Raw genomic sequence first — 72,089 nt, forward strand, 5'->3', positions numbered from 1 at the left:
ATTGGAGAAGGCACGGATTGCATAGAGCACTGGGTGTGGTGCAAAAACAATGAATACTGTTACGCTGAAAATAAATTTAAAAATTTAAAAAAAAAAAGAAAAAAAGAAAAAAAAAAGAAAATCCAGCTCTTAAGGATTTTAGGTCACTGTACTTTGACCTCCAAGTCTCCCTGGGATGCTGGGAAGGAAAAATTAAGAATGTTTGGTTAGTGGAAGATTGGGCCCGGGAGGGCTCATAAATCTTAAAATCAGTCCCCCAGAGGCTCTATCTATCCTTAGCTGTGCTCTACCCATTGCCCAAATTGTGCCCTCTTCTGGGGCAGCTGTTGGACAAATATTTACAGAGAGGTAGCACACTTCACTGGACAGAGCGCTGGCCTTGGCCAAATGCCTCCTTGCCACTGACACCTCATGAATCTGAGGAGGACGGTTATCTTTCAGAGCTGGCTTCCTGGGTAATAAAAGGGTGTGTCATAAATAGAGTAATGACCTCCCTCAAATGTCCATATCATAATCCCTGGAAGCTGTGAATATGCTACACTAAATGGTAAGAGGTGATTTTCAGATGTGATTAAGGGTCTTGAGATGGGTAGATTATCCCATGTTAACTAGGTGAACCCGTTGTGATTACAAGGGTCTTTATAGGTGAAAGAGGGGCAGAGGAGTCTGCATTAGAAGAGACAAGACCACAGTCGCTGAGGCTGGAGTGATAGGGTTGCTGGCTTTGAAGCTGGAGGGGACCACTAGCCTGGAAACCCAGGTAGCCTAGGGATGCAAACTGGAAAAGTCAAGGAACTGATTCTCTCCCCTGAGTCTCCAGAAGATGCACAGCCCTGCTGAAGCTTTGATTTAGTCCCTTAGGAACCATTTAAGAGTTCTGATGTACAGATACTGGAAGATTATATATATTTGTGTTTTAACCTGCTAAGTCTGTGATAGTAGCAGTGAAACTAATGTAGGAGGTGAATGATGCTTTCCTTGTCTGCTTCTTAGGGTTGTTGTGAGAGTCAAATGAAATCATTTATGTGATATCACTTTATTAAATATGGTAACCCACCATCCAAATACAGGTTTCCCTGCTACCCATAACTGGAACGTTCCTATGAAATCTTTCCTAATATGAATGGCATAAAGGGAGAAAACAATCACCATTAATTTATATGCAAAATTTTTTGAGGGTTCCCAGGTGCCCCAGATAATCTCTCTTAGACCTTTCTGATACTTCGGGACACATCTTGCTAATGCATGGAAAGGGTAAATGGAAATAAAGCACAGATGCTCCCAGACACAGTTCAAAGTTCTGTTAGCTTGGTGCTGGGATGTTGAGTGTAGTTCCTGGGGAAGGAGCTTGGCGGGACCACTCTTCCTGCCCGGGGTTCGCTGTCTTCATAACAGCTTGTTGAAAAAAAACAAACGTTGAATGCTATTTTTGCATATCTCCTTTTTTAGTAAATACAAAAATTCTCTTTGGATTTCTTTCAGTTAAGAAAAACAAGGACTAATATAGGTCTTGTGTAAAAGTCAAGTGGCCTAATGCAAACTTTTGCAAACTGGGGGATACCTATAGAAGGCCCTGTCATTCTCAGCATTAGAGTGATTAATTGAGACGGGAACCGTGGATGGATAAGCAGAGTGGTGTGTTGGTAAAAATTCAATAACCAGCTCTTGGGACAAAGATTAGGTACTGATTTGTAGCATTTACCTATTACCTCAGTATAAATATTCCCATGATGGCTGAGTTCAATCTACAACATGAAGTCACGGAGCCAAGAGTTGGGGGAAGATGGACAGATCAGCTCTTACACGACTATAGAAGCTCAGATTCTGTCCCCACCACAAAAAAGAATGCATGGAAAATGCTCATTTCTGGGGCGGGGGATGGTCTCAAGGTAATCCTCACCTAGGAAGTCCAGAACATTACAGTGAGCTAGTGGTACCATCAGGGAAATAACCTGCTTCCAGAATCTGCACTGGGTTGGAGTTTGTAATTTTCTGCATGGGAGGATCTCTGCCTTGAATAAGGGAAGATCAAGAGTGAATGTGGTCAAAAGGTAAAAATTTCTAATTATAAGATAAATAAATCCTGGGATGCAATGTACAACATTGTGACTGTAGTTAACAATACTGTATTGTATGTTGAAACTTGCTAACAGAGTAGATCTTAAGGGTTCTCATCATAAGAAAAAAATTTTTAACTATGTGAGGTGTGGGATGTTAACTAAACTGGAGATGATCATTTTGCATTATGTAGATTTATTAAAAATTTATCAAATCATTGTATTGTATGCCTTTGACCAATATTAATACAATATTATAGGTCAATTACATCTCAGTAAATTAGAGGAAAAGAGTCAAGAGAATCCTTACATAGCCTCAGGAAGAATTCAAGTTTGGTTGAAGGAAGTTCTTAAATACAAGGTCTGTCTCTATTAGGTCAGATTCCCACAGAGAAAACAAATTGGGGGATCTGGGAGATAGGTACTCTTGAATTGTGGCTCCTTGTTTGGGGTCTTAGGGAGACTCCATCCAGCAAATATAAATTGGACATACACTGTGCTCCTGTACTGTGCTCGTGAAAAGGTGTAACAATAATTAGACATGGTCCCTGTCTTCAAGGAGCTCACAGTCTATAGTAGAGTCATCACTCAGGTCTCATACTTATGTCATCATCACACATAGATGTCATCACTTGGGTCTCATATTTATGACATCATCACACTTAGATGTCATCACTGGAGTCTCATACTTAAATTTTTTGCATAATCATGGGTTACTGAAACTTAAATTTTCTAGTTGAAAAACTTAAATATTAAGTACAGAATTGGAATTTGGCTGGATATAAAAGTAACCCAACTTCAGTGGCTTAACCCAACAGGAGATAGTTTTACATGTAATAAAGAGATGACAATCAGAAAGTTCAAAACAAGGACAGCTGCTCAATGAAACAGCATTTTTCTTCTTCCTTCCTCTCCCATGCATAGTAGCTTTATGGTCCAAGGTATCTATACCTCCTCTAGCCATTTCACTGGGCTTCCAGAGATGGGGTGATCCAAGAGAAGTGAACAGAAAAGACATCTGCCAAACATCTGACCCTTTTTATCAGGAAGACAATAGTTTCTCTTAAATTCTTATTCAGTAGACTTTTGTTTACATCCTATTGGCCAAAACTGGGTCATATACCACCTATAACTGCGAGGGATCTAGGAGATGAATATTTTTTAACTACAAATATTGCTACCTGAACAAAACTTGGGTTCTGTGAATAAAGGAAAAGGATGAGATAGTCGAAGCAAGTGGAAAAATCCATCACCTGGATCAGTCTCATTTAAGAAACATCTGTATAATCACATACTTCTGGGCCAGTTTGGCTAACACATGTTAAAATACAAATATTGAGATTAAAATACAAAAATTTGTTAAAATACAAAATATTGAGATTAAAACCTTAAATGAATAGCTAGGAAGAATTTACATAGCAAACGTAGGAAACTGGACTGCAACTACCAGCGGTTTTTTGGATTGCTTTGCGGGGATTGTAGAATTTGCTGAGTTCTTTCCCGGGCCACAGGGTTAGCCCAGGCTTCAGATGAGAGATGATTTGCAAGGGCATGTGGCAAGAACTGGCTCTGAGATGTAGGATCAGAAAGCAGGAATTAAAAAGAAGTTTTTTTCAAAATTGAGGTATAATTATATACACTAAATTGCATAGATCTTAAATGTACTATTTGATGAGTTTTAACAAATGTATGCCCTCTGAAACCAATACCTCAAATGAGACCTGACTATTTTCACCACCCCAGAAAATTACCTCATGCAATTTCTAGTCAACCTTTTCTCCACCCAGGTATAATAATATTCTAATTTGTGCCCCCATAAATTAGTTTTGCTAAACATGGGTCTTTGAGCCACATTCAGGGTGGTCAGGGTAAAAACAATTATTTTTTTTTAGAGAGAGAAAGCAGGGGGAGGGGCAGATGGAGAAAGATGCTGTGGGTGGAGCCCTATGGAGGCCTCCGTCTCACCACAATCATGACCTGAGCCAAAACCGAGAGTGGGATACTTAACCGACTGAGCCATCCAGGCATCCCCAGGGTAAAAATATTTTAAGAGAGTTTAACATCAGAATTAAAGAAGAAACTTGCCCACTTTTCAAAGATACAGAGTACATGACACCTAGCAGATTCTGGCAAATGGCAGTTTCTTTGGTTAGGTTGCTAACCTGGACTGTCCTTTCTCTGACCAGGAAAGTTTTCATTCAATACCCAGCCTACAAGGAGCCAATTTCCTAAAGGGGTGTCCTCCCCCCAGGGAACACCATGCATGAAGCTCTTTAATATTGAGATTACCAGCGTGGTTTTTAATGGGACAATTTCCTAACTCCTTCCATGGCTTCACATGGATGAGTAAGCAGGCTGATGCCTACATGGTGGGCAGGTTTGCTCTTCGGGATGAGAAACTCTGTGAATTAAGGTACCCTTAATGACTTATTGGTAATGAGCAGACGAGACACCACTCATGGTTTGTCCACTTTCCCTGCCCTGGGCCCTCCCTCTGCCAACAACTCCCCCAACTCCACCCTCCACAGGCGGAACAACTGGGTGGAAAGACATTTTTGCAACCAAGATAAGGTTAGAATGACTGTTGCTGTGACCCAGGCTTCAACAGGAAACCTTTTTCCTAGTCAGCACTATCATGGATGAGCTTGTTAAACCGCATTTCTCTTTTTCTCTGACTTTACAGTGGAGATGTACACTTTTACAGCTTTTTTGGTAAAAACCAGGACCAAGCAGATGCAGTGCCTGGAACACTGATGTCTCATTGAAGTCAAATGCATCTTTGGCCAATAAAATGTGACCAACCCCTTTGGTTCCCAGCCACATTAAGTTACATGTACTGCAAGTTTCCACCCAGGGTATGGGTGTAGAAGTGGTGGAGTCAGCATTTGGCCAATTGACCAGCATTGTGACCCCTGCGGTGGTCTTCACCCACAGCCCCCAGAGTTTCTGGAATCCCTCTATTAGTTGTGGTTTGGGCATGCAGCGTCCTTGGAAGGTTGTATCTTTCCTTCCCAGCTCCTTCACTGGGTCTTAATTAAGCCCACAGGACCCAGCCTGGTATTCTGGTCCCTGGACAGTCTGTTCCCAACCAACTGTTGTCACTGGCTTCTACCCTGAGCAGACCTCATTCTTCTCTAACTAGTAGAATGTGATAGGCATGGACTCAGGAGACAGAAAAACCTGGGTTCTAATCCAGCTCTAATCATTATTCCTAGCTGTAATGAGCTACAACTACTTTTCCCCACCCCCATGCCCTTGCTTACATCATTATCTTGACCTGAGAAGCAGTCTCTCTCTACTCCTCATATAGGCAAATCCTATTCACCTTCCAAGGTCAAACACAAATACCACCTTTAGCCCTTCCTAACAACTAGGTGAGATCTCTCCTCCTGAATTACCTGGACCCAATCTGTTTGTCATTTTCCATATCTTGATTTTAATTGTTCCTAGAGCTTTCTCTCTTCCGTATTTCTACCTTGATTCTCTGTCATAGAACCTATCACATAATAGGGTTGCCAGACAAAATACAGGACACCCAGTGAAGTTTAAATTTCCAATAAACAATAAGTAAATTGGTTTAGTATAAGTATGGCCCATATTGCATGGGAAATATTTATATTAAAAATTCCCATGATTTATCCGAAATCAAAATGTAACTGAACACCCTGTATGGCACACACACTAAATCTGGCAGCCCTTCACACCTGACTTTTTTAAACGAATAGCTGGGCTCTTGCTTCTCTGGCTCCTCCACTGGGTCCCACATTATGTAACAGTAGCAATCTTGTCTTATTTATCTTTGCATCCCCCATTGTTTTTTCCTTCAAGCAGTTGTTTGGGAAATCTTCATTGGCCAGTGTAGGGACTGTCACACTTGCAGGTCTGAACATAGAGCCCAGTTTCTAAGAGCCTCAGCTTTGGAATCAGATGGACCAGAATGTGTCATGTTCCCATCCCTGGACTAACTATGTGTGCCTTAACAAGTTACCCTGTTCTCATATATGCTCATCTGTAACATGGGAAGAAGAATTTACCTATTCAAAAAGCATTACCTACCTTCCTTCTCAATATGCGTATAGAGGACTTAGCACAGTGTCTGGTCCATAGGAAAGACTCATTCGTTGGTAGCTCCTCCTATTGGAAATGATAAAACACATTCAGACCAGCTAGCTTGGCTTTAGCAGCAACTACTTTGCTACAAACAGTCAAGGCTATATAAAGGTACTAACTGTATGGAGTTTGGAAACAAAATGCAGGACAGATTCTAGTCTTCCTCTGGAGAGAGTTCTTCACTCCTTTGGTTTCCCTTTTCAGTTTCCTAGGTCAAGGACCTGTTCTGTTCTCAGGCTGAGACCCTTGTCCGCCCTGCTAAGATGTCAGTTCATCTCCTGCATTAAGCCTGCCTTCCCCGGCATGCTGAGATGTCATAGCTCCTCACCAAGCCTTTTGTGACTATGTTTTACTTTCCTGTTCTCCCTTTCCCCTGGTCCTGGGGACCTATTTCCCCAACCAGAAATTATTTGCAGCTTCCTTTGGATAACACGGTTGTGTGTGTGTGTGCGTGTGTGCATAGATACGTGTGTAACGGAAGAAAAGCGTTGTTGTAGTGTCTCCTAATTCCCCAGGCACAGTTGTGTGGGTGGCCATTAGCAAAATCATTTAAATTGGAGAGGTATTTATTACTACTAGACTATGTGAACAGAACACCCTCAGTGACTTTAATGGGGCCTCTATGCTCCAGCAGGCATTATGATAGATACTTTGCTTATATTGTCCCACCAAATAATCACAACAGCTCTATGCGGTAGATGTTCTCATCTCAATTTTGTGAATGAGGAAACAGAATGAGAAAGATTAGTAACTTCCCTTAAGGTCACAAAGCAGGTAACTTCTAGCTGCCATTCAAACCCAGTGCCCTGACTCCAACCCTCAGGGTCTTCCTCCAGTGCCAATGGTTATTTATCCTAGTTACTCATTAGAATTAACCCAGGATCCAGAGAACTTTTCCAATGTACTGATGTCTAGACCCCCACCCCAGAAATTCTTATTTAATTATTTTTGAGAATCATTGCAATCATTGAGAATCGTTGGCCCACCATCAACCCATATGTTGGGACATGAATTAAATTGGGTCCTAAAATTTCCCTATGATTTTTATTGAAAAAATTTTTGTCTCAATTGTTGTGGATTGATCCCAAGTATATACATGCTCCGTATAACTATAGCAATGTGGGTATAATAGAAGCGCCAAAGTAGAAGCAATAATCCATGTTGCTTTAAAGAGTCTTTAAAAAAGTATTTTGATAATCCCTCCCAAGTTTATTTCACATTGCTTTTTTTTTCTTTTTTTGAGGAAACTTTGCTGCGATTTATCCAGTTTCCAGAGATTTGTTTCTTTTTGGCCAAACTTTACTCCATGAGCTACCTCATCTTTCTTTAGGCCAGGGTGGAGCAGGCTACGGCTAGATGATTTGTTTTCTGTGCTCAGTTGAATTTGTCTTCCCTTTTGTTTTTATTTTAGTCTAAGGATTTTTTTTTGCTGTCAATGTACCCTAGAAAGTCTTCTCCATCAAAAAACTGTCATGGGGGGTGCCTGGGTGTCTCAGACATTTAAGCGTTTGCCTTCAGCTCAGGTCATGATCCCAGGGTCCTAGGATACAGCCCCACATTTGGCTCTTTGCTCAGTGGGGAATCTGCTTCTCCCTTTGCCCTTTACCTTGTTCATGCTCACTCTTTCTCACTCTCTCTCTCAAATAAATAAGTAATATCTTTTAAAAAAATGCGTCATGTGCTATTTTTTCCCTCTGCTCCTCACCCTGCTCATGATCGCTCTCTCTCTAATAAATAAACAAAATCTTAAAAAAAAAAAAAAAAAGAAAGCTGTCATGTGCTATTAATGATCTGTATTTGAAGTTGCTCTTTGTTTCAATACCATCGGCCTACTAATTAGGACTATAATCTGGGGTCAGTTTTATTTTTCATAATCTCAGTTTTGTTCATTGCTAAATTGGGGTTAATAAAAATCTATTACCCATGATTTCCATGAAAATTCATTGAGCAAACAGAATTGGTGTGTTTACTTGTTTAATGCATCTCTACTACTGTATGCTCTTCTAGGCACCAGCTCTGTTTTGATTTCCATTGTGTGTCTTGTGGTGACAAGACAAGAATTGTGGTGGGGTTTAGGAGATGCTCAGTAAATATTGGTGGAATATTGATTGTTGAGTGGACTTGGGAGTCAGACATGCTGAGTTCTGAGCTTCTGCTGCATCACTTACTAGCTTTGTGAACTTGAACATGTTTTTTTACCTTCTCTGTATCTTCATTTCTACATTTGTAAAATAATAATGGTGGTAATAATACATTTAATATGGTTGTAGCAAAGATTGAATGATATCTGCCCATAAAGAAATCAGTTCAGTGGATGGTTAATGATGTGCTAGTGAAGATGACCATGTTACCTAGAAACACTGATGTCCATGATATTATTATTGGAAACCAGAAATATATTCCAAAATTAAGAACTACTTACTTAAAAAAATAGCTATGAAGCTCCAATGAGGGAAATTAATGAAGTAGAATCTGCACTTGCTTTTAGCTATATATTTTTATCCTGTGGTGTGTTACTCCTTTTGGCGAGGAGAACAAAGAAGTTAATTCAATTTATGCTTAGATATAAATGACTTCAGGAGTTATTGTGTGTATGTGTAATTGTATTTTAAAAGAAGACTCAAAGTAAGATCTGTGCATTTCATTGTATGTAAATAATACTTAAAAAAACTGTATACAAATATGGAACTATGATTAATGACACACACGCTGCAGGATTTGGGGGTAAACTGTCCTGATGTCTGCAACTTACTCTGAAATGCACTTAAATATATGATGCATTGATGAGTGGAGAGATGCCTAGATATGTGATAAAGAAAATATAGTTGAGCCTGGAACAACATGGGACTTAAGTGTTGTCCAGCCCCATGTGGTAAAAGATCCATGCATAACTTATGACTTCTCTCACAACTTAACTACTGGTAGCCTACTTTTAATTAGAAGCCTTACTGATAACATAAACAGTTGATTAACACGTATTTTATATATTACATGTATTACGTACTGTATTCTTACAATAAAGTAAGCTAGAGGAAAGAACATGTTACTAAGAAACTCACAAGAAAGACAAAATAACATTTACAGTGCTCTACCATAAAAATTCCCACATATGAGTGGACCCACACAGTTCAAATCTGTGTTGTTCAAGTGTTAATTGGACAGCAAAATGCTCATTATAGAATCTAAGGGTTAGTAGTGTTCACTGTACCCTTTTATCAATACTTCCATATATTTGACATTTTTCATAATAAAATGTTGGGAGGAGGGGTACCTGGGTGGCTCAGTCAGTTAAGCATCTGCCTTTGGCTCAGGTCATGATCCCAGGGTCCTGGGATTGAGCCCTGCATGGGGGTCAGTGCTTGGCAGAGAGCCCGTTTCTCCCTCTCCCTCTTTGCTCCCCCTGCTTGTGTTCCCTCTCTCACTGTCTCTCTCTGTCAAATAAATAAATAAAATCTTTATTAAAAAAATGTTGAGAGGAAAAAGAAAGTTGAGGGGCCCTAGGGAAAGGCAAGACCTAAGCCCAAGGAAGCCTCATTTGTGCTGGATTTCAGGCATGTGATACTTGTCAGTATCTATTTTAGGAAGACTTCCCTGATGCTCTCTTAATCACAGCCTCTAGAAAACCTCCAACACTACTATGCCTTCATAATGCTGACCCACATGAAGGGAAGCAAGGTCTGAGTCGAAAAAATAGCAATAAAAAGAACATATGAAGAATGGGAGACAGAAGCAGGCTAGCCTTTGGCACTTTGGGGAACAACAAAAGTTTTAGAATCTCAGGCATTCAGGATGGCTTAGAGAATTACGAGACTCTGATCTCTGGCTTTTAGGCCTTTTATCAGACATATTATCTACCATGTAGGTGAAAAATGTTAGAAATAATTGACCTTTTCATAAAGGTACAAAGGTACATGTAGGCCATTTTTTTGAAAGGTATCTATGATCTTTTTTTTTTTTTTAAAGATTTTACTTATTTATTTGACAGAGAGAGATCACAAGTAGGCAGAGAGGCAGGCAGAGAGAGAGAGGGGGAAGCAGGCTCCCCGCTGAGCAGAGAGCCTGATGCGGAGCTCAATCCCAGAACCCTGGGATCATGGCCCAAGCCAAAGGCAGAGGCTTTAACCCACTCAGCCACCCAGGTGCCCGAAAGGTATCTATGATCTTAACTTGGGTTTTAGAATGGCAATTTGTGGAAAGACATAATAAGAAAGTATTTGATAAATTTAAGATTTTGTGTCAACTTCCTGTAAGTTAGAATGTTTTGGAAATTTGGTGGTGATAAGTTTCAGGTTTATATGCACATAAATAATCAGGAACACACCTTGGTAGTCAAAGGAAATACAAGTATTTTCTCTTGGCTATTGGAGGTCCTGATGGAGTACAGGAAGACTAAGAAGAAGATGGGAAGGAGTGGCCATGCTATTGTACATCTGAACAAAAGGGCCATGGTTTTATCATGAGCTCATTCAAATGGCAGTTGTAAGGCCCATTTATTTTACTTTTTCTTCTGTTTACACAAATGGAAACACCCTGCAAGGTTTACTAAAAGCAGATGTATTAAATATCAACACTAAAAACTGGTTTAACCAGGAAACAATGATCATTAAAACACACAAAAAGGAGAGATGGAACAAGAGTCAGGAGAGAGCAATGTGGCAACCCACAGGAATCCCAGGCAGGGCAAAAATATCCAAATCAAGGTTATAGCCAGTTACAATCAGTCACACTGGGAAGAGAGCAAATAACACTCACTTCTTTACCATTTGCTCAAGATACAGAACTAACTTCCTGCCTGTCTTTGACACCTCCTTGAGGATCCCAAGACTCTTAACAGCAGAACCCATTGGCTTGTCCTTTAAGGAAGGTCATAGTTGACAAGACCATGACACTCTGTAGCATCAAGTGCTTAGGGCCCTGCCAGCACAGTGACCACCCTTATATGTGTTTAAAAAGGTGCCCTCTGGGAGGATGAATGACAAAATGTGACTTTTCTTCTGGGTTGGCACAAGATTTGGGGAGGGGAGTGGTGGCTGGATTTCAGCCTATATCCACCGCTCAGCTTGCTCCTTTCGTGAAGTGCAGACACTCTGTAATTGTACATGGTGGCCCTGAAAACCTTTTTATCTGCTCTACTCTAGGTGTACCCCCTTTTACCAATGAGGAAGTTAAGTCCTAGAAGACTAAAACATCTCATAGAAGGCTACAATATAAATAGTAATAGACTGCTCTTGGCAGAAAAGCCATTCCCAATGTGGGTCTTGGTCAGTATCATTGCTTAAAGCACTTGCTTCACACAAAGTACTCTGCAGGTTCTAGGGGATGGTGGGCTGCATAGATGCCTAGATGTCTCCAACCTAACTCTGAAGGCAGGCAGTGCCTACTGTGTGCTGCCTGAGCACTGTCAACCATGAGAGCACAGAAGTTCACAAGAGAGCATAATAATCACTCTTTCCTTTGCAATTGGAGGAGGTTACACTGACATGAGACTTGAGTCAAATGAACAATGGATAGGACTCAGAAAACCAGAGACGATCCGGCAGGATTGTAAGGGAAGGAAGCAGCGTGCACGGTGGTGTGGGGAGAGGCTCCATGTTGGTGACCCCAGTCACTCCACAGCAACATGTCACTCACTCTCATTCCGTGTCCCCATTCTTAAGTGCAAACTTCACCGCAGACCACAAACCTCTTTTTGACATAATTTATCCATCCCATGTCTCATGCACCCCATGTCTCATGCACCCCAGGTCTGCTTTCTGAAGGGTGGTAACTAGATATATAAGAGAATCTGGGGTTAAGTATTTGTGTATTAACCCATCCACATAACAGAGAGATATTATAATGAGGAATTTCTGGATATATTGCCATAAAACATTTCTAAAACTTTTGGGATTTCAGGCAGGGAGAAAGAGCCTATATTTGATACCTATTGTAATGTAATAAATTCTCCCCCAAACTTAGAAACAACAAACATTTATCTCACACAGTTTCCTAGGATCAGGAATTCAGGAACCATTCAGCTGGTAGATCTGGTTTAGGGTGTTTCATGAAATTTCTATCAAAGGGTATTAGCCAGGGCTGTGTCATCTGAAGGCTTGACGGGGGCTGAAGGATTGGCCTATAAGCTTACTTATCTGGCTGTTGACAGGGGCTTCAGTTTCATGTGTATTTCCAAAGGAGAATATTCTCATAACTGGCCTGCCCCAGAATGAGTGATCAAAGAAGAAAGAACAAACAGAAAGCTCAGTGGCTTTTATGACCTAGTCTCTGACACAGCATCACTTCTGCTATATTTTACTGGTCACTCAGACCCCCCAGGATACAATGTGGAAAGAAATTATATAAAGGGATAAATAAAGATTGGGGCCCCTGGGGACAATTTCAAATATTCTGGTACTACTGAATCATATTTTGGGGGCACTAGAGCTTTCAAAACATATACCACAGGGAATATGATGCTCTAGATATCGTAAAAGTTTCCTTCTTTAAAACATCTAAATATTCTTCTTCTTCTTTTTTGTTTTTAAAGATTTTATTTATTTATTTGAGAGAAAGAGAGAGCATGAGCGAGAATGAGAGCATGAGAAGGTGGGAGGGGCAGAAGGAGAAGCAGACTCCCCCCTGAGTAGGAAGCCCTTGGGGCTCAATACCAGGACCCTGGGATCATGACTTGAGCCACCCAGACACCCTGAGCACCTAAATATTCATAATAAAAAACTTCAAAAACCTTTAAGAAGGCACTGTAATGCTTACTGGAACAAGGAGAGGCAAAATAAACAAGCAAATGGGGAACTATGAATCCAGAGAAATAAATGAGTGTTTAAGCTGAAGCCTGCCCTGGTGGCATCTGTCTACCCTCAGGTGACTCAAAGAGTGTGTTTAATGTCTGCATGGTAAGCATGAGACAAAGTCTAGGGGAACCGGAGAAGTCAGATCAGAGACCTTCTTATAAATTACCCTGGACCCCAAAGGACGTCCCCTCAGTGACAGTCTAATATCTTTTTTAAAGTAGGCTCCATTTGAGGCATGGGGCTCAAACTCACAACCCTGAGATCAAGACCTGAGCCAAGATCAAAGGTTGGATGCAGAACTGACTGAACCATCTAGGTGCCCCTCCTCAGTGACAGTTTAAACCAGGAATTTCTGGGACTCCATTTCCTCAGTGAAGAGGCTAGAAAGGAAACTTGCCCATCTTGACCCTGGCTCTAGATAGCAGGAGGAAAAATCTGAGACTCTATAACCACACACTAACGTCTATGCAAGCTTGTAGCCAAGTTGACACTCTCAGGACAGTTTGAAAAACCCAAGTTGATCATTTGTTTTCATGGGGCCCAGAGTTGGCAACACTCTCAGTGGAGAAATAAGTCAAATCCTCACAGAAGGCATCACCCTTATCAAAAGCCTCAAAGATTTCCAGATACACCATTTCATTGAACTGGGGCTTGTGATTAAAAAAAAAAAAATCACGGTATACTTGAGGTATTGAAGCATCATTAGAGAGAACCAACAGAAACCACAGAGAGCAGATCAAGCTGACAACACTTCAGATATTTGGCTATTGATTCTGGAATAAATTTAAGTTTATTTAATACGCTTGACAAAGAAAAGATATTATCAAATGGAGGAGTGAAAAATAAGAGACCATTGAATGACTGGTTCTATTTGATAATCAAACAGAATGTCCAGAAGTGAAAATTAAATTTAATAAAAGTTAAAAAAAAATCATTGCGTTTTAAAGGGTTATAGAAGTGCCCACGTGATATCTTTGATTTTTTGCCTCTTGGCTCATAGAGCCTAAACTATTTACAACTGGGCCCTTTACAGAAAAATCCCTGGGCCAATCCCTGCCATACAGAAGCCTGTGTAGGAGACCCTCAGTCAGCCTGAGATGTCATTCTAAGGTTGACGGTATAAGGAGTAGCCACACTGGGCAAGGTTGACCACTGAGCAGGTGGTCGGGAGGATGAGGGGAGACTGAGGGAGGCCAGCAAGCCTTAGGGGGCACAGGCTTGGGTCTCAAAACAGAAGGGAGCCTAGTTTTATGTGTCCATTAAGCATAGATGAATGTATATCTTGAACGACCTCTGAAAAATGTGGGAACCTAGAAGCCTTTCTTTTTTAACTTTTATGTATGGGTTGAGGGAAATAAATCTTAGTTTGAGTTGGAGCCTCAAGAGTTTAACACGTGTGTGTGGGGGAGTCTGGGGTAGAAAGATACTGGTCCGCGTATGTAATTATTAAGCAATTATGGATGGCACTCAGCAAACAGAGCACATTAAGAAGGAAAGGGAGAAAGGGGATTTCTTTGCTTGAGTCATGCATCTCAAGCTGCATATCCTTAGGTGCTCTCTAATTGCCAAATATGGATCAAGACCAAGTGGTTCTTTTATGGCCATTGGGTATGCCGGGGATGGGCCTCAAAGCTGTTTCTAAACACCGAGTGCTGACATGTTTGCCCTGGGAGGAGTGAGGGAGGGGCAGGACGCTGGCAGGAAGGTTGAGATGACCCCAGGGCGGTAGGAGCTGCAGGAAGCCAGTAAGGGAAGTGATTTGGGGAAAGGAAAGCAAGAGGCTCACCACACCCTAGGCCTCTCCTTTGAAGATGGACACCACACCCAGCCTGTCCAAGTTTCCCCTAGAGTGCATGCTCATCTTTCCCTGGTTTTTCAGAATAAGCGAGCAAGGATGGAGTCATAGAACGTGGAAACTGGCTCTGAGCAGCTGTCTTCTGAGCCTCTGTTACATGCTACGTGCTTTACACATCAATGTCACAGAGTAAATATTAGCCTCCCCATTTTGCAGATGAAGCCAAGAGGCAGATAGAGACATTAAGAACTGTGTCCAGGGACACAGAGCAAGTTAGCAATGAATTCAAGTCTCCCTCCAAAACTCAACTCTTTCTGCCCTAACAAGCAGATATAGCCAAGAGCCACACAAAAGGAGTGACCCTAGTCCTCTGGCAAGAACAGGAAAAAAAAAAATCAGAAAATTAAGCCCAGTTACCCTGACTCCCACATATGCCCTTGTCTGTCGTCCAGGATTACTCTGCTAAACAGAGAAATTTGCCCCCAAATGTCTCTAGTGACCTACCATGGTTTTTTCTGTCTGACATGTTAGCTCAACCCCCAGTGTAGCAAATGGATGCAGGAACCAAGAGAAGAAAAATTCCTCTTATTAGGAAGCTGCTGTGAAAATACTCATATGTTGGAAGTGGAGAGTGTAGATGGTCTACTGAGACTTTCTGTTGGGAGAGATATACTAAGTAATTCAGCTGAGAAAAAGCCAAGAGAGCCTAATGTGGATGCTGGAGGGATTGCTGGCCAGCACAGAGGCTGAGGAAGAGTTTAGTGGGTGCAGAGAGTAGATCAACATAACTCCTCAGCGAGGAGAGGAGGTCTGAGGCCAGTGTGTGGAGACAGACTTCATTCACCAGCTTTAAGATGCTCTGGAAAGCCGGGCCTGGCTTTCACCTTCTACTGGAGAGGCCAGAATTACAAGCATTCTAGCAAAGGATCAAGAGAAGGGAGAGAAAGAGCACTGTGATGGTTAATTTTATGTGTCACTTTGAGTAGACCAGAGTTGTTTAGCTATGTGGTTAAACATTATTCTGGGTAGGTCTGTGAGGGTATTTCCAGATGAGATTAATGTTTGATTCGATATACAGAGTAAAGCAGAGTGTCCTTCCCAGTGTGGGTGGGTTTCATTCAATCTGTCAGTAACCTGGTTGAGCACACAACCTGCGCCACAGACCCTGCCTGCACACAGGAGGGTCTGCACTTGGTACTCTGCTGGTACAGTCTTGAAATTCTTAAGTTTCGAATGCCCCCCCCCCCCATTTTCATGTTGCTCAAATTATGTAGCTAGTCCTGAATGGACAGGTGTGGTTGTGTCCCTTGGAGAAGTGTCTGTAACGGAGGTGGGAAGTGACAGAGTTAGCTCTTGCTGCATAAAAACCTGGACGGTGTTCCCCCAACTGTCCCTTGGTTCCCCCACCCATGACTGACATAGGAGCTGGGGACTCAAGTTTCTGCTTTGAAGGGCTACATAAAGGAAAGAAGCAAAATTCTGATGACACAAAGCTAAAGAAGATTCTTGGTGAAAACAGCATGGACTCTTTCTGATCCCTCAGGCTGAGTTTCATAACCATTTGCCACATACACCCTTTTCTTCAGGGCTAAGAGGTTGAGAAATGTGAACCATCTGGCAAGGCCTTCCTTCCACACAGAGAGAATAGGCACCTTTATTATATGACCTCCCCAAGGCAGAAGCTGGTGAGTCAAGCCCATTTTGTTGGCAGGATCGTCAGAGCTGAGTTGGGGAGGAGGTTCTCAGGTTCCAGGACTGCGCTTGGTCAAACTGCGCAGGTCAGTACCAGATCTAGAGAAGCTTCCAACAGCTCATGATTTTCTTGGGAGACAATCTCAAGCACATCATAGCCAGTATTCTAAGCATTTTCCAACTTCAGGTAATCCCATTCCCCTTACTCCAGGAAACCCAACCCTACAAATGACAAAACTTCCCACACTGCAGTTCAGACTTTAAGGTGGTTGGTGGAAGCCAGTGGCTAGTCAAGCCCAGTTTTAAAGTGTCTTGGCTGCCTTTATGTAGATGTAAATACTGCTCCTGTAATTCCTTATGGCCTCAACTTAGATGGTTTTCGTGAACAGATTTTTCTTCTGCCCAATCCTGACACAGGCACGCACGTGAACACATGGCATGCTAACACGCTCAGTAGTCTGCATTCTTTCTTTTAAAAAGAGTGTCACTTTTCTTTGGGAAGATTTTCCTTCCCCAAGCCCTGTGTTCTTTGTGGAATCACTGGTTCTTGTGGCAGAATGTGATCCCAGTCCTCATTTCCCAAAGGCCCCATCCATCAGTTCTGGTTACCAAGATCCCCAGAACTGCTTGCATTTCTTTCTTTCCTTCCTTTCCCCCTTCCTTCTTTTCTTTCTTTCTGACTTTATTTATTTATTTGACAGAGAGAGAGAGAGAGAGAGAGAGAGAACACAAGCAGGGCAGAGGGAGAGGGAGAAGCAGGCTCCCCACAGAACAGGGAGCCGAAGTGGGGCTCGATCCCAGGACCCTGGGATCATGACCTGAGCTGAAGGCAGTGGCTTCACAAACTGAGCTCCCCAGGTACCCCCCAGAACTGCTTTCTGTTCTATCCTTCTGAGTGTTGCATCCTACATTTTTTTTTTTTTTAACTTGTGAACTATCTAGGACCCAATACCGAACTTCTTTTTCACTGATGATTTTCGAGATCAGCCTCCCACATGGTGTGGGAGGATATATCATTTTGGATGGCCTGGCCCTCCTCTACCCAATTTCCTTAAGAGTGGTAATATCATGGTCATTTTATTCAACAGGGGAAATATACTAGGTAGGATATTAAAAGCCTACTGCAGTTAGTAATCATTTCTCTTGAAGAATTCAGGTCATAGAAGCAGCAAAACTTCTTTACTTGCTTCTTAACTTTCACTCAGCTAGTTGGACAGTAGAAAAGATGGAACAGTTTGCAGCCTGAGTAGATTTTGGGAGTTTGTTAAGCAAGAAGAGACAATCCAGGCCCTTGGGTCACCACCAGTGGTGGGCGGCTGAGTGGTAGGAATCACTATTATAGTGAGCCAAGGGCACAGCCAGCTCAGAGGGAGGTCTGTTGGTGACTCAGTGCTAGGAGGGAAGGATGGGGAGAATGGACGTTCACAAACCCTTCGGCATTAGTAACCCTTCGGCATTGACTTGGACTCAGTTCTATTCTCTACCATTATTAATAAGGGAAAAATGTAAATGGCATTAAGCAACTTTGAAAATAGTGCAAAATGAGTGCAAATGAAAATAGTGCAAAATTGTAATCAGTATTTAGGAAGACCAGAGTAAAAGTTAAATTGTCTGGACTAAGTGGTCTTATAGGAACAAGATGGTATTCCTTCAAAAACAAGTTTCTTTCTTTAAGAAAACTTAAAAGTATTTCAGGGAAATTAATCATTATTTAGGGAAGAAGGAAGAGATCTCATTATACCTGAAATGGTAGGACTTTGGATCCAGACAGATCTGCATTCATTCAAGCCCAGTAGTATTACTACTATTATTGTTGCTACTGGCCAATGGTATTGGTTAGGAGTGCTTTGGGCTGCAAGTAACAGAAATCCCAAATAGCAGTTGCTTTAACCATAAATAAACATTTGTTACCTCTCCTAACAATAATTCTGGAGGTGTTTGGTTCCAACACACACGCAACATGCAGTGTTTCAGTGACCATATATGAGAGGGTTTATTTCTGGGCTCTATGGTTTTTCATTGATCTATGATTTATTAGTTCCTTCATTTTGTTAGCTGTTCTTTTTCTATTTCCTTGAGTTGTTAAGTTAGATTATAATTTGAAATCCTTCTTATTTTTTAATATACACCTTTATAGCTATAAAGTTTCTCCTTTGTACAACTCTCTCAGGTATCACATGTCTTGGTGTGTTGTGTTTTCATTTCCATTCATGTGAACTATTTTCCAGTTTACCTTGTAATTTCTTCTTTGATCCATTGGTTGTTTAAGGGTATGCTGTTTAATTTCCTCAAGTTTGTGAATTTTCCAGTTTTACTTCTCTTACTGATTTCTAACTTCAACTTGTTGTGGTTGGAGAAGATACTTTGTATGATATCTATCTTTTAAAATTTACTTAGATGACTTGTCATCTAACTTGTGCTCTGTCCTGGAAAATGACCTATGTCTACTTAAGCAGAACACATATGCTATAGTTGTTAGACAGTGTGTTCTGCATGTCTGTTAGATATAGCTAGTTTGTTGTATTGGGTCTCTTGCTTTACTTGCCTCCTTGTATGGTTGTTCTATTCATTCTTGAGAGTGGGTTATTGAAATCTCTAACTACTTTTGTAGAATTGTCTATTTCTCCTTTCAAATTCTATTAGTTTTTGCTTCATATATTTTGATGGTCTGTTATAAGGGGCATAGATATTTATAACTTTTATCTTGTTATATTTAATCTTTTATTAATTCTTCATCTCCTTCTTTGTGTTTTGTATTTTTTTTTTGTTTTGAAATCTATTTTGCCTGATATTAGCATAGCCACCTCTGTTCTTTTTTGGTTACTATTTGCATGGAATATCTTTCCCCATCATTTCGATTTCAATCTGTTTTTTTAGACCTAAAGTGAGTCTTTTGTAGACAGCATATGGCTGGATCATGTTTTTGTTTTTTAAATCCATTTTGCCAATTGAAGAGTTTGATCTACTTACATTTTAGGTAACTACTAATAAGGAGGGACTGTCTTCTGTCATTTTGCGGTCAAATACCCTACCCCTGAGCTATTCCCCTTCTGTGATTTTGAAATTTGTTTTCTGCATGGCTTAGAGCTTTTTATCCCTTATATCCCGCATTTCTTGATTAATTTAATTGATTTATTTAATTGATTTTTTGGTAGTGAAATGTTTACATTTTTTCCCATTTCTTTTGTGTATATGCTATAGGAATTTTCCTTGTGGTTACCATAGAGATTCAAAGATACAATGTGAATATACATGCACATATATAATGTAAACTTTACTGACTTAACTTGAATAACATACAAAAATTCTCCTCCTTTATAAGAACTCTGTTCCCATCCTTTTTGGTTGTTGGTATCACAAAATTACATTTTTATACATTGTGTAACCAAAATATAAATTAATAATTCTTTTAAATGCATTAGTCTCTCAAATTATATAGAAAACAAAATGTGGAATCACAAAGTAAAGTTACAATGGTACTAGCTTTCAGACTAGCAATTATTATTTTTAGAAAATATATTAGTCTCAAGTCACATAGAAAACAAAAAAGTAGAGTTATAAGCCATTGTTTCAATGATACTAGCTTTTATAATTGCTGATGCCTTTACCTTAATTTAGTTCCTTATTTCTTCATGCAGCTTTGAGTCACTGTCTAGTATTCTTTTATTTCAGTCTGCAAGTGTTCCTTGAGCATTTCTTATAGGACAGGTCTAGTAGTAGAAAGCTTCCTCCCAGCTTTTGTTTATTTGGGAATGTCTTACTTTCTCCCTCATTGTCTTTGAAGGACAGTTTTGCTAATTAAAAGTCTTGGTTGACAGTTTTTTCTTTCAGCCCCTTGAATATATTGACCCAACACTTTCTGTCCTCCAAGTTTCTGATGAGAAATCAGCCTTTGAAAGTTTGATTATAATGTGTCTCAGCATGGGTCTTAGTTAGAGTTGTTTGGGCTTCTTGGATGTGTATATTCATGTCTTTTACCAAACTTGGGAAGTTTTCCACCAATGTTTCTTCAAATAGTCCTTCTCCTCTTTTCTGTCACTCTTATCCTTCTGGAACTCTCACATTGCATATGTTGATCTGTTTGATGGTGTCCCCAGGTCCTTGAGACTGTGCTTACTTTTCTTCAATTCTGTTTCTTTCTGTTCCCTCAACTCAATAATTTCCATTGCCCTATGTTCAAATTTACTAAGTCTTTCTTTTGTCTTTTCAGATCTGTCTTTGAATCCCTCTAGTAAATTTTTTCATTTCAGTAATTATACTTTTCAGCTCCAGAATTTCTTTTTGGTTTCTTTTTTAATCTCTTTATTGATATTTCCATTTTGTTCACCTATTATTTTATTTACTTTCTCCACATCTTTCTTTAGGTTTTTTGAGCATCTTTTAGACAGTTGTTTTAGTCTTTATCCAGTATATTTGTTATCAGGTCTTTTTCAAAGATAGTTTCTGTTGATTGATTGATTGATTTTTTCTTTGAATGAATTATCCTTTCCTGATTCTTTGTATGTCTTAGAGTTTTTTTATTTGACACTGAACATTTGAGGCTAATAATGTGGTAATTCTGGAAGTCAGACTCTTCATCTTCCTCAGAGTTTTATGTTTTTTGCTATTGTTTTTATTTATTGTGTTTTTGATTGTTGTAAGCCTTCTCTGTCTCAAAGATTAGCCTGAGATGTAAACATAGGGCTTTTCTGAGCCTGTGTCTTTCCTTGGGCATGTGTGGTCACTTTGCAATTTTCCTTCTCTATACAGTTACTTTTCACTGTCCTAATATTGCTCCCCAAAAGGGAAAAATTAAAAAATGAAGAAGGGGCAAAAATGGCACCTACTAGGTCCCCTGGAAGTCAATTCAGCTGAAGGATAGGACCTTGAAATAATATGGGAGGTATAACAACAGTTGGTGCCTATCTCTTTGAACTTCTGTGATGAGAAGCAGCAATCACTGATTAGGACACAGATCCCTGATATTTGAAGGACAGAGTCTTTTCTACCTACCCTGCTCCCACAAGGTATGTGCCAGCTGCTCCAGGAGCATGTGCACAGCTGTAGATTTGAGATAGTTGGCACCTCCTGGGCTAAGAGCTGAAATTGAGTGAAATTAACCACAATATAACTTTCTAATCCTTCCCTTGGAAATTGCAAGACTTTAATAGACTCCAGAGTTCCAAAATAGTTACACCAGACAGATTCCATAATTATTGCCTAGGTGGGGAGATAGATTCCCGTTGCTTCCAATTTCACCATCTTCCCAGAATCCTCCTAGGTTTGTGTTTTTAACATGATCCACATATAAAGGATTCCCCCCCACCATGGGAATTTGTGCTCTTTTCTAGATTACTGTGTATTTGTACTTTGAAAACTGGAAAGTGAAGAAGGTATCTAAGAAATTTTGCAAAACAGAATGTTAAGATGGTACTCTGCTAAGAATAGCAACCAAAAGGAATTTGCCAAGTTCCTTATATCATAAAAGGAGATGTTAGATTATCCAGTCTACTGTTTCCTTCTGGACAATTTAATGGGGACAAATAGCTTTAAAATGTATTTTTTAATTATTGTGAAAGAAATATGTGATTAGAGTGGAAATACAGAAGAACAGAAGGAAAAATGTTTATAATTTCTTGAATCAGAGAAAACTACCATTAATGGTTAAAAGCCAAGGCAGAATGATGAAGGAATTTTGCCCAGGGGAACATTGATTCTTGATTAATTTTATTTTATTAAAATTTTATTATAGTACATTTTCACATTATTTTAAACTCTCAATATAGCAAGCATTTTTGCATGTTATGATAAATAGTTGATTTAAATGAAAAGGTTTATTTCCCCCTTTCTTTCTATTTTTACTCATTTAGATATTTCTTCCATAGCCCCTCTTTATAATAAAGTAAAAAACAAAAACAAAAAACCACCTTTGTGTAAAAAGGATTTTCCATCCAAACAACAACTCTGTGACCTTGGACAAGTCCATTCACTGCTATGATGTAAGTTTTCCTACCTGCAAAATGAGCTGGTTAAATTAGACAGACTCCTAAGGTCACTTTCAGTTTTGAAATTCAATGATTCTAAGGCATGCATGATCTGGTGTGTGACCCCTTTCTAAACCTCATTACCTGATTCTGGCCTCCCACTCTTCTTACACACCTACCTCTCTTTTCTATTCTCTTCTTGACCCAGACCAGTTCATGCTATAGCTCCTGAGTGAGCAAGCTGTCTCCGGGAATGGTTATGAGACGCCAATATTCCATTCCAAGCCCTTCTCCAGAAGCCTGTAAACAATATATCTAACCTTTCCAAGACACAATCCTCTCATGGACCCTGGATGTTGACTTCTTTAGATAACCTCTGCCTGGTAGAGATAAAAATGAAAGACTGTGCTTGATGGTTCACACAATTAGTATGGTAAAAACTTCATCTAAGTCTCAGATATGCTTTCCAGATCCTTCCTGGATTAGTAGGAATTCTAGTTGGTAAACCCCAGGGCCAGTTGCACATACATTAAATCCCAAAATAGCAATGCTTAATGTATGTTTAACCTTGATGGAAGAGGGCAATTTCAAACAGTTTTCTGAAAGCTATAGAAAGGGAATTGATAATAAATTTGATAGAAGAACTTGCCTTTGATGACTGGGACAGCTATATAAAGTGGTAAAGAAATTTCTAATAGTTTTTGAAGGTAAAGAAAGAGATCAGGTGGAGTTTTTCTGAGCTTTGGTCAGTAAGTTTCAAAGTGGCAGTCTGATTGAAGGGGAGAAAGGCGAAATGACTGATATACCTGGACAATTTATGAAATCAGAACTCTAAGGAGGAGATGAGGCTCACTAAAGGGGACACAGGTACAGCTCCAAGGGGGTGCAGTCCAGATCTTCATTAGGTGTTGTAATGTCATGAGGGGGCAACATCAAAGTGGAGTTATCTTTCCAAAGGAAGGGAAAGGGTGATGTGACTCCTTTGAATAATAGGGGATTTGGGCAGATCCAAGACTCACTTAAGTTTCATCTTTCACTATGGGGAACTACCAAGGGAAAGATTTAGATAAATATGTTAGGAAAACAAATATCTGGGCCCCCAATCAAAATGAAATGGAAATGATTATACAACTATAATATTGGCCAAGGAACCAAGAATACCTGAATTATGTATCAGACCACAGCCATATTTTTCTATAAGAGCACCGAAGGAATACAATAATAATAAACATTTATATATTACTTTGTGCTAGACATTGTTCTAAGCACTTTGGATTTATTCGCTTATTTAGTCTTCATAACAGATGTTATGTAAGGAGAAGGCTAGCATGTAGGGTGAATCATCCACTTGGGAGTCAAAGCAAAACTAAATGGCAGCAGAGCTTGAGGCAGAGAGGAAAATGGTGGGCCAGTAGTCAAAATCCATAAATATGGAAAAGTCACTAGGAGACTGGTAAGGGAAAAAAATGAACAGAGATAGAAAATACCTTAACTAATTATTTGAGTGATTATTTGCTCATTAACATATTCATTGAATATATATTGAGATTTGCTATAGGATATGTCAATGTTCAGCTTTAACAATAATGCCAAGTTATTTTATGAGACTGACTACTGCCTACTGTGCTAAGGAGGCAGGTCAAGTTATTTTAAATGATATTTGTACTTATCCTCTTACTGGTTGTAAGATCTTATCGATGCTCATCACTCCAACACTTGATCTTGCCAGATTTCTAAATTTTTGACATTTCAAATAATTTTATATCTTATAATATCTTATTGTATCTTCATTTTTATTTCTCATCATTCTTGCAGGTGCATGCTAATAGACATGTAGAGGAATGTTTATAGCAGCATATTTCATAATAGTAAAAAAAAACCAAAACTGGAAGCAATTCAAATGCCCATCGACAGGAAAATGGATAATGCAGTTACAGCAGAGAAAATTAAAGAATTACTGTTATGCTTAGGAATAAAGATAAATTAGATTGAAAAAACTAAGTTCTGGGAGAATATATACAGTATGATATACTTTTTATTAAGTTTGAAAGCCAAAGCAATATATTGCCTAGGCCTAAATATATATGATAAAACTGATTTTTTTTTAAAGCAAGAAAATGAGAAACATGAAAATCAGGATGGAGTTTATCTCAGTGCTGGGAGGTAGGAGAATGGAATAAGGAAAGAGCATTTAGAAATGAAGGTATTGACAGTATTCTAATTCTTCACCTTGATGATATGTTCATGGGCATTCATTAGAAAAATATTCCAAATTCAAGAGAAGAGATAAAATGAAAAGAGTGACCTGTGGGGATGATTACTGACACTGTTTCATGAACCAAAGATTACAAATATTTTAATTTTGTGTGTCTGATTCAAAACAGTGAAATAAAATATTTATTGAGCTCCTAGTGGGAACCGAAACCATACTCTAGATTTATTCTGAATAACAAACCTAGAGAAGTTTGTTTCTTGCTCAGTTATAGGCCAACAGAGGCCTGCTCAAGGACCCAGGTTGATAGAACAACCGACAGCCTGAATGCTAATGTTTACCATATGTTTCGATCTCTTTACCATTCAATAGATTCTCAGCTTTTTCTCTGATTTCTTTTCTTGACTCCATTCACATAGGTTCCATTGTCAGAGTCTGATTACCTAGTGATGACTACCAATTGTTGTTCAATCACTTATTTAATAAGCATTTTCACTACTACTTTTCTAGAAAGTGCATGTATAAAGCATAAAATTTATAGTAACATGGCGTTTAGTATGTGCTCAATAGATGTTAATGTCATTACTAAGCACAATTGGGATTATATTTAGAAATTATTACCATTAACCATTGTTACAATGGATTTTACAGGCTTCCCCACTCCAGCATTGTTAACTATTTGTCCTTAAGTAGCAGAAATTGTGTAATAAAACAAAAGGAGTCACACAGAGTTCAGTCTGAGATTGGGATGACTGAGTAGGAAAAGGAAAAAGTCCTATGAGAATTTGTTGAAAATTAAGACCATCTCCTTTCCAATCCCTCTTCCTCACAAGTTGCCCACCTACTATGCACAGTGGGTGCTCCAGGAAAATAATCATCCACTGATGTGGATGAAATTTCTAAAAAAGTCTTTGCAGAAGTTGGAGGGAGTGATATTTCTGGCTGTCATAATCCTTCCTTCTCTTTTGAAATATTGTCCTACCATCCTGCACATTAGTGGGCCTAAGATGCAAGAACAAAATGCTCCTCAATCCCTTCGAAATAGTCTTCCAGCTTGTGAGAAAAGGAGTGAAATGTCTACTCTTCCTTTCCTACTTCAGAGGCTCCTATCTCAGAGACAAGGGCCTAATATCTGTGCTTTGTCCAACTCCCCCACCCTGACCTAATTTGCAAACCGCTGGAGTACTCTTCTGCATCTTTCCCATGAGAAGTTATTTATCTTCCTTAAGAGTCAACTCGTCTGTTTAGGGAGAATGCTCCCCCAAGCTCTGTTGATAATCCCTTCCAGTGCTGAGTTACTACTGTAATCACAAAGTTTTTAAAAATACCTTAGATTCTCATGCAGCTGCGATCACCTTTCGCTCTTCTTGAAACCCTCCTATGTCTTCCCACTGCTCTTGAACTAAAGTCTAAAGTCTTTATTATCGCCTTGGAGACCCTGCATGATCTAGCTTCTGTCTGCCTCTCCAGCTTCATTTGGGTTGCATTTTACCCCTGCTCAGCTCCTTCATTCTCAAGGCTCCAGTTTATTTCTTCCTCTTCCAACCACCTCTTTCTCTGCCCAAAACATAATTCCTGTTCTCATGTGGTTTCATCTTGGTAAATTAATGAGGAGCTCAATTGCTGGATCTTACAGCAGGAGTGCATTTAGTTTTAAAGAAACTGCCAAACTGTTTTCCGAAGTGACTGTACCATTGTGCATTTCCACCAGCAATGAATGAGAATTCCTGTTGCTCCATATTCTCCAAGCCTGCAGTCGGTGGTGTCAGTGTTCTGAATTTATACCATTCTAGTAGGAGTGCAATCTCATTGTTGTTTTGATTTGCATTTTTAATTTTTAAATTTAATTTGCATTTTTTTCTCTGGTGACTGCTGGAGTGCACACTTTCATAAGCTTTTTTTTTTTTGTATCTGTATATCTTCTTTAGTGAAGTGTCTGTGAAGATCTTTGACTGACATTTTAATTGAATTCTTTGTTTTCTTATTGGTCAGTTTTAAGAAGCCTTTGTATTTTTTGGATAGCAGTCCTCTATCAGATGTATTTTTTGCAAACATTTTCTCCCAGTCTGTGGCTTGTCTTCTCATTGTCTTGATTCTGTCTTTCATAGAGCAAAAGCTTTTAACTTTAATGAGGTCCAGCTCATCAATGATTTCTTTCATGGATTGTGCCTTTCATGTTGTTCTAAAAAGTCATTCCCATATCCCAGGTCATCCAGATTTTCTCCTGTGTTATCTTCTAGGGACCTCCTTCATTTTCAGATGATGAAACTGAGGGGGAGAGAAGTAAAATGACTTTCCTAGTCACTTAGTAGCTGATGAAGGAAAGGCCAAAATGGTTCTGCCCTGAATCTCCACATAGTAACTTTCCCACAACTTACCTTGATGTTTCCCTGACTCAAGAGCCTAACCTTGATTTATTTTTTAGAACTGCAGAGTCCTTTTCTGGGCATAGGTCCTTCTAGTGTGAGCCAGCCAACATTGGTCCTGTAATGCCTCTTAGCCTGTGTTAGTTATCCCATCTTCTTTCTTTTTTTTTTTTCCTTAAAGATTTTATTTATTTATTTGAGACAGAGAGAGGGAGACTGCATGAGTGGGAGGAAGGGCAGAGGGAAAGGGAATTTCAAGCAGACTCCCAGCTGATCGAGGAGCCTGAAGCCGGGCTCAATCCTACCACTCTGAGATCATGACCCGAGCTGAAACCATGAACCAGATGCTTAACTGACTGAGCTACTTAGGCACCCCAGTCATCCCATCTTCTTATACAACAAAGACAGCAGCTGTGGTGTGTGCTGCAGTGTGTTACCTTGGTCCCTCCATAACAAAGGACTCTCTTTCCCTGGCTGCGGGGAGCATGGTCCATAGAGCCTTCAGCTGTCAATCCTCTCCAGAATTATTTAAAAAGTGTCACCTTATCCAAATTGAAGACCCCTTTCCTGAGTCAGCCTGTATCCAATGACTAGTTAATGTGGAAATGTAGTGCCTGGCCCCACGCCCCAATACTGCCCAACTCTATAGGTCATCCCAGATTCAGAGTTGCCAAAGGAGTCAATTGAGGCTTTGGTAAGACTGCCTTGTAAGCTTTCCCTTTTTTTCCATAGATATTAATCTTAAGAGCTATCTGTAATATAGTTCCTACATGCTTCTCTCTGGCTCAGAGTCTGCTTCCTGGGAACTTGGTCCATGACAACTGGTGCCAGAACTGGTTTGAGAAACCAGGGGCTAAGAAGAGATTTTGGAGCTGGATCCCTTGCTGCTCAGTTGGCAGTGAGGACCTCCACCAACCACCAGATAGCACCTGGCATGAGATAGCAGTGCATTTATTAACACTTACACCAGAGGTAAACCGGAAAGGTATTCTTATGGAAGAGAATGTTCTAGCAGGTTTGAGAAATAGGGGGAAAGTAACTCTAAGAATAGTGAAATGGGGGTAGCTGTTGCTAAGCACAATGGACATTTGGGAAGGAGAAAATGAAAGATTGTGAGGGATTAATTGGCAATTAAAGGCTAAGTCTGCAAGTCAGAGGGCTTTCTTGGTAACACTAAGGGAAGTGCTGATATGAGGTGCCCAAGAATTATTAAGAAGTTCAGTAGTGGCTACGGTGTGTAGAGTAGAGCTGATGATAAGGAATGCCTTTATAGAGCTGGGTTCCTTGAGAGCAGTAAAGATAATAGGATTCCAGAACAATAGCTGGAGGTGGTTTTACTTAGCCCTATCATAATGAAAGTCAAAGACAGAGGAATAGCCTGGAGACTGACCCACAGAGAATGACAGAATTGGTTAACACAACTTCGTATCATGAGGAACAAAATAGATGGGCAGACAACAAGGAACCTACTCAATTTATATAATCGAAAGCTATCAAAGATGTATGATTAGGATGCTGAAGGCAGTTGCCCCAATAAAAAGTTATGACTTCTCATCCAGTTCCAGATATGAGCCAATTATCAAACCTAGAACCCACTGACTGAAGGAGAGGTTGTGTATCCAGGAAGAAGGATTCTATAACACACAATAAGTCAACAGATAAGGATTCCCCCAGTACTTTTCCAAATAAATCTATGCACATTTACTCAGGGAACCATATATTGGGGGAAAGGGAATACTCAACATTTGAGAGTATTGGACCCTAGGTCTGAGTTGATAACTGATACACAGAAATTCGAAGAATCAACAAAGGCCCTGTATTAGAGTAAAGCATATGACACCTGGTGATAAATGGAACTCATATCTATGTCTGGATTATAGTGCAGAGAAGACATATTTGGTAATGGGCACACTCTTGACACTGGCTTCTTGACCAGTGGGGTATGTGCTACTGTAGTGGAGAAGGCTGGATGGAAGCCTCAGAAATTGCACCTCTGCTCTCCTGCAGAGGTAGTAAGTTAAAAAGAATGTTACATCTTGAAGGAATGAAAGAAATAAGTACCATCCTTGAAATTCTTTCCCATCCTATTGTGTTTTAATTTATCAGTATGAGCCCTGAAAAAACCAGATGGATCTAGGATGGTCAAAGATATTTCAAACTCATACTGACGTCAGTTGCAGCTGTTTGCCCTGAGGTATCTCTTTTGGAGTAGATTACCATAGCCTCAGATTCTTGATAGGCCGTCCCTGACCTGGCCAATCCATTCTTTTGTTATCTCTGTCAGAAAAAGATATCTGGCAGACTTCAGATTCGCTTGGGACAGAAAACTGTATACATTTACAGTCTTGGTCTAAGGCTATGTTAATTCTCAGAGACTTGAACATTGTACAGAGTATCCCCTGGCTCACTCTATCAATGGAATCATGCTAATTGGACTAGATGAAAAAGTAGAGGCCAGTTCTTTGGAGCCCCATATATTTTAGGATATAGAAAAAAACTAGGAAAATTTAGGGGGCCCATATTAGTAAAAATTTTGTTTTGAGGGGTGCCTGGGTGGCTCAGAGGGTTAAAGCCTCTGCCTTCGGCTCAGGTCATGATCCCAGGGTCCTGGGATCGAGCCCCACATCGGGCTCTTTCCTTGGTGGGGAGCCTGCTTCCTCCTCTCTCTCTCTGCCTGCCTCTCTGCCTACTTGTGATCTCTCTCTGTCCAATAAATAAATAAAATCTTTAAAATGTTTTTTTTGTTTTGAGCGTTCAGTTGTCTGGAGTAGGTCAGATCATCTCTGCAGAAAAGGGCAAATTATTTCCTCTTGCACTTCCCAGCACAGAGAAAGAAACTTAACACTTGGTAGACCTCTTAAGTTCTGGAGGCGGCACATTCCATATCTAGGAATGGTGTTGCAGCCCAAATACCTCGGAACACATAGGTTGCCAGTATTGATAGGGCCTAGAGAAGGAAAGGGCTTTGCAGCAGATCAAGTCTTCTGTGCATTATTTGACCCTGACATTTGGCTTAATGACCTAGTGGACCTATGATATTAGAAGCATCCCCAGTGGTGGGAGAAGACTCCATGTAGAGATTATGCTAAACCCCAAACATGAATCACAACACAGACTATATGATTTTGGAGCAAGACCATAGAAACTCTAACAAGTAATTATATACCTTATGAAAAATAGCTTCTGGCATGCTATTGAGCCATGGGAGAGGTGGATTGACTGATTATGAGAAACCTAATGACCTTGGAGTCACAACTGTCCATCATGAGCAGGGTCCTATCAGACCCACCCAGTCATATAGTTGGACAGATCCAGCAAGCATCTATTGTAAGATGGAAGCAGTACAGGAAAAATTAAGCATAAGCAGGCCCAGAGAGCACAAACAAATTATGTAAGCAAGGAGTCCAGACTCCCATATCATCCATCACTGTTGCAATAGAATCTCTCTCTTAGTTCTCACGTATGACCATCTGGAGGATCCCTAACAACCAGCTGGTGTATGGGGAAAACCCCTGAGCTGGATTCTAGGATAAGGGGGCTATATATTTAAGTTTAAGTCACAATTCTAGCAGGGGTAATTAACCTTGCTTATCAGGAGGAAGTATGGCTTCCGTTACACAACAGAGGCAAGCAGGACCATGTTTGTCACCCAAGCAACTCACTTGGGTTCCTCTTGATACTCCCTGTCCAATGAGAAATTAGTGCAGCAACCACATAAAGGCAGGATAGGATGATCAGGGGAAATTCCTTGCAGATGATGATATGGGTAATGCCACAAGGTAAGCCAACAGGAGTCCAAATACTAGACAAGAGTGGGGAGTGTCTACAATGGTTGGAGAGGAAGTAGATGATGGGTATCAGCAGTTACCTTGAAACCAGCTGCGGTGCCCAGGGCTAACCTTCCTGATTTTCCTTTGGGAGAATCTTTACCCCCACTAAACTGACCCCAGAATACTAGGGGAGATGCTTCCAGAACTTAAAGTAATAGATCCAAGCTGGATGAAGAAAAGACTAACGTAGGCTGTGGTCATTGCCTAGATTCCCTTTCAGTACTGAAGAACTTCATTCCTCCACCTATTGAGACACCCTCCACTGCCAGCCTTTTGTAATATTTGCCTTGGCTCAAGCTAGTTGCTTTGCCTAAGGCCACACGCCTCCTTTCTGCAGCAGCCCACATCCAAAGACTGAAGGGTAGTGTCATTGAAGAATACTGGTTTCTCAGTGATGGCTGTGTCCTCAAAACACAGGAAGTACTTTGCACGTGGTAGTTTATTAATACATTTCTGTTTATTTGAACTGGAAGCTAGTAAGGAATGAGTTTCTGAAGGCTTTAAGCTTCATAGCAAAGCAAGGTGGCAGTTGGCCTGGCAGGGAAGCCTCCGGGTGTGGAGCTAGCCTCGGGGAAGGATAGGTTGAGGCTGAGGAAGTTAATGAACCTGATTCTGACTACCAGCAGCCTTCAGATCCATTCCTCTCCCCTTTGGAACCTTCCAGCTCTTGCAGTGCATGCCATAAAGTGTACTGATGTAATGTCATTTTGTTTTGCTCACTCTTGTTTCATTTGTGATCATCTTTGTCCATACAAGCATATCACCTCTTTCAGGATAAGGCCTAGTTTTTAAACTTTTCTATTTTTGACTGCAATTGGCATGGCACTGAGAATTTAGAACATGTATATTTGCCCATCAGCTGACCTCTAACTTAGCTAATGGGAACAGTATTTTCCCCTAATTTCCAGGTGTGGTGGCAAAGAAGTTTCACTTTAATTTGCTGGGTATCTGTCTCATGTAAGAAAACTGGGAGAAAGGTACCACAGACGAAGGGGGAAAAACACAACAGCTCTCTGATCCTCAAGCTGGCCTGCTTTTCTCTTAGTCTCTATCTGCCTGTTTGAATTTTGTCACAAGGAGTAATAGATTTCTTTGTTTCTGCTCTAGATCTGGAGTGAATTAGCATTCATGTTTTTGTTTGTTTGTTTAGTTAGCAGAACTGTCTTCCATATTTTTGGAATCATGAGATCTTGGAAGAACATGCTCAACAGAAAGAAAAAAAATAAGGAAGACTTCCTCCTCTATTTGCTTCCCAGATTTTTTTTTTTTTTTTTGAAATTGATCCAATGCATAATAATTTGGTGGTAGTGGTTGTTAAAATCCCTGGTGTAGGCAAATAGAGGTAACAGGAAATTTTGGGGGCAAAACTCTGGAATTCCCTGTGTTATCTGGTGGCAGGCTTTTCATTTATAGTCCATTTAAAATTTGCCTCAAAGTCTATGGCCTGATAATGTGAGGATGGTGTTTCCTCCATTTTGCTCCACATTGTAAGGCCATCCTGGGGTGAATGCCATTTTCCTGTTGCATTTTGCTGGTAGTTTCACTGTAAGATATATTAAAATGAGACATGACTGTGTCTGAATCTCTAGGTTTATCAACTAAGGAAGTACTGTTTACAAGTGATTAAATGAAATAAACTAGTTTAAGGAAAAAACAACTAGCATCTACATTTCTGTAAATTCCCAAAGCAAAAATAGACACTTGGACCCTGGACTTTGAAAAACAAAAATCTTTGTTTATCTACATCTTGTTTTCTATGTACATTTGAGAAAGCAAGTCTTGTTCTCAAATTTCATTTTGCTACAGTAGAAACTTTGGGATCCAAAATTCTGGCTTAAAGTCAAACTTCTATTATATACTACCCATGTAACTCTGGTTGTTTATTCTCTTATTGGCTCAGTTTTCTTATTTAGGAAACCAAAACAAAAGACATGATATTGTAAGGTTGTTGTAAAAAATTAAGTAAAGAACTTAATCATTGGTGCAGAGCATGGCACAGAGTGGGCACTTAGGAAATGGGAGCTGTTTATTTTCTGCCCCTCTTTTTATAGGTGTTATGAAGAACTAATCAGTAATAGTGATGATGGGATGATGGCTGTCTTAGCTTGGGCTGCAATGTATGACAAATAGCACAGACTGAGTGGCTTAAACAACAGACATTTATTTCTTACAGTTGTGGAAGCTGAGAAGTCCAAGGTCAAGATGCGGGCAGATTCATTCCTGGTGAGGGCCCTCTTTCTGGCTTCTTGCTCTGTTTTCATGGGACAGAAAGAGAGAGAGAGAGAGACAATTGGGAGGGGTGCTCTGGTCTTTCTACATCTTCCTATGGGACATTAATCTCATCATGGGGTCCCACCTTCTTGACCTCATCTAAACCTAATTACCTTGCAAATATCGCACTTCTAAATACCATCACATAGGGGGTTAGGGCTTCAAGATATAAATTTTGAGGGACACAGACATTCAGTCTGTAACATCTGAGTGACAGACAGTGATTTAGAATACTACATCGTTCTTTGCTGCCATTCCCAGCTGGTCTTATTCCCAGTGCCTACCTTGTGCTCACTAGTAGTGAAAATTCCAGAGACAAAGGACCCTGAGAGAGTGTCAGACTTTGAGGAGCACCAACCCCCAAATTTCCCAAGACTTGAGAGGGAAGAAGGATGATAGATGGAGGTAGAAGAGACAAAGTCTAGTGCACCACCCTATGATAAACAGCATCATTTTCTGCAAGGGTGGGGATCCCAGTGCCTGTGGCTGGTGCCACTATGACTAGAACACAGGCCTCATGTCAGGCAATTGGCAACTGTTGGCAACTCCTCTTGCAATTCTTAGATGAGCAGGTCTTGTCTGTAGCTCTACCAAGTGTGGAGGCCTTGGTACTCATCTGACATGAGGCTGATTACCCCATGGCTGACCAGAAGAGAGGCTTAAAGGAGAGAGACTGAGGAAGAGTTTTGAGATGAGAACTTTTTGAGCTCCTTTGGAGGAGAGAAGGCTTGAGTGACTCAGGGAGGCTGCCCGTATGTGTGCACAAAGGGGTGGGGGAGATGACAGCAAGCCACCAGCGTTACAGGAGAATGGATACTCTAAGCACCCCATTCACAGGCAAGAAGGAGAGGGGGTACCTGCCAACAACAATCTCCTTCCTTCGACAGCTTTGTACAGGCTGCACATGAATTTCAAGATGTATAAACTGAAACAGGGTAGTGTTTTCATTTCCATCAGACTTTGGTTGTATAAACATGATAAGAAGAGGGGGGAGAAAAGCTAGTTGAGATGTAACATAGACATTCCATAAGGTCCCGGAAGCTGGAAGGTCACAGTAAGCACTAAGATGGAAGTAGCTAAAGGAATGAAAAAGAATGATGTACAAATTAAAGATAGAAGATTGGAGGCAGAAAAATCAAAGAAATTCCAGTTCTAAGTTCCCTTGGAAATAAGTAGTGGAATATGGTTGAAAGGCCATGAAATTGGAAAAAGAGATATACTAACTCAGCTTTCCCATTTATTAGGCTTAGTGAACTGCTCATATTCTCCATTTTCCCATCTATGAAATGAGGTTAACCTACATGGTCGTTCTGGGGATTGAATGAGACAGAACATGTTGTACAAGTTAGGATTCTTGGGTGCAGGAAATAGAATCCAATTTAGGCTGAAAAAGAACTTATTGGAGAATGGATAACCTACAGAATCTCCATTAGGGCTAGAAAATTGGGCTTAGACGCTACATAGTCAGAGATGCCTAATTTTGGATAAAAGATCTGGGCTGAGGTCCACAGCAATGGCCCCTTTCTCAGGGTGGGGATACTGGAAGCTACTGCTGGACTCCCCCATCACTACTGCCTTGGGAAACTGGATCTGGCTGCCATCGTCCTCACCCAAATGAAATCTGTATGGTACCTGTTCCTTTAGGTCACTGGCTTCTAAAGCAAAGTCTGAAGCAGGTGGTTCTGATGGCAACAGCTAAGTCACATGCCAGGCCCTAGTCTTTGAAGGAAGGTCTGATGTCTCCAGTGAGGAATTTCCCAATCACAAGAAAGGTGTTGAAAAATGCTGAGAGACTGAACAACAACAACACATGTATACTGTCTTTATAAGTCTGCAGCTGATAGTTGCCGGACAGGAAGTTCTTCAACTTGGCAGTGGGAAAGGTGGAGAAGGAGGACGAAGGGGTCCCGGTCATGGTTTCCACTAACCCACTAAAGATGGGGCCCACTAATTAGGAATGTTGTGCTTGGTTCATGTTGGTGGGATTTGTTTAACCTCAATGTTACTTTTCTTATCCCACGAGAGGCTGGCGAACGAGCTCTTATGGACAAGCAGAGGCAGTCATGTGATTAAGTCTGCTAAATAATTCAGCTTATTTTTTAGCATCAGTTTAGTCTCCACTTTCTATTCTTTCTGTGAACACTGCAGTATAATCCATAAGTGGTGCACTGACATGCAAGTCTTGTTAGAGAAAAATGCTCATTCGGAACCTAGGCCCTTCCCTTGTCACCAGCACCTGGTTAAAAAAAATGTTCTCCAGAAAGAAAGAAAGAGAGGGAGGGAGGGAGGGGGAGAGAGAGAGAGAGAAAGAGAAAGAAAGACCCAGTATGCACCTGTATCACCTTCTCAGTGAAAGCAAATATAGATAGTTTTCTTCTTTCTTTTGTTACCATATAAATAAAGAGGCTACTGAGATTTCACAAGTTGGTCAGGCTTTGAAGTGAGCAGAGAAACAAGCACAAGTCCCATGGGCATAACTGAATGAGGTTTTTTGATTTTTGTTTTTGTTTTTCCCCATCACTGTTGGCTGAGACAATCAATGGCTTTTGGTTCCTACTTAACCTCAAGTTTTCCTCCACCAACTCTATGAAATCTTAATTCCAATTCAATCCCAGTGCCCTTTTGAAAAATCATGGGTCAGCATAATTCTGATTTAGGATTTAGATCCAAAGTAGAGTTTGTGTGGTTGGTGTTGCCACCATACCTTTCGATCTCGGCTCTGTCTTGGCATGAAGCGGGCATTTGACACACGTCTAGAGTGAATGACAAAGAAGCACTGTGACCTAACACTGCAATTCCCAGATGCTAGGCTATCTCAGGGTACAGAGAACTGGGTCACTCTTCCTGAGTTGGGTGCCTTGGGGACACCTTGAATTTGTTCAGAGCCTGGCAGTTGAAGGTAATTGCTGAAATTGCGGAAGGGGTAGAAAGGAGGCAGCTCTACCAGGTCTGTTAACAAGGGCCTGTTATCTCAGGGCCTATGACAAACCCCCAAACCCCTCAGTCAGGCAGACCCAGACAGGTGGACTGGCAGGACCCCACCTCCTATTTCTACCAGGTATCCCATGGAGCGTATCTCTCTCCCTGATTTCCGCGATTCTCTCTTCCCTGCCTACCATGCTCCTACCACACTCTTTGAAACACAGTTTTGGTGGCTAATTCTTTTAAACACACACACACACACACTGATTGATTCATGCTTCCCTGGAGGTAACTCTGCCTCGTTAGAGCCCCTCCTGTGGGATTTCCTTTATGGAGGATGGTGAGAATCTTCTCCAGTTCTCTGACATTCTTACAAGTACAAAGGGACAGGAAGTCTCTCTTTATACTCCTCCTGTCCCCTCTATTCTCCAGGGGAGCAGAGAAAGCACATGCTGTTACTCACGGGCCCGGGGGCAAGGTTCTGAGGGACTATTTTTAAATCAGGGCAAAAACATCCGTGAACAGTGTGGTGGCTGGCGCCCCGCTGCGGAGCACAGACAGCCGGTAGCGACCTGGGGTCCTGTCAGAGAAGCGCTTCTGAGAAGGCGTTCACGGTGGGAGGAGAAGACAGGCTGAGGTCATGGTCAAGGTAGGCTTAGATGCCCAGCCTCGAGCACTGCTTCTCAAACTGTGCCATGTACTACCTGGACAGCTTGTCTGACACCCATGGCTCCCTGGGCCTCCCTGGCAGAGTTTCTGATTCACCAGGTCTTGGGTGGGGTCTGAGAATTTGCATTTTTAACACATTCCTGTCAAACCAGCTGATGTGGCTGGTTGGAGGACCACGCTTAGAGAACCCTGCCCTGGGGCATTGCTCCCTCCACCCCCACCTGCTGTTGGCTGCAAAGTGTTATGGAACGACCGTGGGGTTTGGAACCATAGAGGCATGAGTTCAGAGCTTATTCCTGTTCCTTCTTACCTGTATGTCCTTGAGCAAGTTCCTTAACCTTGCTGGGAATTAGCTTCCTCATTTGTGTGAACCCCACCGAGCCTATGAGGTAATTTATACAAGGCCCCTTTGCACAGTGCTTGGCAATTGGTAGGTGTTTACAAAATTCTGCTCTTCTTCACCAAACCCTCTTTTTCTCTTGCTGCCTTACTAATAACACATTTGAGAAGTCACTCGAAGGGAAACACTAGGCTAGACTGATGCTTCCAAATCCTGACGAGAGCCCTGGGGAGGTTTCACTGGATACATGGTCCTGTCTCAGTCTTAACCAACGTGTGGGCATGCACGTGCCCCTGGACATTCTCAGAGCTCTGCAGGGGTGGGTGGTGGAGGCACAGCCCTGCCTGCTCTCCTGTGTGTCTCACCACAGGATTTCTACCCACTGGACTCAGTGACTTCTTGTTTAGCCCCTCACAGGGTTTCTAGCACTTTCCTGATGGGTCTTGGCATAAATCATTCCCTCTGCCTCTTAGGCTCTTTCCTCACCTTCTGTCTGACAAGCTCCTACTTTGCTTGCTACTATCTTCAGATTTTAACTCTATTACTATTTCCTCAGGGATGTCTGCCATCAAACGAGGCCTGAATACCAAGTATCTCTGCATCACTATAAAGCTCCATGAGGGTAAAGTTCACGCCAACTTTCTCCTTCTATCTGTGTGGTAGAGGTTGATCATGCCTTGTGGCCATCCTGTATTTTTGGACCACCTTCTTAAATCTGGCCAGTTTTCTTCATTATGAGTCCTGCATCTTCCAGAAAGAATCCAGAACTCATTCACATCTCTTCCCTTATGATTAGAGTCCAGGCAGGTTGCCCAGGCTTGCCCAGTCACACTAAACTGTGTGAGACCAATCATGAAGTACTAAGTGAACAACCAGGTACCAGGAGGCTTTCATCACTGGCCAGGATGGCATCAGGGCATGAAGCTGTCAGAGGACAGCAGTGATGAAGTTTCTGTCATCTGATACCCAGCAATGCTTGGACAACCTCTTGTGTTTCTTGTACCCACTGTGGGGCTGTGGAGGCTGCCTGGAGGTGGTCTGTGATGTGACCGGGAATTGGTCACAGAATAGTAGCCTCGAAACCAAATTCTCTGGCCCTCCATAGATTCTGGGAGACAGCTAAAACACACAGCTAGTTCAGTTCTTCTGCTTGAACAGGCTAGAATGGGTTCGTAATCAAGAACCCAGGCACTTCCTTCCTATCTCTGATGTCTAGCATAGTACAGAGCGTATGGTGGGTATTCTGTAGTATTTGTTGAGTGGGATAATTTAGTAAGTCTTTACTGCAGTTAAGCAATAAGTTATGTCCATAGGAAGTTACGTGGATTTATCCTCATAAACTTATTAATATCATCTTCTCTTGTAGACTGCATAATCCCTCAAGATATTTGCTGTCCCTACTTGGGAGGATTAAATTTATCTGCTTCATTGATATAGGCTTAGCCATGTCTTGCTTCAGCCCGTGAAATCTGAGCAAAAGTGACGTGTATCACTTCTGAACAGAAGCTTGAAGAGCCAGCATGTGATCCTCTGTGCCCTTTTCTTTTCTCTCTCTGCTAAGAGTCAGGCAATATTCCAAAAAGGGGCTGCTTTGTTAGCTGGGGTCCTGGAGAGAATGTGACATAGAGCCAGATGAATCTGACCTGCAATAAACATGCAACATGTTAGAACTGTCAGTCGGAGAGATGTCGGTGCTCTTTGTTTCCAGGGCATAACCCAGTCTGTCCTCCAACAGATACACTCATGACACATGAAGACACTAAGGACACAAGATAATTGAGACAGGATTTGAACCCAGGCAATTTTACCTCTCAGAGTCCGTTATATCTTAACCGTATACTAACCCCTACCTGGCTTAATCAAGAAGACAAAAGAAAGAAGAAAATCATCACCCATTTTGTATGTAATTATAAATGAGGAATCAGAAATAACCACACGTTCTGAAGCTATTTAAAGCATTATGAAGCAGCGTTTTGCAACATGATGTGGAAATGCACTCGGAGACTTGGGTAAGAGGATAATTTTCTAAGTAACAAAATTAATCTTAAGAGACATAAAGACATAAAACTGACCAACCACCAGAAAAGAAACTGAAAAGATGATTAAAAATCTATCCAACCACCTCCCTGACTTCTACACCTGCTGGCCACTGCTTAAAATATTAGGCCTAGACGGCTTCATGGGTGAATTGTTTCAATTTTTAAGTAACAGATAATTCCCTACTATTTAAACTGTTCCAGAGGCTTCATACAAAGCTTTCACCTTATTTTTAGAAATCCAAAGTAACATTGTACCAAGACCTTGCAAAAAAGCACTAAAAAATTAACCTAGCATCCAATTTTGTTTAAGAATAGGAACGATAATTCCTTAAATTAAATATTGAAAATACATGATTCAGCAAAACAATAAAATATAGCAAGTGGAATTCATTTTTGAAAATTAAGTATAGCTTAGTACTTGATATATGTTGAGATCATACACTATCCTAATATAGATCAAAGAGAAAATGATGTTCATCTCAATTAATGGCCAAAGGCCTTAAATGAAGTTCAATAATTAGTTTTATTTTAAAAAGATTTATTTATTTATTTATTTATTTTAGACGAGGGTTACCGGGGGAGGAGCAGAGGAAGAAGGAGAGAGAGAATCTCAAGCAGACTACCCCCTGAGCAGGCAGCCTGATAGAGGGCTCGATCTCAGGGCTCCAGGATCATGACCTGAGCCAAAACCAAAACTCAGACATTTAACTGACTGAGTCACCCAGGCACTCCCATAATTAGTTCTGATTTAAAAACATACACAAACAACTCAAACAAAAAGGAAAACTACAATAGATGGATACTTTCTTTACCAAACAATAAAAAAGATATTTCAAACCCTCAGTCAGCATCAAGTTTAGGGTGAAAACACTAGAAACTTTAAAAGCTATGGTTTTGCACTCTCAGCACTGCGGTGAGACACTATTTGCTGTGTATGATCTATTACAGTTAGATGAGTATGAATAAGAGATATGAATATTACATCAGAAAAACTAAAAAAATAACCTGAAAAACTATTAAAACGAGAGATCTCAAAAATTGATATTTTTACAGAAATAATGACACACACAGAACTTCTGTTTCTTCCTAAAATGGAATAAGAGGGACTGAACTTACCCCAACTGATATAACCAAACACCAATGCATGCAAAACATGAAACAGCAGTTTTTGAAACAATGGACATTAGGCAACAAAGGACATTGATTCCCAAGGGACAGAAAACAAATGTTCTAAGTCCTGTGACTGCTTCAGCTTCTGCCTTTAGAGAGTTTCCAGGCTGTGGTGGAGGAAAGGGAAGCAGGCAGAGCTTAGCTGACCACCTGAGTTGAGACTGTTTATGCAAACAGAGATAATTCAGGGAATAGAAGAAAACTTTAAAAATGTGTAATTAAAATCTTCAAAGAGTTAAGAGAAGTTACTGTATCTGTTGAATAAGGCCAACATTCCAGTGAAATAAGGTCAACATTTCCAGTTAAAGACAAGAAAGAATTTTTAGGAGTTTAAAATATGAGAGAAGGAAAATGAAGGGAGATTGGAGGATAATGTTGGAGAAATATTCTTGCATATAGAAAAAAAAAAAAAAAGACAAGAAACCCCCAACAACCCTGGAAAGTAGAGAAAAAAAAAAAAAGAAACTTAGAGAATAGATCTAGTGGATAATAAAATTCCAGAAATAGAAACCAAAAAACACAACAAACCAAAACAAAAAACAAAACCAAACTGAGAGGAGGGAGAAAAGTACTACAATGATACAAGTAGTGGGGGGAAGAAGAAAAAAAAAATAACACAAGTAAACATCTTACAACACAAAAAATTGAGTTTTCTGATAGAAAGAATCCACCAAGAGCCTAGTACAATGAAAAGAAAAAGACTCATACCAATGAGCTTCATCATGAAATAACCATAAACTGGGAATAAAGAGAAAAATCCTCAAAGTTTCCAGGAGGAAAAATAGATCATTCATAGAATAAGAAAAAGAATGGTATTGTCTTCTCAATGCAAATGAAAAGGAAAAAAGACAATGAAGATACATATTTGCAATTCCAAGGAAATAATAATAATTATTATTATAATTATTGTTACTATTAATTTAATTTGTGTGAAAGGGAAGCTGAATTCTATACCAGCCAAACCAGCGAAGCAGGGGCAAGCGTCGAATAAGGATATATGTTAAGACTGGCAATGTCTCAAAAAACTTATTTCTTGTAAACTCTTTCTCAAATGCTGCTGTAGAATGTGCTTCTCAAAAACGAGGAATGAAATGACCAGAGGGAAACATGGGACTGGAAAAGAAATGGAAGGGAGTCCCAGAGTTGCAATGGAGCAAGCAGTTCTCAGTAGAGGAGGAGGAGGGATATGGCTCAGGTGAGATTTCTTTGGGGAAAAAAAACAGAACCGGGAGATTCTATGAAGGAAAAGACTACCTGGAAACGGAACTGAGAGACATTTTACAGTTCTTTTGGAGGGCGTGAATAGGAATTATCATCAGTAAATGTATCCACTTAAATGCAATATGTAAATCTTGTTCTGTTTCTTTTCATTTTCTTAAGCACAGAATTAGTGATCGATAATGTATACAGCTGACTCTTGACCAGCACAGTGGCTAGAGGTGCCAAAAGTTGAAGATCTGTGTGTAATTTTTGACTCTCCCTAAACTTTACTACTAATAGCCTACTGTCGAGAAGTCTTACCAATATCGTAAACAGTTGCTTAACATACATTAGATATCTTAGATGCATTATATACTCTATTGTTTCAGTAAGTAAGCTAGAGAAGAGAAAATGTTAGTAAGGAAATCATTAAGAAAGAGAAAATACATTTACAGTGCTGTATTGTGGAAAACAACATACCGTTCTTCACGTATAAATGGACCTGCACAGTTTAAGTCCATGTTGTTTAAGAGTCAACTCTGCTTTTCCAATGTTAAGGGGAATTTTTCAAAATGGTAACATTATGAGACTCTCACAAAATATGAAGTGAACACACGTCATAGGGTTCATTTAAGCCATCAGTTATGAAGGAAACCAGTAAGGTATTACAACCAGTTCAAAGGACAGTACACAGGACAGACGTATGAAGAGGTAGTAATTCTGAAGTAAATTTCCTAATAAATTCAAAACTGTCCCCTTCTACTAGGGAGAAGACAGTTGAATTTCCGCTGGACACAATTCATTTCCATCTTTGTGGACAGTATTCATTTATTATACTATCAGTTTTCTACAATTCCTAAAGTTATAAAATGGCTCAAAGACAATGAAAGGCACAGATCCAGTAAAATCAGACAACTCGGAAAGGTCCACAAGATAACGTCTAATATTCCATTGAAAGAATATCCAGTAATTTTTCTGCCTATTTCAAAGTTTTTTTTTTTTTACATTTGTTTCTGGCACATTATGTAAATTTTAAATTCTGTTTTTATTTAAAAGTGTAATGGAGGAAAACACGTGTGCTATTAGCCAAATTAAAGGGATATATAGGTGTTCAGATAATTGAACAGAGTTGTGCTAGTAAATCTTAGAGCATTTTACCCAAACTGTAGGCAGAGCTCCATGAGGGACAGATTTTTGAGATATACTTTAACATTCCTAAACCTTTATGACGAGAAGCCTGTTGTAGTTAATCTTTACTGCATATTCTTTTTTTTAAGAATATTTTACTTATTTATTTATTTAGAGAGAGAGAGAGCATGAGTGGGGGGAAGGGCAGAGGGAGAGAGAGAATCTCAAGCAGGCTCTGTAGTGAGCCTGAAGCCCAGTGTGAGACCCTGAGAGCATGACCTGAGCCGAAATCCTTATTGCATATTCTAAATGCATCTTCTAGAACCTTGAGGTCAAACATTTTAGTTCATAGTGGTACCCGTGTTTTCTTAGTAGCTACAGCTAGGGTTACAGTAACAGGAGAAAGAAGACAAGGGCCAAAACACTCGAGGCGCAAAGTCTAGTTCTTTGTCCACAAATCTGGTGTGTGGGACACGAAGCCTCAGTGCAGTGTTTACTGCATTTAAGATGGGTCTGTAGCCAAATATTTGACTTTCACCTTGGAGTTTTCTTCTTTCACCACTCCCTTTCATCTGACCTTTAGGTTCTGTGCATGGAGACAAGTAAGAATACAGAGTTGGTGGAGAATCCCAAGTGTCTGGAAGAGAAAGCCTCTTAAAACCATCACTATTTTGAGTAGTAGGGAGGGAGAAAATTGTTCTAAGACTTGGAGGAGGAGTTGTTGTGAGTCACCTCCAAGAAATGACCAGAGCCAATAGCAGTTATTAGACTAAGTAGAATATGAGGGTAAGAAAGGAGAGTGACCACAGCTGTGCCAAACTTAATTTGCTAATGACTGTCCTATTGGTGGATGCTAACTTCGGCAACAGAGGATGTCCTCCTTTCTAGGTATGTATAAAATGCCTGTTTTTTTTTTTTCTATTACTCCTAACAATGGATTCCCTTAAAGGACCCAACCTAGAAGATGTTTCATGCTACTGATTCAGAGTCCTTTATAACTCTCTCTTCCCTCTCCTAAAGACAGTTTATGGAACAGATTTATGGATCAAGTTAAACAAAGGTATATGGTGAATGTCCTTTTTCTTCCTAGCTTAGCGGGGTGGTGTGTACGTGTGTGTGTAAAAATCTGGAGGTCAAGGGAAGGGATGAACTTGTGTGAAGATCTCACCATGCATCAGCCTCATTGGTATGTATCTTACCCTGTGAGATAAGGATTTTTATCCCAGTTTTACAAACGGGAACATCAAGGCACTACACCTGGCCCAACACAAAACTGCCAGCCATCTTATTCCAGGTTGTTTGGATTGCAAACCCACTCTTTCTGCTGTATCAGGCTGTTTTGCTGGAGGTGTGGTGGTTGGTCTTGTGCGAATCTCATTCCCAGCTGGGATCCTCTTTTGGAACTCTCCTCCCTGTTTCAAGTTTTGTCTCCCAGTGTTGTCCATCTTCGGCCTCTAGCTAATAACTACCCTCTGAGACTTTTCTTGGCCCTGCTCCCGCCTTCCCCTTTTGCATCGTCTGTGCCATTTGCAACAGGCTACTTGGGCCCCTCTCTCAGGGTAGCTTTGAACCTCCTCAAAGGTCTTCTTTCCCTTCTGACCTCTTGTGGCACTTAGAATCTACTCTGCATTTCATTTGGAATTTATGTCCTCCTTCTGTTAAGTGTTACCTTTCCCACAGTTCATATCTTAGATCCCAAACTAGACCATAAGAACGTGAGGACAGGGATGTTGTTTTAAACCTCTTTGAAAGTCTTGACTTCAAGTACAGGACTTTGCACAGAGTAGGTGCTCGATAAACAGTGGTTAAACACCTTCATGAATGAAGCCTTTTGTAAGCGTTTCCCTATCTCCCTCTCTTCACTGTTAATATGAAAACAACTGTTCCTATGTCGTCAGAATTCCTGCAAAAGGGGTAACTTCTGGTAAATAAAATTTTCCCAAGACATGAATGAGTAATCAAGGCTTCATTTATTCCAGTATTCCTAAGAACAACTGATTTGCTTTTCCACAGGGGGTCTGCGTATTTGCTGTTAAGGAAATATGTGGGGATTTCAGAGCAGGCTGAAGGGGGAACTGTCTTATTCAGAGCTGTGTCCACTCCCCTTGTTGGGGAGGTTGACAAGGACCAATCCTGGGTATAGCAGGACTGTAACAACTGATGCCACCACTCTTAGTAGCTTCTGTCCTTTGTTCCCTTCCTCTTGGTTTCTCAGTACCACTCTGTTCTTACTACCTCCAACCCTTGTTTCTCTCTGTCCCTGCAAACTGAGGCCCTGTGGGGCTGGCCTGATCCCAGCACCCTCCCCACCCCTTTCCAGAGTGTTCCCAGAAGAGGACATTCACAACCAATCCTGCCTTTTCCTCTGCGTGCCTCCAATAATGACTGGCTTGGCTCAGTCACTTCCTGGGTAGTTTCCCACAACAGAAATCTGTAGGGTAACCCCGTAAAATCCAGGTCAGCTTCTGTAACTAAGACAATTAACTTCATTAACTTTCATTATGTTTCCATCATTTCCAATAAAATTCTTTCCGAAATACCACTTATAAGACACGTAGCTGCCTATCAGTGTAAAATTTTTTTCATCTATTTGGTTCCAGGAATTGAATTTCCTCATAAGAGTCATTGCCCAACTTCATGTGGATACGATTTAAGACAAAGCTCTCCAATCTAACATGACAGGCTTTAGGAGAATAGGTCCCCATTTTCCACACAAAGAATCAGAGATGCCTGCGTCATGCTCTTTTTTTATCTTTTCCTTTTTTTCTTTCTTTCTTTCTTTTTTTTTTTTTTTTTTTTTTTGTCTCCTGCAGAATGAGAAAATTCTCCTCTAGGCTCAGCTCCCCACCCCACGACCCCCTTCAGTGGCTTTGTAAATTAGGCAGAGTCATTTGCATTTTTACAGTCTCAAACCATTCATAGAAAAATCCCATTTTGCGTTCTAAAAGCCAAGTAATAAATTTAGAATCATTTGGCAGTGAGATGTCATTCAGCTCTCTGATTTAAATAAGGGAGGAAGGAAAACCATTCGTCTCACATCCATCCTTGGAGGGGAGAGAGAAGTACATCTTTAAGAAATCATGGGAGAGAGTCGTTCCCTTTAGAAATCATTCACATTCCTTTCTGAGATGTTGTGCTTAATATCAGTTATCCATTTTCCTTTCTCTTTGTGCCATCCCCAGAATTCTTCCTGAGAAGCTAACATTAATCTTCTGCTTTGTTTCAAGGCCTCTATTTGATTAACCTTTTTTTCTTTCATTTGGGAATGACTGATTAGCGAGCAGAAATTAAATTTAAAAATGAAATTTCTCTGTACAGTGGGTTTTCTCAAGCCCACTAGACTTCACTAGCAGTATGAATGGGATTGCCTATAAACCCTCCTCTTCTTTCTGTATTGTGGCCACTAGAAATACAAAATCTATTTGGGACCACATCTTGAATCTCAGAAACTGGTTGATATAAATCTACCCTTCCATCCCTGCAGGGTGAGATTTTTTGTGTTCTCGAAGTTCAGGGTCTTGAAAGGAGGAAGAGAAATTTTCAAAGTGCCGAGGGCAAAGGAATTTGATAGAAAATACTTTAGATAATTGTCAACCTCAAGACTAGAGGTGTCCAGGTGTAGAATTTAATGTCGTTATTTTAAAGATTAGGAAAATGAGACATAAAGGTAATATTATTGGTGAAGGCTGGAGGTATCTGCAGGTCTGGTTAGATTTCCCTGTAAGAGATACTTTGTCTGATGCACTGTCTTCTGGACACAAGCAACTGGAATGTAAGTCCGGTCTCATTGAGCCTGTCCTGAATTTCAATCAACTGCTCCTTGTCACGGGGCATTCCCCCCAGTGTCTCCGAATGGCACAGTTCATTCCTTCCTGACCTCTATTTTCTTCGATCTTCCTTTTTCTCCTGTCCTGAAGTTTCTCTCTCTCTGATTACTTATTGAAAGCACCGATATGTTGTTCAGGCAAAGGCTGGAATCAAGAGCAAGGTAACTGACTTAAAGGTCACGATAAAGATGATGGTGTTAATAATGGTAACAATACCTTGCATTGCCATTGTTGTTTCCAGCATGCAGAGCTCTTAACATTTCATTTTCTCATCCCATCATTCCAACCCTGGGAGATGAGTTAGGTCCATATCATCTTTGCCATCTTCTATGGAAACCAAGGCTTGGGTAAGTTAACTGATGTGCCTAAGGACCCAATCCAGGAAAGGAGATGAAATCAAGGTTCAAGCCTATGTTTTAGGACTCTGAGACCAGGACCATATGGCTTCTCTGGAATCCAGTCTGATCAGTCTGATCAGTCAAAAGATATCTTGCTGCCTGGTAGTGCAGGGTGATTAAACCACCACAAAGATTTTGGATAAACATAAGGGGGAAAACAAACGTTGACACGTCAGTAAAACATGGGAAGAGTTCACTAAGGGAGATTGTGTAATCTCTCCCTTAATAGAGGATTTACCTGAAGCAACAGTTCCTACTTATTCCATGAAACATTCCGAAGTGTGTTTTCAGAAGACAGTATATATCCAAAACACTAAAAGACATGACTAATGGTAACCTCAGGCAAATTACTCAGTATCTTCAAAGTCAGTTTCTTCATCTGTGAATAAGAGGGTTTGGGGGAGGATTACATAAAGTAATGTAAGTACCCTGGCACAGAGAGGCCATTCAATACTCACTGCCCGTGTTTAATGATGGTAATATTTTCACTTGTATGAGGAAATAACAAACACAAAGATTTGTCAATAAGGACATTCTTAGCTGTGCTTTTATAAATAGTAGTGAGAAGTTGGAAACAACCTAATGTCCAGAAACAGAGAAGGGGTCCGAGAGAGCCTGCTGGTAAACATCTAGGAGCTAGACTATTAGACAGTCATTTAAAAGACTATAAAATATGTTATTACATGGTGAGATGTTTGCAATTTCTTGTATTTTAAAAAGCAAGCTATAAAATACTAAGGACAGTGTGGTTTTTTTAATAAAGTGTGTGTGTGTATAATATATTTAATTTAGACATAAAAATCTGGATTGGTTTACCTTCCAATGGTAACAATACAAGGGGAGAAAATTATGAATGCCTTTAATTTTCTTATTTTTGCTTACCTGTTTTAAATTTTTTCCCAGCGATGAACATGTTTCTCAAGAGCCAGGCTTTGTTGCCTCCCCCGCCCCATCTTCCTTAATTCATCAGGTCTGTGCTGCAGCCAACATTCACTAAACCCTCAGTTGACAAGGGTTTTTTGAGTATTCACTATAGGACAGGCACTGTTCTAGGGACTGGATGTAGATAGAGGTGAATGAGATGGACAAAGCGCTTCTCAAAGAGCTTACATTTTGTTGGAAGGAAGATCCAAGACAAACACATAAAGAAGGTGGGATGGACCCCATTTCCAGGTGAGGTGCATATTTCTGGGGAAGCCACTCCTCCTAGTAACAGTCATTCCCCACTCCCTCAAGCACCCTGTAATCTGAGATCCAACGTCATTTATTGGGATAAAGGCTGCTTATCTCTTGTTCAAGTGCACGATTCCCTTAGGGGTGAGGGCTGTGTCAACACTGGTAATGTATACCTCAGTATGAGTCATTTCCTGAAAGTAGATTATCTGACATTGAAGGAGTGCGGGGGAAGCAGTGAAAGTATATTGAGGAAGAGCTGGGGGTCACAGCGTTGCCACTTTCAGAAAAGTAGAGGACATGAAGTTGCAGTCGTGTGGGGCCTGGGTGTGCAGGAAACAATACAGTGCAGAGTGAGCATGCCATTGGGGTCCAACCTCCGTGAACTGATCTTGGTTTTAGCAGCTTCCCCATGGATACGAAAACAAGGTCACTTTCTCTTCTCTGTCCCTCTCCCAATGCTTCCCTCTCCATTGTTCAAAAAAACATTTCATTTTTTTTTCCAGATGTGGCAAAACTGTCACTGGTGCCACAGGCTTGGTTCTCTGGATTCCCAGACACTACTTTATCAGATGACATCTCTCCTTGTTTCTCCTATGCAATGGTGAGAGATCTTTTATGATTGTGTTATAGTTATACATGTAGGCACTCCACTTCTCTTCTAAAAACAGGTGATCATTAAGGACAAAATTTATGTCTATGAATCAAGTATGGTTCACTAACTGCTTTCAACGGACCCAAAAACAGTGTCCTCATGACGGCAGTTTCCATACGTATCCGCTGTTTGATAAGTCACTTATGGCATGAAATGAATGTAAAATATGCTACATTACGGGCATCACCCAGCCGTCCACACTGGGATTTCACTCAACAGCAAGTTGCCATGGCAACAGTCAGGTGGGATCCACTGCATTTCCCACACTCACCTCTGGGCCACAACATGGAGGAAGAGGCAAAGCCTGGATCTAAAAGTATTTGAGCCGGGGGCTGGCATTTAGCCACATGGTGAGAGGGAAGATCTAGCTGCCAATCTGACTGGCTCAGTGGGATCAGTACTGTGGTAATTTTTCCATAATCTTGTGTAAATCAAAGGGGTCTTTCTCTTTTTTTGCAGGTAGAGGAGAGTTAGGAGAAAGAGAAATATATTTGGATAGCAGGAAATTTCAAATACTCCCTAAGCAGAAAACAACTAAGTTGAATTTCATAGGTTTCAGTTGAAATGCCTGCCAGGAGATATCCACCCACCGCCAGACTTTTAAGGCCCTTGAACTCCAAGTAAAGAGGGTTGGACCTTTGGCATTTTTATAGACCATTAGCGACATGAGACAATCCCAATAATTCCTGGAGGTAAATCTCACCCTCTCATAACCCAAATCAATTTCACCCAGCAGCATGGATATTCTAAACTCTTCTTCACCCCAGCACTTTATTGTTTCCCTAGCAACCTGACAGCTTGTGGAGCAGGACAGGGAGGCCACAGCAAACAAAGTGAATTACAGCACCAGTGTGTGGCTGGCAGAACGGCACAGAAGGTGGAGGGACTTGATCTCGCAAGCCAATGATAGCATCTACGCTTGAGACACCTCGAAGCCCAACCCTTTGAGTGGGTTTGCAGGAACGAAAGAAGGCAGCCAAGGAGAGGGAGAAAGATCTCAAATTCCCCTTCCTCTGAGAAGGGGTCTTGAGCATTTATGGGATTTTAGGGAGAGCATGGGTGAATGGGATTGGAAGCTAGAAAGGATGATGAAAGGTCAAGGAATTGTTGATCTACACAGGCGCAGTGCATCGTCATGATTTTTCATTCGTCCCCTGTTCAGAGATGGTGTGTTGACACGATCAGAGGGCAGAGATTTCAGTCTCTTCCACGTGGGCTGCCTGCTGTTTGGAAGCAGGCAGTTAGAAAGTTCATTGTTTGAAAAAATGGGCCTTAGGTGATGGTTTTACTTCCCTTTAGCTACCCTAAACATAAGGCAACAATAATTTAGCTTTGTTTTAAATAGATTTAAAGTAAAACTTTAATTGTAAAGCACTGGTTTCGATCTTACATGGGTTCTTTTTTCTACTTCTCTCTCTCTCTCTCTCTCTTTCTCTCTCTTTTTTTTTTTTTTTTTTTTTTTGTATTTCTCATCTCTTCCCCTCCTAATAGGCTTGGCTGTGTTCATGCTTATATGTGTGCCGGGCAGACAGCTGAGGGTTGGTCAGTTCCAATTTTTGGAAAGATGGCTCAGGGGTGCCTGGGTGGCACAGTGGGTAAAACCTAGGACTCTTGATTTCGTCTCAGGTCTTGATCTCAGAATCACGGGATGGGCCACGAGCTCAGCGGGAAGTCTGCTTGAGATTCCTTCTCCCTCTGCCCTCAAATAAATAAATAAAAATATTTTAAAAAAACAAAAACATAACTTGCAGAGAAGCAAATGGTGAATGAAGAGTCACTTTCCCTAAATCATGAGGTTTGATCATTTTTAAATACTTAGCATTTTTGTTCTGTCATTATTATGTGTTTCCAGTATTCCACTGATCCCTGTGATACCACTGGTAGCAGGCCACACACATAGGAGCACTGTACAGATGTTTTAAAAGGTGAATCTTAATCTATGATAGTGTTGGAGCATCTGGTCCTGCTTTGTACAGTTTCCTCCTTCCACTCCCCCTGTCATACTTTACTTCCGGGACAAGGTCCTTCTTTTCTTGTTGTTATTTCCCCATCAGGAGTGAATAAATTCTAGACACACTCTCCTGCAGTGCCAAGCAGTAATTTTCAACAGTGATGCAAAAATAATTTTCCCTCATCGTTCGATGTTTACTGTGCATGGACTGTGTGATCTAAGCCTTCAAAAAAGAGAACAAACAGATGAAAACCTTTGCATACATTCTTGTTGGAGGAGAAGTGATCACTATTGCACATGATACATTATGAAAGTGACATACTATGTTAGACGGTCCTAAGTGCTGTGAACAAAATAACGAGGTAAGGGCGAGGTAAAGTGAGGCATGGCACCTTCATTTTAAAATCGGTTTGCAGGGCGTGCCACACTGAGAAGGTGACCATTGACCAAAAGGCTGAGGAAAATAAGGGGCAAAGTCGTTTTGAAATCCAGGCAAAGACCTTCTGAACAGAAGGAGGTCAGTTTTGGCAAAGGCCCTTGGTTGGGGCCGTGCGGTTGGTGTGTTTGAAGAATAGGAGCGGGGAGCGGGGGCTCAGGCTGGACCACAGAACGCACTGGAAGAAAGGTCGGAGGTCGGGGCTCAGACCAGGCAGTGGGGCAGGGCTTGTGGGGTGGGATAAGTACATTGACTCTGAGGCAAATGGAACTATTTAGGGGTGCCTGGGTGGCTCATTCATTAGGTGTCTGCCTTTGGCTTAGGTCATGATCCCAGGGTCCTGGGATCGAGCCTCGCATTGGGCTCTCTGCTCGGCAAGAAGCCTGCTTCTCCCTCTCCCAGTCTCCCTGTTTGTGTTCCCTCTCTCGCTGTGTCTTGCTCTGTCAAATAAATAAATAAAATCTTTAAAAAAAGGAACTGTTTAGAGTACTTAGGCAGAGAAGGAACCGGCATCTCTTTTTTTCTTCTTTCTTCCTTCCTTCCTCCCCCTCTCTCCCTCTCTCCTTCTCTCTCTTCCTTCCTTCCTTCCTTCCTTTCTCTTTAAATCTCCTAAAAAGAACAGGAAGGCCACTTAGGAGAATCCAGGCCAGGCATGAGGCTTTTCAGACCTGGGTGGTCATGGTGGAGGGGGTCAGTGGTCAGATTCTGGATGTATTATTGCTAATAGATAGAATATATACCAAACTGTTAATAATAGTTATCTGGAGGGCTGGCAAAGGAGGTGGGGGGGAAGAGTTTTGGCCTCACAGTTGTACATTTCAGTGTTTGGCCTGTTGCAAATCACACTGCTGCTTTTTGTGGTATGAAATAAAAAATCAGTAACTTCTTTGTAAAAAGATTGATCTCTGATGCCCCTTTGACGTGCCCTCACCTTGTGTTTAAATATCGGTGGGGTTCACGGAGCAGTTTGTTCCTGGCTCATTCCCCAGTCCCCAAAGCAGAGCTTTGGCTGTCCAAATTGGTTTTTTTCACAGTCTGCTGGAGCGCTTGGCATGTCAGGGACAGATGTGTACCCTTTGGCCTCACAGATACTAAACACAAAGAGAGAGAAGAGATCATCTCTGAACGCTTTTGCTGTCTATGGCACGTGGGGTCTATGAAGGAACCACCCGAGCAATTTGGGTGCTTTGTGGCTGTAACGACTCAGCTTTTTCTGAATATCTGGGGTCATTAACACAGGGATAAAAACGAAGCTTGATACGCTCAGCCTCTCCATCAAGAGATTGGGGATGGTGGTGGAAGGAAGATGGCTTACCGGGGTTTCCCCTTGAAACTTCTTTCTTATTTTTCCTTTCCTCTGTCTTTTTTTTTGCAAGTCTGATGAAATCAAGATGACAATCAGAGGAGACAGCCTAGCTTTGTCCTGGGACCTCCTTCCAGAAACATTCCTGCCTGGTTCACAGAATGATCATCACGGTGAAGGGAAGGAATGCTTTCTAAAGTGCAAGGACTTACGAAGCCTTTTTTTATCCTAGTCCATGGGTTGGGGCACAGTGTCGTCCACATTCTGCATAAAAGTATGTCCAGTGTGCTTCAAAATATTTGTCACCCACACGGCGAAACCCACAACTCCTCACTGCGCGGCCTTGGGGAGGAGAACAGGGCTGTGTCTGCTGAGGACTTGCCTTCACCTGTGACTCCCAACAGTACATCTGGAGAGTGAAGGTCATTGTCTTCTAGGCCCAGAGCTTGGCTTTCTGCCTTTTTGCATAGGATTTTGCTGTGTTCTGCTTACTCTGCTAAAGGGAAACTTGAGTGAAGCACATGGTCCACTTGCGCATGAACCTGAGGTTCTTTAGGGCATGGGGGGTGGGGCACGTCGTGGCTAGGGGACCGTTCTGAACACTCTGGTCAGGTGTGGCCTGGTCTCCATCATATTTGCCTAAACCTTCCAGCTGGCACTGTGTCGATGTCATTATTCAGTCTCTGCCCAGGACTTGCGTATAACATCCCGTTTGGCCTGCTGGTATGTGCCTCACCTTTTGAAGAAAAGAGGTATGGGCAACTGGGTGGATGGAACTAGAGGGTATTATGTTAAGCAAAATAAGTCAATCAGAGACAGATAATTATTATATGATCTCACTGATACGAGGAATTTGAGAAACAGGATGGAGGATCACAGGGGAAGGGAGAGAAAAATGAAATGAGATAAACCATAAGAGACTCTTAATCTCAGGAAACAAACTGAGGGTTGAGGGGGAGGGATGGGTGCCTGGGTGATGGACATTGGGGAGGGTATGTGCTATGGTGAGTGCTGTGAATTGTGTAAGACTGATGAATCACAGACCTGTACCCCTGAAACAAATAATACATTATATGTTAATTAAAAAAATAAAAAAGAAAAAGAAAAGATATGGGCAAATTACCCATTATCACTCCCAGCATTAGGTTATTGTCAACTCAATACTCCTTTTTTTACAATAGTGATAAGGATAGAATTAAGTGATGATATTTATAATCATTTCTGAAAACCATACAAAGTAATTTACATGGGAGAAGATTATTTCTCCAATTTTAGAGACCATGAAAAATCTGAAATAAAAATTCTGAAAATAGTCTGTCTTACCTGAAACTTTTATAAATTTCTAGCAAATGAAAGTCATACGTAAAGTTTTTAAGTGCATGGGCTCTGAAGTCCGGTAATGCCCTTGGGTGACCTTGGAGGAATTGCTTCAGGGCTGTTTTGTCATCTGAAAGTGGAGTATGATAACAATAGGTAACTCACAAGGCAGTTGAGAGGCTTTAACAACAATCCTCGTTTCCTGAGCAGGTCCTGCTTACTGAACACTTTCGGACACCCCAAGAGGCTTACCCATAGAAGTCAATTAAGTCACGTGTGTAGAGTTCTTAAGACTGTCCCTGGCCACAGCAAGGCCCAATCAAGGCCATCTAGCATTTTGTGTCCCCACAGAGGGTGTAAAGTGACATCAGCATAACTTTGAAGCAAAATAAATAATTTCACAGGAGGGAGGATATTTCAATATGAAGCCAACTCCGTGAATAATACTTAGGAAGGGAGTTCATTTGAATTTGTTAACAGCCTTCTGCTAAATGAAAACAGCTGGAGATATCACTTAAGGTTATAATTAAAGGGTGAATTAAAAACAGTGCCTGCAGGTTAGGTAGTGCAGAGAGGCCTCGCAGAGTCCCAGGCATACTCACTTTTGCTTCCCATCTTCTCAAGGGGACTTGAGAGCGCAGTGGCTTGTGGTGCTGGGAAAGCATTGGATGGGGTGGGGAGCGGTGTGATGGGGGGCGGGAGGTGTTGGACGCCAGCGTGTCCTGCAGGTTGGATGAAAAGCAAAACAATGAAGGGGCGTTAAAATCACTTAGAACAGTAATTTTTAAACTTTTAAGTTTCGGGACCCCTATACACTCTAAAGAAATTACTGAGAATCTCCAAGAGCTTTTGTTTACGTGGGCTGTCTGATTCATATAGCGCTTATTGGATATTAAAGCTGGAAACACTTAAACATACATACGTATTAATTCATGTATGTATTAAAAATTTATTTCTTGATAACATAACATCTTTTCTAATGAAAGATACCTAGATTTTAAAAAAATTATGAAGAAGAATGCTATTGTTTTACATTTCTGCAGATGTTTGGAGTTTTAGTAAATGGCTGAATTTCTTCATTCTTTCTGTTGTGATGCATCATTTTGGTTGAGAATCTCACTTGTCACACTTGTATTAGTTGGAAAGGGGGAGTATCTTAATAGCCTTTCAGGAAATTGTGGCTATTCTTCTTTAATAATATACTAAAATTTGACAGGTGTTTGATTCTTTTTTTTTTTGAAGATTTATTTATTTATTTGACAGAGAGAGAGAGAGAGCACAAGTAGGCAGAGAGGCAGGCAGAGAGAGAGGGGGAAGCATACACCCTGCTGAGCAGAGAGCCCGATGCGGGGCTCTATCCTGGGACCCTGAGACCATGACTTGAGCCAAAGGCAGAGGCTTAAACCACTGAGCCACCCAGGCGCCCCAACAGGTGTTTGATTCTTAAAGAAGAGATGTAATGTGAACTTTCAAACTGTATCAGTAAGCTTTTCATACTCTGTACATATGTGTGAAATGTGAGTGGAAAGAGAAAAGGATGTCTTCTTCTCTTTCTTCCCGTCTCTCTGGTTCCTCTTCTTCTTCCTTTTCCTCTTCTTCCTCTCTCCTTAAAGTAGTTTTGACCTCAAAGACATTCTGAAAAAGTCTTAAGACTCCCTAGGAATTCCTAGAACATACTATGAGAACCATTGTCCTAGGTAAATAATCTCTTCCACCCCACCCCCCCAACTCTTTTTTTTTTTTTTAATTTAAATTCAAGTTAGTTAACATATAGTGTATTATTAGTTTCAGGGGTAGATTTTAGTGATTCATCAGTTGCATACAACACCCAGTGTTCATGACATCAAGTGGCCTTCTTAATGCCCCTCACCCAGTTAACCCCCCAACACTTCCCTTACCCTCTTTTCTTTCCCCCCTCAGCTGTGTGGTTGTGGAGAATAAAGACTTCCTCAGGTTATCTCAGAAAAGGCAGCTTTAGTTTATAGCTACAAGTGGCCCGAACTTGACCTGAGTAACTCTCCCTGACTCAATTTCATGGGCTACATCTCTTCTTTCCCATGATACCTACACATTACCATTCTTTTTCCTCCTTACTCACACTTCTGCTACCTCAGTTTCAAACTCACTCATGCCTTCTCTATCCTCCCTCTCAAACTCAAGACATTTTAGCTTAAGCTCCTGTGGATAACTGCACATTCTTTCGATGTTTTCAAGCTCACGTGTGTAAGAGAAGAGCCCTACTTGGTCATAGTTTTGTGCCAGTCATGGCATATTCACTGGAGACAATATAGGTCTGCTGCCCTTGGTCCAGGTGCCCCCCTGAGACGATCAGCTGGGAGTCGTGGACTGGGTCACCTGGTGCAGAGGGTACTTTTTGTGTTCTTTCTAAGGTGGCTGAGAGTTTACCGTACTTTGATTAAACTTGTACTTTCTTTTGAAACTTCTACATATTTGTAGTATTCTTCAGGGGCTTTACCCCTAAGACCCTAATCTACTATGAAGTGTGATGTAGCCATGAAACAAGTAGGCTGAAGAGACACCTGCTTGAATAGGATAAGATTTGAATCTTATCTTGGTCACTGGCTCCCTGTGTGATCTTGAATAAATTATTTAACTTGAGCTCAATGGGAAACATTATTTTAAGAGGGAAATGATATTTTAAATGACTTCTTTTTATTACTCTATTTATGTCAAGCTCTAGGGTGATTCATGTGCCTATGCAACCATAAAATGTCTAGGAATGTCATTTAGTGATTGTGATGTCACCACACTGCTGAGGTTTGAGTAGTGACCTCTTCCATCCATTGTCAACATCATTTTATGGATTCTTAACTCTCCTTGGATGCAATCTTTGATCTAGAACTAGAAAGTCATTATATCGTGAACTCAAATGAGAGCCTCAAGTTGAATATTTTTTTTTTTTTGTATTCCAGTTTAGTAACAGATATGAAGGGGAAACTGGTGAGCACAAGTTAGGTAATAGGTCTCTTAATTTTCCTAGATCATATTGCATTTAGAGACTTTTCTAAAATTCTAGATGCTATATGTTTCAGAGGCACATTGACAAACTAAAATGTATTCAGAGGAGAGTGAGTGTTGAGGGTTCTGGAAATAATCATGTATGAAGAATATTTGTTGGAACTGGAGCTGTTCTGCTAAAAAAATAAAATAGGCTTTTGGGAGATGAGAACTATTCTAGAATACTGAGATTGGCTGAGTATTCAGGGTTGACTTTGGGATGGGAGTATCATTAGCTTCCCCATAATCTCCCCTACAATCTCCCTTTTCCTTGGATGTTATAGTGGAAATGAAAGGTTTTTATTTTATTATATGTATAAATGTCAAGTAAGTTTGAGTGTTATCTTGCAATATCTCCTGATTCTAGCTACTTCCTGTGACAATAGTCGCTTCCATGGCAGAGCAATCCCTCCCACCTCAAGCTTTCAGAAATAGTTTTATTTGCCTAATGAGGTTCATCCTTTCTGGATTAAGAATGAAGGTCAAAATGCCCTCTAAAATGACTCCATGCCAGAGAAACCCACAAATCTGCTCTCTTGTCATCTCCATACCCTCAACATTCTTGGGCTTCTTGACTTGCTTCTTCTATCAGAGACCATGCCTCAGTCATCCAAGCTCCAAACCACAGTCACCTTTAACTCATCTTCTCCTTCATCCCTGAGATTTCATGAAGCTCCAAGTTCTGAGATGCAACCAGATTTTGTCCATCACACAGTGGCCTGGTCCAACCCAGGGACATTGACCGGAAACCCATGGCAATGGTGTGTGTATTATCAGAGTCACCTCTTAAGTGCCAGTCAGAGCTTCTGCACATGGGAGTGGGGCTGGGGAAAAAGTGGGAAGCAACTCCTTCTTTCTGATTCTGCATCAGAATATCCAACCCTGTTATATATGAAATCTTCATTCTGCAAAGGGTCTGGAAGATGTTTAAGGGAAGTCAAAATCATAAAGCCATGAGGGTGTCTCACAGTTTGAGTGTAGGTCCTAAGAGGCAGCAAATCATCCCTAGAGTCCTTCCTAGCCTGAGAGATGTGACTGTATGTCTTGTGAAGCCATGACATGGAGAAAAACTACAGATCTGACAGGAAATTCCTGTAGATGGGAATTCAGCATGGGGCAGAACGTCTTGTTTTGCTGTTCTCAGCCTCCTGGGTCTTCAGGGCTCAGGGCTCAAATGTTGGAGGTTAAGAAATGCAGAGGAATGTTATGACATGCGTCTGCAGGTCATTTCTTCAGATCAAGGTTTAAACAATCAGTTTCTAACATCTATATTGTGAAAAATTTTCCTAGACGAATCCTGTGGGTTGAGAGAGTATCCAGAGGTCAACATTTACTTCATTCCTCTCTTTAAAGGCTGAGCTACAGTGCATTTAAAACAGTAGGGATCTGGCCTCAGGGACATCTGGCCTCAAGGTCTCTCCCCTCCCCATTACAGATGGTCTATCTTGAGCATCCCAGCCAAGAAGTCTTCTCAAGAGACCTGGTGAACTTGGAGCCAGCCTTCAGACCTCTTTACAGGCCTGCAAAGAGTTCCCAGCCCGTAGGAAGCCTGGCAGGAAACTCTGGGAGCTGGGGACACATGTGACCCCCTGTTCTCTCAGCTTGTGTTTCTAGGACGTAAGGTCAAAGTTGTGGAGTCTGGGGAAATCTGGGTAATGTTATGAAACACAAGCTGTAGCCTGTCCTCCTCATCCTGCCTTAGATTATCTGCTTCTGATAACCATGTTGTGGGAATCTCTCCCAAACCAATGTGGGGAATCTTCAGGAAAGCTCTTTCACTCAACCTCACTCCAGTGTGGACAGTGTGCTTTTCAGGGATTGTCCGGAAGAGCCGGTGAACTCCAAGGACCCCTTGGCTCTGGGGAGTCTTTTTGGAGCAGAGGCTAGTCACATCTGAAGGTTTAGAAGATCCTTTAGGGAATATTCAGTTGGTCACATCGTCTTGGAGGTCTTTCCCATAGCTTCTGGACACAGGACTAGCTCCTCACTGGTGGGAAATTCTTAGTGGGACTAGAAATGAAGTTTTGCCTCTGTTATGCTGCTGGAGTCTTCTTTCTATCCAAGATTATAGGCTCTGGTTTTATGAGATTTTTTTGCTTCCTTGTTTGGCTTTTTGGGTTTTGTTTTTGTTTTTTTGCCAATTCTACTGTTTAATTAGAAATTCTTTTTAAACATTTATTAATAGTGTTATTTAATTTCTAATGGAGACAGATACTATTGGTGCCTCCTTCATATTTCTATGGATGCCAGTCCAACTTTTTTTAGCAGCTTTATTGAAATATAATTGACATTTTACCAACTGTGTATATTCGATGTATCCAGTTTTATGGATTTCAACATAAACACACATCTATGAAACCATCACCACAATCAAGATAAAAAGCATTTCTATCACCTTCAAATTTTTTTTTTCCTGTAAGGGCTCTGGTGGAGGAGAACTTTTATAGCAACAACAACAACACTACTACTTATTGTGTACTTGCCTGCGTCCAGTGAGTGTTACATCTATTATTCGTCTCATTTTCCTGATAACAAAAACTGAGACTTAGGCAGGGCAAGAGATCTTTCTAGAGCCACACAGCCACAAAATAACAAAGGGAAGATGACCTGGGTTCAGATCATCTTCTCTTTAATAATTACTCTATGTAAAATTGTCCTGTTCTCCTGCCCCTGCCTTTGATACTGAGCTATGAACACTCCAACTATGACGAATTCTCCCACACAAGCTCCTGAACATTTTAAGAGGGAGAAGAGTATAATTTTTTCTTAAGTAACTCTTTTATATCCTTCACCTCATAATCTGTTGAAGAAAAGGGAAGAAATTTACCAAATTACAAGGAAGAAAGAAAGAAAAGAAAGGAGAGAAAGAGAAAGAAAGAAAGAAAAGAAAAGAAAAAGAGAGGGAGGGAGTCAACACCATACTACTAATATTTTGAGACTTATTTTGAAGTATTTACCTAAGACATAAGGTTTGAAGCATAAAGACTCAAGTAGAAATGTCAAAACTCGAAACTTTACTTGAAACTCAAGTAGTTTCTCTAACCTGGCTGAGCATGTATAGCTTGTTTAGAAATTCCAGTGGGGGTGAAGGTCAATAGCTTATAGGACTAAGGTTGGAACATGTGTGTGAAATAGAAAGAAAATGAGGTCTTGGAATTTGGAATTCTGCAAGCTGGTCTCATCTGGCTCGGGACTGTGGGAAGTTGAAGGTGCTGAAAACACAAGCGTCGTTCTGGAATGCAGGCAGAGTCCAGAGCTGGAGGGTACATGAGTCTTGGAGTCTCTGCCTAGGATCTTCTCAGTCTGACAGTTCTGATCAAGTCACCTAGGCAAAACCAGTGGATACCGATCATGCTTCCGTCAGTGACAGATAGAATCATAATTTAGAAAGTTTGAAAGAGTACAGTTAGAAGGAGAAGAGGACAGAACATCTTAACCTACTTGATAAGTCTTTAGTATCTAGTCCTTTAGCAATTGTCATTAACATTATGGTGTGGGGCAGTGGAGGGATAGGAACTAGGAGGACTGGCTGTTTTTTTCTTACATATTTTCCTCAATGTCTCTTCTTTTACATCCTGGTGTAGATCTTTTTAGACAGACAATTTTGGCATCTGATTATCTTCTACGATTTGTGTTAAGAAGAGTCAGTTTCTTAAATTTTCTGCAAATAGAAATTCAATTACACCTAAAAAAACAATTTTTGAGAGGTCCTTTGTTCCTACCACTATGATAGAAAGTTGTGCATGATTCTAAGAAAGCATACAACTAAGGTATATTAAGGATGCAAAAAATAGAAACATAGAACAAATAATAAGGGAAGATGTTATAGGTCTCAAAATTGTAAAGAATGATTGTGTTGGAGATAAGAGACATCTATTCCTCAGGATATTCCATTTCATGGTCCCATGGTGCATGGATTTCAAACTGTAGGTCTCAACTTTTTAGTGGGTTGCAAAATTTAATTAAGTTGATTACGTCCACCATTTTAAAAATGCAGCAGAAAATATCAAAGTGTCAGCTCAGAAGTTTAAGTATTACTTCATGGACTCCCCCCCCCAGTTATAAATATACAAATACATGCACAAGTGTATGTCATGGGTTTCTCTATAAAATGTATTTCTTCACATAGATTTAACCAAACAAGTTTCAAATGTGCTCCATGAGCCAAAGTAATCCCCAAACTAGATCTTTGTTGCTACCATTTATTAAATGCCTAAAAATTTCCAGGGCCACTAATAATGACGCTTAAAAAAAACTTTTTAGGAAATTATAATAACAACATGCCCAGTGCATGAATCAGCCAGACCTCATAACAGCTAGCATTTCTTGAGGGCTGCTCATGCATTGGACGTTGTGCTGAATATTTTTCACACATTATCTAATCTACTTCTTGTCATAATGTTCTGAGGAGGCTACTATTATTCTTATTTTTCAGATGATAAGCTGAGGTTTCAAAAGGTAGAGTAACTTGTCCCTGGTCACTCAGCTAGAACTCAATCCCACGGCTATCTGGGCTCCAGAGACAAAGCCTGTCATGACCATACTACATTATTTTCCAAGAACAAATCCCTCATGGAAAGCTTTGTGATTTGCAAAACTTCCTTTTGCTGTCTCTTTTGAAAGGTTCTTCAGTTAGCGCTAGGATCATTCAACCCCTTTTGATGGTTACAGAAAGCCGATAAGGGGTGTTTCTATGGTTGTGGGTTTGTAGGGTGAGGTGCTGTTGGGGGAAGTTGATTCCTGCTCTGACTGAACAGAACCTGTTTCCTCCTCCCACAGACTCTGTCCTGACAAGGACCACAGTCTTAGATTCTGAGGTAAGCCTGCCTAGCCCCTCTGAATGAATGAAAGTTAAGCTATATTGCTAAACTGCTCTTCCTCAGGAAGGAAACATGGAGACTCTAGGATCAAGATCTGGGTGTGGAGGGGCTGGTGCCAAGGGATGTGAAGTTGGGCAGAGTGTTGAGAGGGAGGCTGAAGAGTGGAGACACTTTTATCCCCACTGAGTCGGATAAAGATGGTGAGACCTGTGGGCGAGCAAGATGAAGGAGGACTCTCTTCCTTCTCCTCTTTGGAATCTTCAGGAACATCCTCAGCCTCATGCATTGTAGGACTGAGTCTCAGTATTCTGAATATATAAAGAAACAAGTTAATACAGTGTGAACACTGATCTCCTCACCATAAGACAGTCAATACGTATTCTCTCCCTTCCTCCTTCTCCCACTTTCCTTCCCTCCTCCCTCCCTTACTCCCTCCTTTCTCTCTCCCTCCCAGCCTTCTTCCTTCTTTCCCCGTCCTCCCTCTCTCCACCTCCTTCCTCTTTCTCTCACCTACTCACAATACATTGTATATCTATTTATGGAAACATTCCCCTTACATAGATATATAATATATGACAAAACATACCAAAGTCTAAATAGTTTTTAGCTCTTCTTAGTAGGATTGCCAATCATTTTTATTTTTTATTGTTTTTTTTCATATTTTCTAAACTTTGTATAAGGAATACGTATAAGATTCATCTCCAGAAGAAGTGAAATCAAATAGCTCTTTATCAGTCATTTTCCTCTTAGAGTTTTAGAGGGAGAAGGAGGGGAGAAAGACTCATGAGGACAGGGAGTATTTGAGAGCTAACTGGGGGGTGTTAGCTGGGAAACAGGGGCTCCAAAATCTTCCCATAGTCCACTGTCACTGAGGGATGATTGGTTAAGGGCATTAGAAAAGCATAAATATAGCATTGCATTTCCTTCCCGAAATCCCTCCAGGGAAAGGACAGGGAGTGGGAGTGCAAGTGGTGGGGTGATGAGGCAGTTTCCCACGTTCTGTGTTCAGAAGGAGAAAAGAGGTTGCTTTAAATATTAGAAGATGGGGAAATGGATATTGAACGCGAGCTGTTTCTGCACTTTTGCTTTACCTTACCTTATTTTAAAATACTATCATCATATGTATGTGTGCCCCTCACCCCACCGCCTGTGCTGATTTCAGAGGGTCTGATTCTCTAAATCTCAAACTGACCTTTTATAGAGGGCTTGTTTCATGTACGGGATTGTGTTTTTGGTTTGCAGGGGTTACTTTTGAGGAAGGGTGAAGATGTTAAATGCAGAGAAATGAGGAGTAAAGGAGAGGACAGAAAGAGGGTCTGGGGTCCTTCATCCAGTTCAAGGAACATTTAGAATTGCTCACTCGAGACAAGCTGCTGTTCAGGGTGACTGCAAATCAAAGAAGGCGGACACCCTACCTGCCAGGAGCACAGCCCACCACAGCGGGTAGCACCCCAGCAACACATTAGAACCACCTGGGGCCTTTTGAAAAACACTGATATCAGAGCCGTACCCCAGGCCCCTTGATCAGAATCTCTGGGGTAGAGTTTGAGTGTCTGTATTCTTTTAGTAAGTTTTTATTTTTAATTCGAATATAGTTAACAGACAGTGTGATATTTGTTTCAGTGGACAATATAGTGATTCAACACTTCCATACAACACCCAGTGCTCATCGCAAGTGCTCTCCTTCATCCCCATCATCTGTTTCCCCTGTTTCTTCCATCCCCCCATCCACCTTCCCTCTGGTAACCATCAGTTTATTTTCTGTAGTTAAAAGTCTGTTTCTTGGTTTCTCTCTCTCTCTCATTTCCCTTTGCTTATTTATTTTGTTTCTTAAATTCCACATGTAGGTGAAATCATAGGGTTTTATCTTTCTGACTGACCAGTATTTTTTTTTTTTTAAGGAGTTTATTTGACAGAGAAAGAAAGAGAGGAGCACACAAGGAAGGGGAGGGGGAGAGGGAGAAGGAGACTCCCTGCTGAGCAGGGAGTCCTATGTGGGGCTTGATCCCAGGACCCTGGGATCATGACCTGAGCTGAAGGCAGATGCTTAACAACTAAGCCACCCAGGGACCTCTGACTGACCAGTATTTTTAAGAATCATTCAAAGTGACTGTAGTATGCAGCAAAGATTGAGAACAACAGTCTAAAAGCAAATGGAGAGCTAGCAGGTGGTTGCGGCTCCATGTGCTGTGGGCTGGGAGAGGCACGTGTGAGTCCTGCTTGGTCAGGACCAAGGTGGAGGACATCGGTTTGGGCTTGGGATGAGAAGCCTCATGAAACAGTCACAGAAGAAGGAAGACTTAAGCTAAATCTGGGAGGACTAGGAGTTGACCAAATCAGACAAAGGGGGTTGGGTGCAAAAAACTCAGCCAGGGCGAAGGCCAGGAGGCCCACATTGCCACTGTACACCCTAGAGCTGTGTCAGGAGGGACAGGCAGGGTATGAATTCACTAAGGTTGCTGTAACAAAACACCGCGGATTGGGTGGCTTCAACAAACAGAGATTTATTGTTTCATGTGCAATGAGCACGCAGCACAGAGCATGAAGAGGTGGTGACTTGTCCTTCTAGTGCTGCAGGCCTAAGTTGGGGCAATACAAGAAAGCCTTTCCACAGACACAGGGAGCCTTGCTAAGACTTGGGGGCCAACTGATATGCCAGCTGGGAATGGGAAAGGGCGATTGGATCAAAAGAAACTCAGGGGTGTAACTGGGAGGCTGGTAGTGTGTTTAGCAGAAACAGAGATGTCCATCTTTCATGGGTGAGAGAGAGTTCAGGGTCAGGTTTGGTGGGAGTGAGGGGTAGAGGACCTCCAACAGAGACCTTCAGCAGACCCGCCGAGACCCAGAACTGCAGCTGGAGACAAGCTGGGGCCCGTGATCTGGAGAGGAGGCCCGCCATGGAGCGGAGTTGAAACTCTGAGCTGTTCCTGGCCCAAAGGCAATAGCAACATCAACAAAAAGGGGCAGCAGGGAGCTCCTCCATCTCCCTCCTTGTGTGCTAATTGTCTCCTGCCCCCCCCACACCCCCGCCCAGAGCACAGGAGCTAGGTCTGGAGGACAAAGTTAAATGGTGTCTTGGCTTCTTCTCTAGGGCCAGCTAGGATGGCTGTGACCATTAAGGCACTGGCTCTCTCAAAGGCTGCCACGGCCTGTGGAATGTGTTGGAAACCAGCCTCTCAGGGCTGGCAGGTGGGTTGTCCTGGGAGGACTGGAAATTTGAACAGCCATCAAATGCATAGCCATGTAGTTTCCCCTAACAGATATTTCAACATTCTGCTGGGCCTCTCAGAGGAGAAAAATACGGCCTCCAGAGGTACTGGAGATTTCCATGGGTACAGAATGACTCTGAACCTTTCTTCCTTAGGGGGTCCCTCTAAAAGTTGGTTTTCCAACGCTCCCCTCCTTTCCACAAGCAGATCCAGCCTAAAGCCTGTGCTCCGCAGTTTGGGCCACTAGGCCAGGAAAATTCCTTGGAAGATACGTGGAAACTGTACTGGATTAACGGTTAGGAGACCTGAGTGCTCAGTTTCTTTCTTTCTTTTTTTTAAAGATTTTTTTTTCTTCACTTGAGATGGGGAAGGAGGGGCAGAGAGAGAGAGAGTCTTGAGCAGACTCCGGGCTGAGCACAGAGTCTGATGTGGGCTGATCCTGAGATCAGTTGATCACAACCCTGCGATCGTGACCCTGAAATCATGACTTGAGCTGAAACCAAGAGTCGCATGCTTAATTGGCTGTGCTCCCCTGGGCCCCCATGGGTGCTCAGGTTGTAAGACACTCAGGAAACCACTTTGCAGACTCAGGGTCTGTTTCTTCATCTCCAGAATGAGAAAAGTAGACTAGAAGATCTCAAGGCTCCTTGAAGCTCCAAAGTTCCATACTTTGTATGTCCTCACACGAGCTCAGACCCAGGATCTACCTGAAATGGACAGGTCAGTCTGAAACAGGTGGATTTGTGAGAATGGACAGGTGCATGGATTCTCTTCATGCTGTTTTGCCTTCTTTGGCCCCACAGGTGGTTTCCTTCCCTATTGTCCTCTGTCCCCTGATGTTTACCCAGAGAACTATAATCAACAAAAATTGCTAAATGCAAGCAAGTTTTGGCTAGGTTGACTGCTGGGCAATTAAACCAAACAGTTACTCTAAGAATATATTTGTCCTTTTTCAGCCACGGGGGCACAGAGACAAACCTCTCCCATGGCAGTGGGCCCCATTTGCCAACTCACACAGGTAACAAGCAGGCTCTTTCCTTGGTCGTGGAAGTTTTCCTGCAGTGGCATGAAAGGAAGGCATTGTCAGTTTTATTATTATTTTTGAATGAAAATGTTTTGAACCATTTGTTTGATGACTCTTCCTCTAGAACTGGGTGGGGTGGTGACTAAGTTCAGGGAGAGCCTTACAGGGCAAGTCAGGCCTCCTGGTGGTTACAGGAGGACTTTTTTTCTTGAACAGCTAATACCTTACTTGACCAGTTCCAGGTGACCAAGGGAGAGTCATTCCATGATCAACTGCTTAAATTTTGGTTCTTGAGATATGAACATGAAATCAGAGAATAAGAGACCCATGTTTCCTAGGGGGAAGGAAAACACTGTTGCTTCTTCATATGTAGACATACGCATTTGGTGTCTTAAGGAAGATACTGGGTAAGCATTAACCTCTGGTTTTCCACATGGTCTCCTACCAAATACTTCAGATTTCCCCATTTTATAATGAGAGGGCTGTCTCAAATGTTGCTAGAGACTGGTGCTGTGCTGAGTTAGGATGTTTTGGGACACATGTACTTCCAAAGACCAGAAATAATACTATATTTTAAAAATCCTAAATTCTGCTTCTCCTATTTGTTTTTTTTTTCTTTCTTTTTTTTTCTTTCTTTAGCGGAAGGGAGGGATTTTATTTTATTTTATTTTCTGTAATACTGCAACAAAAACCAAGCTATCAAAGAGATTAGGCACAGTTTTGAACCCATGGACAATATATCTTAAATGGGTATAAAGTCCTAGGAGGACCATGGGGAAATGATGTTTCTAAATTTGAGGTTAGAAAGAAATTGGCAAAACCATAGTGCCCGTCTCCCTCTCCTCCTGCCCCACACACTTTGTTCCTCAGGCTGGGTCCATGTAGTTTTAAGAAGCTGTGCTCAGGGGACGCCTGGGTGGCTCAGTTGGTTAAGCAGCTGCCTTCGGCTCAGGTCATGATCCCAGCGTCCTGGGATCGAGTCCCACATCGGGCTCCTTGCTCATCAGGGAGCCTGCTTCTCCCTCTGCCTCTGCCTGCTATTCTGTCTGCCTGTGCTTGCTCTCTCTCCCTCTCTCTCTCTGACAAGTAATTAAATAAAATCTTTAAAAAAAAAAAAAAGAAGCTGTGCTCGGTGGAGGGACTGCAAGCCAGGCTGATTCTGGAACTCCCTTTGGAAGGACATTTCAAGCATCTTTCCTACTCATTTTCTTTCTTTCTCCGTTCTGCCTCCTTTTCTTTAATTAGAGTTGCATATGCTCCAAAAAGTAACAACTGTTTGAGAAGCAAGATCTAATCATTCATCAGACTTATTTTCTAAGTTAAATAGCACCAATTTCTTAATCTTTGCTTCAAATCTTCAAAAATATTTTTAGACGTCTGATGAATTGTCGGTTTATTGCTAATTCCTAGAACTTTCTCATTTCACAACGTCTCTCAAATTGTGAAGATTCCTCTCCAATCAGCTCCCGCATAACTGAGAGCAGAAATACACATTTGTCTAAAAGCCCCGAGTGACCCCTCACCCTCCCAGAGAGTTCTTTTTTGGCAGCTTCAACTTAGGAGCATCAGTCCTGACGACAGCAAGCCATATCCAGCAACGAAGGTGAGAGAAGAGCTGTTGAGAGCAAACAAGAGACCAGCCAAATGCATCAGGCTGGGGCCAGTTATAAAAAGATCAAGTAGCCCTGTACATCTTCTCGGCTCCTAGGTTGTCAATGGGTTTTAAATATCTTGGAATCAATAATTGATTTTCATCCTAATGACTGTGCGTCATTTCGAAAAGATGCTGCTCACAGAGGGTATAAGCAGTATAATCCATTTCAAGACTCGGAGAAGTGTGTTTCTTACTCCAGAATGCTTTCCAACCAAGTTTATTCAAGCAAATTTAGTCTTGGCATGAAAAGAGGTCAAGTAGCTAGCAATTTTGCTGATACATCTTGTCAGAAAAATGTCAGCCAAGAGATTTTTCTGTTAGCGATGCAAAAAAGATAGGGAAAGTGGCAGAAAAAAAGAGGCGGGGCAAGTCTCCTCAGGTAATTAGAAATAGGTAGAGGACTGGGTCGAACAGGGTAAGGGACAGGAAGGATGTACCTGGCTCTGGGTTTTTATTCTGCTCATTTATTTTGAACACTCAATTTGAAAATGACAGCAAGCTCCGGGTTAAAAAAGGCACCACAAGTCCTCTGAACGTGTCAATTAGTGTAGAGTAGGAGAAAGTAAAATTGGGGTTCACCTCAATAGTCCCTCCCCACATAGACAGTAGCTTCTTGGCTTTTAACATAAGCCACCTAGTCTAGTGGAATGTGCATCAGGCTTCCAAGGACAGAGGGGGAAAATTCCAGAAAAGCCGCTAGTTTGAAACTATATCTATATGTAGCCATGCACTCAGTTTTGATGACAAGTCCATCTTTCTTTATCAAGATTGCTTTTTGTTTGGCTCTTTATCAAATATGGAGCTTAGGTCATGTCCCCCCTTGAGGTCATCAACTTGAACTAATCTAAGCCCTGCAGAGTTCTGCAAATATTCTCAATTAATTATTTATTTAACAGTCATGTAACAAATATTTATTGAGTGCCAACTATGTGTCAGGCAGGTTCTAGACCTGAAAGACATTGGCCAAAATGCCCACCCTAACAGAGATCACCTTTCTGGAGGATATACATAATTTCTCTAGGTGTTGTATGTTTTTGTGTGTTTTGAACCAAAATGAAATCAAAGAGAGTGAAATGTGAAGCAAAAACAAAAAATGCTGATGAAGAGAAAGGGTCCAGCTGCACCAAGGGCTGTAGGGGCAAACTCTTCCCAGATCTGGCTATGCAGCAGGATTGGGAGGGGAGCTGCTAGAAATACAGTGTGAGTTCTTATCCCAGCCTCCTCTGAATTAATACTCCAGGTGCAAGGTCCAGGAATCCATGTTCTCAAAAGCTCCCTAAGTGACTCTGATATCGCCAGTCCAGAATGGTGCCCAAATTTGTGTTTGGAAATCACTAAGCTGGTTGTTCTCCTAATGTTTGTATCTGTCAGCATTCTAGCAGGAAACAAAAAACACGTCCAGCTGGATAAATAATGTACAAATATGTGGTCAGGCTATTGGGAAACCCCAAATGATGGCGTGGAGCCCTGAGGCTGGTCAAGGGGGCAACCATTAACATCTCCAACCGGGAAGAAGTGGGAGGAACAGGGAGGCAAAAACCTGGAGGCAGCGAGGGCTGGGTGGAGATGGTCTCTGGACAGGAGCTGTGACCTTCAGTTGCTAAAAGCATTCAGCTGGTTTGAGCCAAGTCCAAGGGCCAGAAGTCCACTGAGGTCGGCCACAGAGGCCAGCCTCCAGAGCGCAAAGAAGGATGGAAAAAAAGGTGGACAGTGGACCTGGATGGGCAAATGAAGGTATTCAGCTCAAGGCTTTTTTCAGCTATAAGAATATATGAAAATAGAATACCCAAATTAATCTACAGCCATATATTCCCCATACTTCATGACAAAATTGTTTTCATGAACGATCTAATTTTAACCCATTACTAACTTTACGTGGTACCCCAGAGACAGTAAAATGGTAGGTCTTTGCTCTTCCTCTTGTTTTTTTTTTTTTTTTTGAGAGCAGTTAATATTTATTGAGTAATCATTATTTTTCATGTATTACGATCTTTTTAATTTATAAAATGGGACATTGAAATAGGATTATTTTACAGAAAAGGAAAGTAGTGCATAGAGAAGTTTAAAAATTTACCTTGGGTCACCCAGTGTATAGGCATAAAGCCATGATTCAAGGTCAGATTTGTCTTCTATCCATGACAATGCTGTTAACTTGTATGTTAATTTATTAAGCCTCTCCAGGAAAACGTAAACCCAGTCTCTCTCAGTGATTTGGAAGGCTATGTTCTAGGTCTTTTTCAAGAATAAGAAGCCACAATTTCTTGCATTTTTTAATATGGTCTCATATTCATTCAGTACGTACCAGTTTTTGTGTTTGTTAAATATTACATATCTCCACGTTCACGCTCAAGAAGCAATTTGGGCCTGTGGATTAACCGTTTATTACTTTATGCATTCGTGGCTCAAGGCTTAAGCACCAGGCTGATACATTTTCTCTCTGCTCTGCGGGTACTTCTGTGTTTGGAACACAATTAGGCTGACCAACTGTTTCCATGTGTCCTGACTGAGGGGTTTCCTAGGACATGGAATTTTCAGTGTGAAAACTGGGACAGTCCCAGAAAAACCAGGATGGTTGGTAAAGGCCAGTGTTCTGTTTGTTTACTTGTTTTTAAGATGGCTTCAGTTTTGTCATTGAGAGCCTCATAATAAATTCTAAAAACATTAAAAAAATTTTAAAGTCTAATTTTCTTCACATTTTCCCTCTATTTAGGCCCTGGTTAGGTCAATCCCTACAGTATTCTAAGTCTAGTTTCTGGTCCTTATTTGAGACAGATGTCACATGATAGGATAGGGACAGAGAACTCAAAGAAGGTTCAGCCCAGACAAATTATCTTGGTGGCCAAAGTTGGGATGGCAAGTGATGAAGGGTGCAGGTCATCCTTAATACAACCCAGATCCCCATCTCCTGCAATGTCAGTCCTAGACATGTGGTACTTGGCTTGAAATGCAGAGCTTATTACATGATGCTGTCATTGTGTGTTTATTGCTTGTCTCCCTTGGTAGACGAAGATCATTGAGACAAAGACCCAACCGTCTCTTGTCCCATGGCAGAAGCCCAGTGACTTGTTGGGTAATATCCAGGACACGAGGGAGGTACATTTACTTAAGATTCATTCCTGTACTTTCTCTACTCAACATGGAACTTGACTTTGGTATCATCTTTGAAATATATAAGGTGCTTGAGGTGGGGAGAGGGGAGCAGTGTGCCTCATGTTATAGGAGAATTTTCTGCTAAGTAAATTTCTGATCTTATTCCCCAAAGGTTCGTGTGTCCTGGGGACTCTGCCAGCTTCCCCAACTCCACAAGAATCAGGGTACAAAAATGAAAACAGCCCCAGGGCTCTAGATTAGCTGGCTTTCTGACTTTCACATGGCCTTCACCCTTCCTTGTTGTTTAGGGGAATACCAGACTAAAGAGAAGAAGTTTCTTTTAAAGGGGGCAATGATTGGGTTCAAGTAAGTGACTGAAGCTTCTGTAGGAAAACTTGCAGGAATCCATCCATCCCGTGCGGTCTTACTAAAGGTAGATAGAAGGATGGCTAAGAAAGAACCAAGACTTACAAAGCCCTTATTTTGTGTTAGGTACAGTGCTGGTGTTTTATATGTCCAAGTACATTTATTCCATACCAAACTATTATGAGATTAGTTCTCATTTCTACTTACAAGAAAGACTGAGATGTGGTTTATATAACTTATCCAAAGTCAGATAGCTAGCAAGAGGCAGAGGTAAGATCTGAAGCCAGGTCTGTTAAACTCCAAAACCTCCATCTTTGTTTGCTAACACATGGTCGTGAAGCATCACAACCATCACGACAGCATCAGCTGTCTCTTGGTGGCTCTGAAAAATCTCTGGATTTTCTGGAAGAAACCACCAGGTTTCTTCCAATTTCTGATGTCACCCAGATGGGACGTGTGACCAAGGAATGTTGACTATTTCCAGAGAAAGTCTACTAGAGGCACAGAACTAATAGTGGGGAGGTGAAGGAACCTCTCTAAAAGAAAGACCTGAAGAGTGGCAAAAACCACAGCTTTGGGACTTCCTCATATTATCAGGGGGAAGAGAGCCCATTTATAAGTGCTAATGAAGCTGAGGTTCAATTTCACCAGTATTAATTATCCACAGAGAATTAACAGCTGCTGAGGATCCCCCCACCCGGTATGGCCAAGAGTTGGCATTCCGTGTGCCCAGCCTTGGTGTTTTGAGTTTTGAGTTTAGTCTTTTGAAGGTCAGTGCCCTCTGGAGGTTGAAGTCAGAGAAGCAAATGCAAGAGAGAAAAGGGACCAAGAGTTTCCTGCCTCTGCTCCTTCTGTAAATCCCTGCCTTGAAGTACCTTAGAACTAAGGTTGGGGGACTTCGTAGGAATGTTTTCTTCTAGTGTGACCTGAGTGTGAAATACTGTGGAACCACTGGGCTAGTTCCTCAAATCTGAGCCCCAGGTGCTGTTTTGTTTCCCATGCTGGATCTTCCCATGCGCTCTATCTTATTTGCCTGTCTCCAGCTAATGAGGCCTCTGGAATAACCCTCCCCCATGGCAGATTCCCAGTGAAAAAGCAGTACCACTACACGTGGAAGACTCAGTGCCAGTGTCAGATGTTTTCTTTGTTAAGAGACAAGAAGGTGGGGGGTGCTTGGGTGGCTCAGTCGGTTAAGTATCTGCCTTCCATTCGGGTAATGATTTCAGGGTCCTGGGATTGAGCCCTACGTTGGGTTCCTTGCTCAGCGAGGATCCTGCTTCTCCTTCTCTAGCTCCC

This window comes from Enhydra lutris, unplaced genomic scaffold, assembly GCF_002288905.1.
Source record: "Enhydra lutris kenyoni isolate GAN:26980312 unplaced genomic scaffold, ASM228890v2 scaffoldscaffold17, whole genome shotgun sequence".
NCBI classification, from domain to species: domain Eukaryota; kingdom Metazoa; phylum Chordata; class Mammalia; order Carnivora; family Mustelidae; genus Enhydra; species Enhydra lutris.